The sequence below is a fragment of the Strix uralensis genome, chromosome 8 (genome assembly GCF_047716275.1).
Source record: "Strix uralensis isolate ZFMK-TIS-50842 chromosome 8, bStrUra1, whole genome shotgun sequence".
Taxonomy (NCBI): Eukaryota; Metazoa; Chordata; class Aves; order Strigiformes; family Strigidae; genus Strix; species Strix uralensis.
In genome coordinates this window covers 18,673,236-18,745,324 of record NC_133979.1, presented here as the reverse complement: position 1 = coordinate 18,745,324, position 72,089 = coordinate 18,673,236, and the positions used below count along the sequence as shown (strand labels likewise).

Sequence of the window (72,089 nt, the reverse complement as noted above, 5' to 3'; positions counted from 1 at the left end):
CAACCAAAAAACTGATAATATCATGAAGAAAGGCAGAGAGCCCCAGGGCAGGATAACCAGTGATAAGTGAGCCTGAAAGCACCACTTCTTACAGTTGCCCAACACTGGTTCCATTCAAAGATCTTCCTTGCATGTAACTTTGCCAAATCTTCAAAGTTCTAACTGAACTTTTCCACACAGGGGAAACATATTCTGAAAAACTTCAAATTAAAGGATTCATCTGTTTCAGCTATGGAGCTAAAAATATATTTTGTCCCCAAAGAATGTGAGCTACCTTGAGTCTGTCATCCTTGTGCAAGAGAACAGGGACAGGCAACAGTCTCTCTTTTTGAGGGAGCTTTGCTGGAAAGTGGGACTTGGGAACTAATGGAATGAGATTAGAGATATTTCTAGACTCTCACAGGTAGACACTCCCTCCGCTAGTGCTGAGTAGGCAGACAAGCCTGTTCCAAACCTGAAACAGCATGGCCTCATTAGCAGAATAAGTAGTGCAAATTAATACAAACACCCCCGCTCACTGCCGCTCACCACGGCCTACTTGCTCTGATTCAGCCCCACGCCAGCCTCAGTTCTAGGCTCTTCCAGTTCAAGGCAGGTCACAAACACCTTCTTTGGAAAAAGAAAATGCATGCTTCTGTCTGCCTGCAAACCACCATAGGAACATGTTCATGGCTTGCTGGCCATGAGGAGGGTGAAAGGGGCTCAAGAACTCAAGGTGTCATTTCCATTCATTTATGTTAAATAAAGAAGCTACTATCTGCAGAACTGGATACCTCGAATACTTGAGTATATTAAAAAATGGTTTACTACTCTGGAAGTGGGCTTAACAGTTATAAAATGGAACATCAAACAAAATCTGATTCAGATATTTACTTTTTACATTAAAAAACACTCAAAAGACACTATTAGATAAAAAATTAAGAGGAAAACCAAAATGATCCAAAGTTTCAGCTCAGACAACTTGCTTGCTGTTAAATCACATCTCCAATGTTCTCCATATCAAAACAAGAAAAAAACCAAAACCCAGATAGTGACAGATTCAAACAGCCCACATTGGTTCATGGTCTTTTGAGTCAGCTATCTGAACCCTGCAGACAGAAATTAGTGACAGTGCTGCTGACTTCTTGGCTAAAGCAACACTGCTAACAGGAACACAGTCCGCTGCCACTAAAATGCAAAGCTCCTTTAAGTGGGAATTTACACAGACACCCCTGGAAAAAGCTCAGCACGCCAAAATAAAAGTTGAGATTAAGATCTCTTTGTCATTTAATAAAAGCAAATGTTGTGGCTGGATTAAGTCTTGCAATAAATTGATGTTTTCTACAAAGACGAAATAAATCCGTCTATTACACGACAAGCAACAAAAGTCACACATCTAGAACTTCAATTTGCGCTGATGATGCCGATGCTGCCAGACAAAAGGAAAACGTCTGGTGCTTGTCAGAGCAGGTTGGCTTTACAGGACAGCCCCTCTAGCAAGGCTCCGGGCCAAGCCCACGTCCCCGGTTGCATTCGAACTACAGCCTGAGAGCGCGCAGGCTGCAGACGGGCAGGGGCACCCGCGAAACGGCGGGGTCGGAGGCACCGTGCGAAGTGCAAGAGGTTATAACGAGGCGGACGGGGATCCGCGCGGGTGGGCCAGCGGGCGTGGGGCTTCCCGGGCGGTCACAGCCGCCAGGAGCGGGGAAAAGCAGCACCCCAGCGCCCCCCCGCCCCGCTCCCCCGGAGCTGCCCCTCAGCACCCCTCCGCCGGGCCAGGCGACCGTTCCGACCACGGGAACTGCCCCCCGCGGGGATCAGCCGGGACTAAGGCGGGGGGGAGGCAGCGCGGGGCCTCCCCACAGACGAGCAGGCCGCACCGGGCTGGGCCGGGTCCCTCCCCCGTCCTCACGGAGAGGCCGCGCGAGACCGGCGCCCCCGAGCCGCCGCGGCCGTAGCCCGCCGGTGGGGAGGGGTTAGGGGGGTGTGCGGGCCGGCCGCGGTGCGGTGCGGGCAGGGCCGGGGGCTCGCGCGGGGACTCACGCGAGGAGCGGGCTGCCGGAACGCGCCAGGGTTTTGCCTGCTGCCGCCTTTTCCCGGCCGCCCCTCCGCCACCAATCCCGGCCCTCGGCGGAAACCGCGGCCCCGGCCAATGGGGCCGTCGGCCGGAGGAGAGCGCGCTGCTATTGGCCGGCCGGCGGGGAAGAGGCCCGCCCAGAGCGGCCACCGGCGGCGCGCGCCAGGCGGGCTCGGGCCTGCGGGCGCGGGGCCGCCGGTGGGGCGGCGAGTGAGGGCCGGGCCGGGCCGGGCCGGGCCGGGCCGGGCCGCGGCTGCAGCCGCGCCACCCCGCGCAGCCGTGCTCTGGCCTGGGGGTGGGCAGCGCGGCCCGGCTCGCCCCCGGCCGCCGCCGGCTGCCGGGCCTGGTAACGAACGTCGTGTGGCGGTGACTGAGGGATCGGCGTTCAGCCAGCGCTATGCGGGCGTAGAGGCCGTGCCTCGTGCCCGCCGAAGGGCCGCGGTGCCGCAGACCGAGGGGTTCCTCCGCCTCTCCCCGGGGCGGGGTGACGCTCTGCCGCAGGCGCCCGGGCAGGAGAATGCGCGGAGGCGGTCGGTGCGCGTCTTGAGACGGGTTGTGTGGGTCCGCTGCTCCGGGGGTCTGGAACTGTTCAAGATACTCGTGCTCGGTACAACAGTATTCAGCCCTTGTACATTTTATTTCTTACATGTGATTACTGCGAAATAATTACAGTCCCTGGATAAGATCTTGTTCTCATTAGCTCAGCTATAAATTCAGTTAAATAGTTGAGAGTCCACGAAACGACTCTCCATTTACACCAATAATAACAGAGAACATAACTTGGCTTGCAGCTTTGTCTTATTACCTGATTATGTAACAAAAGGAATTGCACAGAATACAAAATTAAATATGCATCTTGATTCTGGTCTGCACTGTAGCCACTGATCAACCATGAGCAGGACTGGGAAAAGAGACTATTTATTGGAATTATGTTTTGCTGTTGAAAGTGGTTGGATTTTACTGAAGCCAATGCAGTTGCATGTTTGGAAATAAAAGAATTTAGCACTTTTTTGTCTTTCATCCATTTTGGGCATTATTTATTTTTATTTTAAGATAAAATAATACTGCTCTTTTTAAAGACTAGCTCTCCTGTATTTGACAATGTATAGATCTCTTGTTCACTAGAACATGAACTACAATACTCTTGTTTATTGCATATTCCATGTAGAGCTATCTAACTGCACCCCTTGGTAAGTAACAACCAAGCCTGGGGTTGCCCAAGTGCCCAAGGCAACACTGTAACTTGGCTATTACCTTATAATATGCTGCGTTTAGGTTAAGAAAAATGTTAAAAGCAAAAACAGGTTCCACCACTTTTGCGAACTTGCGTTGTTTTCTATGACACAGTTCAGAAGGAGGGTGCAGAAACAAGTTGCTGAGCTGCTTGGGGGGGTGTTTTGATGTGTGTGGGGTTTTTTCCAACAGTTGTTTAAATTTGCACTTTCTGTTTAGAGCTCTAATGAACCAGTGCAGCAGCTTGAGATTTAGCTACGTATACTAACTCTCAATAATTTCAGTTAAGAGTAACAGTATTTAAAAGCAGATTATAGCAAACATGAATTGAATGAGGAATAATGACAAAATAATGCAGGCCAAATTCTGTTCTTTCTTTTATCCATGTAATCTTACAGAAGTTAGAAGAGTAGCATAAACATTCATGAGCATAGGCTTGTCCTAGTGCTAATGTCAGGCACCGTCATTCTAAATTAACCTCTTGTGACAATCTTACCTGCAGTCATTTCTGAATACTGTATTGAATCATGGATTACTTTTTCAAATTAATACTTGCAAAATAGCTGGTGATTATTTATGGGTTGCATATTTAGCTCTGCTGTCTCCTGGATAGGTCAGGGTTTCCGACAACCTCCCTGGCCTCACTGCCTAGGAGTTGTCATCGTGTGAAATACCAAATCATGACCGTTTCTGTACAGCCCCCATTATTGACGTTGTCAGTCATATCCATATTACCTTTCTCCCCATCACTTAGGTTGCATTCATACACAGCGAGAAATTTGTCTGATTATATCTTCTGATCTAGACCTTGTCTAGCTGTGGTTTCTTTCCCTGCAATATCTCAATTTATCTTGCTTCCAACACCTAAAATCATTTTCATTTAGATACAGGTCATTTATCTACCTTGATCACTTGTTCCTCTCCATTTCCTCCTTTCCTATTGATCCAAATGTGTTGTGCTCTCTCGTGCTGTCTTTCCAGTGATTCTGGTTCTCCATCATGTCAAATTTACATTTATTTGTTCTCGGGAGCATAACTACCCTTGTAATATAATCTAATACTCTCTCTTATTTGATTGTCCTACTCTTTTTAGTCTGCCAGAAATGCCAGCCTTGATGCTCGCCTTCATTTATCTCTCTAAAAAAGGCTTTTTCCCTTCTTGCTTCTCCTCTGTTTAAGGAGGAAGTTCAGGCAAATTGGCTATGACTCTCCTCGTATGAATATCTTCTCAAAAGTCACCTCTTCATCAATGTCTTTCTTCATGTACATCTTCACAGGAGAGTGACAGATTATGTGTACTGTTTCCACTATATTTCCTCAGTACTTGCTTAAGTATCTCTAGTTTATTTTTGCTTTATCCAGAATGAATGTAGAATAGGTAAAGGCACAGCTTCTGCACAGCTTCTGTGCCTTTGCTACAGCATGAGACACTCCTGTTGGCTTGGGTAAGCAGAAACCCCTTCTTTGCTGTTGGGGCAGAGAACGTTCCATCTTCTCATTCAACACTGAGCTTCCAGTTCTAACAAATACCCAAGGTAGGAACTTCTCCGAAGGAAGGAGAAGAAATTGCATCAACTGAATATGACAAACAAAGCAGCATGTCTAATGCTCTGTAAGCCAAACTGCTGCACTGTCTTCTCTTGTGGCTTTATCTCTGGGTTGGATCTGGAGGATGAGACCAAATGACAAGCCAGGCCTGTGCAGAACATTCCTTACAGCTGACAAGCAAAATTGCCAAAGCCCACCTCTGGGACCTCGCCAAGAAAGGATCCAAACGTTGCTGTGCAATTGCATCCACTGCTGCCAGAATCTGCAGCTAAATCAAAATTTTGTATCTGCTGACAGATCTGAAAGAATCCGTGCTGACACTAGAGCACATCTATTAACCTCTTCCTAGGTCAATTAAACTAGTCGACGTCTCCCTGTGTTTGTACTGTCCTCCAGCCTTGAAAAAAAGATAAGCAAGATCCAGGAAGATAATTGATGAATGTATCCAGCGCAGACAGAGGTAGGAGATCCTTACATCCCCCTGCTGCCAAGAACATCTGCTCATAAATTAGAAACTTAGAAATCAGAAACTACTTAGAAATGAGCAAATAAAGGTAGCTATTGCCCTGGCAGTATTAAAAATATATATACATATACATGTATACAAAATTAAATTTCAGTGATCATATAGACTGTTAAAATATATTAGTCTTCATTAGCTTAAATGCCACATTTTCCAACTTTTAATTCCTCTTTTTGTTAAGCAATATGATTCTATGGCAAAATTTTTCTCTCTTTAGCACCAGGTTGAGACAAATCTCTTCATGCTGTTGTGCCCTTTAGGAATACTGTCAAATTCAATCATTCAGGACTCATGAGTCTTGCACTAACATGAAGAGATTGATTTGAAAACCAGGGGACTAAAGTCCTTTTTTCTGTTTTTCATTTTCCATTTCCATACCTTAACTATTTTGCAGGAAAGCTGAGATTGCCAGCTTTGGTCTCACATGCAAATGAGTGCTTCCCGATGCTACACAGCCCTAGAATATAATACACTCAGATGTCCAAGTGACTGTCTCTGCCAGTATTTTCTGATCAGTTATATTTGAAATGTCAAGAATTATTGTGGTGTCAGAAAATATACCAGAATATAGCAGTCTCTACAGCCTATTTAAAGGGAGTTAAAAATAGATATAAAAATTACCTCAGGCAAAGATGCAGAGGAATTCTTGACCTTTTATAAACTGGGTCCCATTCAAGCAAAGTATGTTGTAATAAAATCAATAGCAGACATATACCTAAGAATAAGGAATGCACGCTCTCCTATACAGTGGAAAAGTTTGAAAAGGACTGATGAATCAGCTGATCCATTTGCTGGGGCAAAAAGGGTTCATGCAAACCTTGACTTACAGAGTGCAGATGTTAATGGTGGCAATTTTTACCTGTATGTGCAAATTGCTGAGGGTGATTAAGGCATGGTGTGCACAGTTCTGATGCTTACATTGCAAGATGGATACTGAAAAAATGGAAGTGAGTATAGAGAAGGGCTACAGAATGAGCTGAAGTCAGATAAAATGCCATGTAATTGAAGAATTAAAAACCTAAAAGATTGAAAGGTGAGTTGATAATAGTGTATACATATATGCACAGGAAAAAATATTGAATATAAGGGCCCCTTGAACCTACCAAAGAGAGAAATAAGAAAGAATAGTGCCTAGTAGCCAGAATCAAGCAAATTAAAATAGAGTAGTCTTCAGTACCTAATTCAGTACCACTGACAATAAGCAATCCTTGGAACAAACAGTTAAGGGCTGCAGTTGGTTCCTTGGCTCTTGATATCTTCAGATCGAGATTCAATGCCTTCCTGGAAAACGCAGGCTAGCCAAACACAGGCTACATTGCATTTGAGTATAGCAGGTTCAGTTCCGGGTTAAATACAGTTGCCTGTTATTTACAGCAGATCAGACTATATAACCCCATAGTCCCTCTTTTCTAGACTTCATAAATAAATTTTTGTTTTAAACTCTCCAAAACCTCTATAAAGAATTCTTTTCCTCCTACCACCCCAGTTTTAGATTTCCTTTCCACGTATGTATTTGACTATCCTGTCCCACTTGCACAGAACTGTAGCCAGAAAAATATCACTGACAGGTAATGGGGAGATGACAGCACCCACTTGTGCCAGCTGTTGAGACTGTTCAACATCTCTCAGAGGAGTTTCTTATCTCTGGCCCTTGCCTTTATTTGTCCTCTAGGAGAATGCACTTTATCCATCCGGCTCTCTCTATAGCTGGTCTGGGGTTGTACTTCAGAGACTTTTTTGGCCTTTAAAAGAAATCAGAATAGAAAACACCAAAGCTTTCCTCAGCAGCAACAATCAATTTAAAGTCATTTAAATGTTCTTATATTTGCTACAGCTTTTGTGATCGCTTACAGCCTAACAGGAATATTGGGCTTGACCAAGCTGGTACCTGATGTAACGAGGGGGAAAAGTTGCATCTTACGCATGTTAGCTGAGTGCTTTTCCTTTCCCCATGTTGTATATTGTCTTTACTTGGAGCATCTGTTTGAATGTAGAGCTACAGTTTTCTTTGTTGTTCTCTATATTTTACCAACATACAAGGTTTTTCTCATGGTTAAATAAGAGATTCTGTTCTCCTAATAGATATGTAGATAACACTGTGCTTTTGCTCCACTATCTGACATAAGGCTGAATCGGGTAACCTCACTTACTGAATAATTGTGTTGTCACTGGGAATACTCACATATGTAAAATGATCAGGACTTGGCCCTTTGGTCCTATTTTTGTAATAAAAGATAAAATGAGATTTTTAGAAAACTGCAACTTATGACCATAATATTTATGAGGCTGTCAGGACTGCACTGTAAAAATTCATATTATTTAATTCTTCACTCTGACACTAAAGCATCATTTCATTTATATGCAAATAAGAATATACTCTACTGCTGTTTCTTCACTGAAGAAGCTGTTTGAATTATTCACATTTTATTAATAAAGCTTCATAAATAAGTATTTTTTCTACTCAATTGGTAGTGGCCAGGGGAGAGAATCTATTTATCAGACTTTGTTATTATGAGCTTCATAACAAAATATGAAGATTTATGGAGTACATAATTAGACGTTATGTGATTGTAATGGAAACATTGGGTTATCCAAATGAAATACTCTTTTCTTTATGCATTTCTCCTTGGTAGAGACACTTTCTGGAGAATGGATTAAACCCATCCCCACCACTAAATTCCAAGAACTGCCTGTGAAAGGAACAGAGCAATTTAATACGTTTTTTTGATCATACACTCTGAAATAATTTTGAACAATGAAAAGATGCTTAAGGAAGACTATAAGGAATGCCAGGGAGAAGCACGCGGGGAAAATGCTGTGCAGAGGTGCTGGTCTGCAGACCAAGGATTGACTGTGTGTATCCACAGCCTGAAACTGCCTGGCCTTTAAACCATCATTTAAGTATCCAGCATTTAATGTTCCCTTTGGGTACAGATCATAGTCAGAGTACTCCTGTGGTAAACTCAGACCTGTGCAGTCAAAGAGGCTGCCTACAGGGCTGAGACCTGGCACTGAACCCTGGTTCTGGCCAGCCAGGTCTGCAACCTCCTGATGGGTTTAGGCAGAACAGGGATGCCGTGGTGCTCAGCTTAGTCAAGACAGTTTCTACATGTGCGCAGCAGGAGGACTTTAGGAACCCAGGTATTTTCTCCAGCAAAATCAGAGCAAGCCATAGAGACTACAGTGACTAAAAGAAGTTTCTGTAAATTGCTTTGTCCAACTTAGGTCCATATATTGCAGTTAAAATAGGCACTTTTTGAAATACTGGCACTGAATTCTCCCTGTGGAGCTGAAGTATGAGACATATAGAGCAATACAGTCATGAGATGTCCAGTGTTATTGCACAATAGCACCTGTGTGCTTATAGATAACTTAATGAAAATTTAAGGGAAGAAGGCTGTGTGTGAAATACCTGCTGAATATTACAGATCAGCCCACAGAATTTTATTACTGCATGCTGTAATCCAAGTAGAGTTTTAATCTCACCCCCAGCACCTCTGAAATTCACCACAGCAAAACTACTGTAAATTAGAAGTAGTCGAGCACATCTAGGCTGCCTGGGCTTGTGCAGAGAGCTGAAGATGTTTTGTGGGAAAAGTTCCTGGCTTGTATTTTGACACTGCTAATTGGATATGGACTGATTTTAGTGTTTCTCTGGAAGCAAGACCATGGAGCATGTCTTGTGGAAGTCTTTCAACATCTCAAAGTTATCAAGACTAAGAAATTGGTCTGTAATTGTATACATGACTGTTCTTGAACCGATTTTTTGCATGTGAAATAAGGGCCTGCGAGTCACTGTACTGGGCTTCATCCAACTAAGCACTTAAGTGTGTATGTAACTTTAAACATACGTGTAACCTTGATGAAGGCACTGAACTGGGTTGTGTGCTGCTGTTAGCAGCACGTGCTAGATAGATAGGCACATGTGTGTTTTGAAGAGCAGCAGGAAGCATCCCTCTATAACAGCTTGCAGCTAATCGAAGGATCTGGTTTGGTTGACAGAATCGGGGAGGCAAAGAATGTTCCCAAAATTTTCAATTCTGCACAGTCATTATGGACCTAATGCTGGTCAGAGCAAAATTTAATCATTGACGTTAATTCTGTGACATTTTACACACAATCAGGTGTTTAGAATGACAAAATTCCTCACAAAACCCCACTTTTTATGCTAGCTTGTACAACCACAGATTTTATTTTCATTTATTTTTATAACATTAAGTCCTGAAAGCACTACACCTAAAACTACACATTAGTTTTTGAAGGATCAATATTGTAGCACTGTAACTTTCATTTCTCAGTTTAATTTTTTAAAAAGTCATTACAGTAAACTTTTTTCTGTAGACTCTTTAATCTTCTGCATGTCAAATACAAGCTAAAACTTTTAGACAACAGCAGAATGCTGTTATTCCTTTCACAGTATGTATTTGCTGCCTATTCACAATATTATTCACAATTATTCACAATAAGCAGAGTCAAAACAGAAAGTAAAACAAGTATAAATGTCTGTTTTGCTGGGATGTCTGTGACAGCATTGTAGCCAAGAATAACAAATTTTTAAGTCTACAGACATTTGATATGCCAAAAAAATTCTCTTTGAAAATAGACTCAAATTCTAACCCCTAGGACATTTTATGAAGCTTTATTTACAAAAAAAAAAGAGTAGTAAAAGGAGCAGAAGAAAATTCTTGAAGTGCATGCTAATTTTGGTATGTTTGATCCCCCCTGGCTGAAAATTGAAACCAAAATAAGCTTGTATATCATCTAGAAAGTAATGTTGTAGACTGTTTGCAATATGCTAGCAAGGTTAGAATTAAAAGTACAGATGAGTTCAGAAAATGTGCATACAGTTTTCTTCAATTACATAGTTTCACCTACTGAATTCAGTAAATACTGAATCTGGAGGCATGAGTTGTCACCTGCACATTACATCATTTTGTGGGCCTCAGTAGAAGGGATATGTTACTGATCCAAAAATTCATAAGCAGTTCCTTCCTCTCCACTCCTGGTAGAGGACAGATGCTAATTTTCACTACTGAAACGAATGGAAATCTTACTCCTAGCTCTGCAAAGGGAAGAAAACCAGGGATATGATGATTTTTTCCCCCTGCCCTTTTTTTTTTTTCTTGGAATTGGTTACATACATTCAGACTTGCCAGGGCCCTGGGGGCACTGATAGGCTTGATGAGCCTTGGTCAGCCCCACCTGGGTCTTCTCTCCACCCTGCCCAGGACCCTATTTCAGCCCAGACTGGGGCCATCAGTCTGTCTTCTGGTGATGCTGTAACTGCTGGTCTCCAGTCTCTACACAGCCCAGCCTGGTTATGGGCTAACCTGTGGGCTGATGTCCTGGTTCAGCCTTGGGCTGTCCCAGTGCCTGAGATGTTAGGTGGGTGCTGGGGGCTGGCCTGGCTCTTCCCTGTACAGCTCCCTGGCTGGGGGTGGTGGCTGGTGAGGTCCTGCCTGCCCTGGGGGTCCCTCCCAACTCTCAGTACTAAGAGAGCTCTCAGCCTTTGATGTGCCCTGACAAGAATATTGTTATAGCTGAATTTTACTGAGGAAGAAATCCAGCACTCATCATCTTAGTTCTCCATTACTTCCCTCCTCCATTAGAGAGATGTACAGCAGAGACTCTCTATGAAAGCCTTCTGGACAGGTAGGTCTTGACCTGTGTGTTTCCAGCCTGGCAGCAATCTTTGCGTGAAACCCTATATGCTTTTGGTTCAAAATCCCAGGCTCTTTGGCCAAAGGCAGCAAATACAGAAATTTAAATTGGGAACCATACATCCTAGTCTAGGCAACTAAGTAACCTAACTTTGGGGCTCTCCTAGCCCAGCAGTAAATCAGAACAATTACTCAGTCTGGGTTGTGATATACTTGTTGCTTGATTCTGTTGCCATTCCAGTTCTTCCTTGGGTCAACAATAATAAAATCTGAGAAAAACAATTAAGTCCTTGCAATCTGCTCTTACTGAAAGTAGTCATACCTCTAAGTCAGCTGTCTCCAATACTACTGCAATGCCTACCAGCTACTGTAAGGGTAATAGTTATTGGACTTGGATGTATAACCTTGGGGTTTTTTTGCTTTCACTAAGAGGAGAGGCTAACATGCCTTGGAAAGGCATTATTTAAAGTGTGTACTGGTGCACTGCAGAGCTTGTTCTGTATTAAATTCCAAGGATGAATTCTCTTGTGAGTAGTTTGCTGTGCCTTGATGGAATCATTTATTTTTAAAAAAAACTGACTTTCTTTTTCCCTTTCTTTCCTTACTCAGCTACAGGTAATGAAATGAAAACTAGCTTCACTGTTATGCTATGAAAAACTACAATGAGCTGACTTTCCTAATTACATGAAAAGTTGGTAACTTCTGTGAGCTGGTAGAGGAAAACATTGAAGCTTACTGTGGCTTCTGACCCTGGCGACAGGCATAGCTCTGTGTCAGGGTACAGCAGAAGGCCCTTCTTGGGCTCTGGCACAAGGAAGACAGTGAAGTGATGGTGTGGGAAGGCTGTTCTGTGTCTTCTCCTTCCTGTGTGGGAAAGCATGCTGTGTTTCTAGTCTATGGTGACCTCTGGCAAATAAGCAGAGCCATGCTTTCCTTGTTACCAAGGTACATGTTTGGGTGTATGAGACGAGAGCTCTCCAGACAGATGAGGAACAGTACCAAATAGCACATATGGCTGCCTCTGGAATAGGCAGGACAGTCATTTAAAAATGAACTTTTTTGAGCCCTTAAATGCCACACTTCTCTAACGTTCCTCTAAACATAGAAACTCACCTAGAAAACTTTATTATGTCACATTGCCTTGCCTGTATCTGGTTGCCTGCTTTCTGCCATAGTATGTTTTTGCAGGGTGGCATTAGTTTTTCCAAAAGTCCTCCCACACACCACCACTTCTGGAGTTTGTGGATCTCTTTCATATCCTCTGTGAGGAAATAATTTAGCGCCATAATTTGGTGTGGGCATGCTTCAAGTAGAGGGTTTGGCCGCACATGAGCTTTCCAGGGCAGAATTTTGATGACTACATTCTGATTTTTATTTTTGTTCTTCACTCTGTGGTATGCAAACCACAGGACCATATGGCAGAGCTACAGAAATGTGTGAGCTGATTATGCAACTGCTTCCTATTATAGCTACAAAATATGGAAATGATGAGTTAAATGGATCAAAAATAATGTCACTGTTCAAGAAGGCAGCAAGCCCCAAACATTTATCTGTGAAAACTGAAATATTGTTGTCCAAGGCATTTCTAAAATATCTAATGTTAAGAAGACAACTGAAAATTAAATTAATTCACAAGTAACACAGGAAGGTACTCCAGTTCTTTTACCTAACTGGAAATGGACTTGCTACTAGGATCCCTAAAAGGGGAATGAGGGAGGCAATGGTGGTTGTTCATACTTCATCCATAAGAGTTGTCAGCTACCTAGTGGCTCACACATACATTCAACAAACATGAGGTGTTGAGATGTTACTGGGTTTAGTACAGCTGTGGTAGTAGACTGACACTTGTGCAAGTCTTTGGCACTCTTCAGATGTTGCTCGCTGTCACAGCAATCTCTTTTATTCTCTCTTTTGTTCCTCTGTTAACTAGAATTTGTAGCAAAATAAAAGGAGTCACTCGGGTATTATACAAAGTTCGAAAACAAATGGGAAAGCAGTAGTACTGTATGGAAGGACTGAGAAAAATGGGGGTTTTGGATAGCAGAAGCAGCTCAGGAGCAGTTTTATTAACACTGCTGGTAAAACTGTAACAAAGGACAGAATGGAGAATGGTGCTAATCGGGGGGAAACTCAGGAACATTACAGCTTTAATTTAGAGATGCTGGGAAAAGTGAGAAGTCTTCATGTTTGTCCTAGTTACAAGGATCTTTAAGCTGTTGTGGAAGCATACGGCTTAGCAGGGTGTTTTCCTTCAGAGATTTGAGTAAGGGAAAAGAAATAAGGCAATTGTAATGCCCCCCTTCCCTCTATGAACACTGCCTTTCATGCCAAAAGAAAGGCTGACAGGTTACTCCATCACGATCCCTATTACATTGAATATTCTTGTAGCCACAGGCTTTGTGTCCTAACCCTTCCCCCTGAAAACTGAATTTCCTCTTGTTTTTATCCAAAATACACCCTTTGGACACAGTTAGGGGTATTTTGTGTCATAGATGGTCTGTTTATCCCAGGGCACTCTTGCATACCACTGACCAATGGGACCTTATTCTGCACTGACTTTAATCTGCATTTGTATATATACAATGAAAACAAAGCTGTGTGTAGCACAGGCTTACTTGACAGCACTTGGTACCCATGCAGCTTTGATGAAGGTTACTTTCTAAGGAGAGGTAGAATGGAAAGGCAAGCCTTTAGATGAAAAGGTAGTCTGGAGAAAATCCATGGAGGAATACAAGGAGAGACATTTTGAACAGATCCTGAAATCAATGAAGAGCTGGTAGGGATAGCTGAAGATGAAAATTTATACATTTTAATGTATTTATACATTAAAAATTGCTTTAAGTGGATTAATTTGAATGTTTCTGCTGGGTGCTTATATTGAGAACCGTTAAGGTCAAAATACAAGCATTTCAAATTAGGAAAGCAAATAGCTTCAATGATAGCTTTAAATAATCACATTTTTTTTAACACGAGACTTTGGTGAGGATGAAATTATGGTAGAAAAATAGATGGCTAAAGCTATGAGAACAGTAATACACAGCCACGAGAGATACAGGGAGAGGAAGAAAGCCAGGCTCAAGGATGAAGTCAGCATCATAGACGAGACAACCATTAGGTCAGAATGGAGTAAAACAAAAGAGAATGAGCAATGCATGTATATGTGATAGACGGGGCCAAATTCTGTCTGAGCTTACATCAGTTTAACTTCATTGGCTGAATCTTCTTAACACAATGTCACTTTCAATACGATCTAACAACACACATGCAGGGTTTTACTTAAATCAATGCATAAGGCTAAATTTTCTACTCTCTTATGCTGTTTCTAGGCTATTGTAACTTCATTGTTCCATTGTTGTTACTATTATGGTCCTTTAGGTACTGCTGAATTTCTTCTCCTGCGTATCTTCTATGAGTAAACATTTACCTGTTTCACATCTGTATTCTGCTTTAGGAAGATTAAATTCTTCAAATTAAAAGATCATTTTAGGAAAGCATGATACTGTACATTATTGCTTGAACAGTATACTGTTTTATGCACACTTTAAAACTGTGAATTCTACCCATCAATGCTAATTTTAAAATATTTAGGGTTTTCACAGTATTAGTATTCACTTTTTTCATATTTTGGCATCAGTGGTGTAAAAAGGAGTGGTGAAGAGGAGAATCAGCTCACAGAATCAATAAGCAGGAAAACTGACTGCTTGAAACATTTTTCTTATCATATCTTTTACACTTGTAGCATTGATACTATTTTTAAAGTTGTCACTGATGTGAAAACAGTTATTTTAATCTAACACCTGGTTTTGCATACAAATAAAACTGTGCCCACTTACCTGCTAATATAGTTTATGCATGTGCGCGTGCATGCAAGGCTTTACTACTCTAAAACCAGAAAAAGCTACAGGTATTTATGTTTTTAAACTCTAGCTCTTTTATTCCTGTTGTTTGGCAGAAAACCCCTACAGATGATTTTACAAACAGCCAAACAAAAACAACAAGCCTTTCTAAGCCCACCCCTCCCACAATAAAGTGACTGGTGTGGTTTCAGTCTTTGCCACCACTCACGACCCATGGGAAACTCTGCCTCTAACTTCTACAGTTTAAAATAAAAACTTAATTGTAAGTCTCTAAAAGCTGCCAACTCCCCAAAGCTCCAGGCTTTAGCCACTCTTACTTACCTATATTTTGTCTTAGTTTAGCATTATAGACAAGACTGTATTTACTCGTTGTTTACATGAGTGTAACAGAGGTAGAATTAACCCCTTAGTTCACTGATTAATGAAGAGCAGCAGTGGTACCGTCTGGTCTTTTCCATGTGCCTACCACACTTGCAGTTCTGAAGCGCTACCAACACAAGAACAAAGAACCGCGGTTCATAAGAAAACTGTTCCATACCCCCACATAGAAGAAGGCAATACATACAAAGAAAACTGTGCCATATCCTGCAAGGCAGCATCCCTGGCGGAGGTGTGCCGAGGTCCCAGTGGGCTGAGGGAAGCAGTTTGGAGCCCCCAGCAGACAGCAGCGCTGGGGCCCCCAGACCAAAGCAGTCTGTCAAAGAGAGATTTTCTACTGAAAGTAATACATATATCACTTAAGGCATCTAGCTTAAAATATTAAAAAGGAGGACAGAACTATGGAAAGGGGGGTTCTTTTAGAAAATTGCCCACAGACTGTATTTTAATGTTCTGAAGTTGTTCCCTCAAGCTATTTCACACAATACCCAGTTTTCTCAAGTTTCAGAAGTACTAATGATTCAATGGATGCAGAATCACAGAAAGCTCTTGAACTCATCTTATGCTCCCCTCCACCGCCTTGAAGTCTTATTTCCAGCTAGTGTTTCAGAACTACAGAGCATTGCAAAGGGGCAAAAATCCCTCTGCAGTATTAACTGTTATCTTCTTTGAAAGGAATTCATTTTAAACCAGAGAAATTGGATGTATATGATTGAAATATTTTGTCTCTTTTTCCTGAGAACTGGTAGAATATTAACCTAGAAGCTTGGTTTAATGCAACAATTACAGTAATGAAATGCAGCATTGTCTTTTGTATTTAGTATCAGGATTTTTTCCTCTCTCTTCCAATATCTCCGTAGATATTTCTTGTGGGTTTTGATGTTTAAAATAGCAGTTACCTGAAATGTCATGGATATCAAATAGACATTTGATAAGTAGCAAGCCCCTCTCTCCAATTTAATATGAGGATAGTGCTTTTTAATCCTTTCCAAACACATGATCAACAGTTCTTCCTATAATGTCAAAATATAACAAATACCATTTAATGCAAATGTTAACTATATGTGACTTCAGATACATGCTGCATACTGTCTTGCTATATAAATCATCATGGTAAAGATGGCTTGTTTTTATGACAGCAGCAAATAACATTGCCGAGACTTCCACTATTAAAATAAAACTAGGAAATATGTAGAAAATTCAAAAATGTAACTGAATTTTTTTTTTAAATAAAACCTGCAAAATCTCATTTTAATGCCTTTTTCTACAAGACTGTTCTGAATGAATTAGAAATTACTGCAACATTGTTGAAGCAAAGCCATGTTCTGCTGAAATTTCATCATAATCACAATACTCCACTTGGAGATGCGTCCTTTGCCCAAGGTTTTGATTAAAAGTCTCAAAACAATTGGATATTTTAAAAGGGAAGCAGTCTGGGGTATTAGAATTTTACCAGTATGAAAACTAGATTTTTTTTTCAACCAGCTCTGGGTGAAAATGCACTACTTATTTCTTCATTCCACTGTTTTAATTCCTGTGTCACATTAATGGTGATCATGATATTTCACTAGCTTTTACTTATCTGTCCTCTGTCAGCAATGAAAGCTCTCCTCTTGATCTTGAGAATAGACCTGATTCTGTCCTACTCCACCACAGCATCTGAAATGTTCTTCAACAGAAAGATGGCAGTTTTAACAAACTGAAGCACAGTGTTAAGGTAAATTTCTCAAGCATCTCCTTCAGATCTGTACCAAATTGTCCAAGTGTAAAGACAAAGCCAACCAAATTGTCTAGCACTAGTACCATATATCTTAAAATCTTACACTTCCCCTACTGTGATGATAATGCCTGTGGGCTTCCCAGAAATCAACAAAGGAATCACTAGTTATAAGAGTTAAAAACAAAGGTATGCTTTACTACCAGAGAAGTGAGGTGGCAGTTACTGGGAAATTAGTCCAAGTCCTTGAAATTCCTTCTATTTCAGTGACACGTTGTACAACTGTTTAACTGGCAGGAAAGGAATAATGGTTAAAACTATTATTTCAGGCTGGACGTGCAGCAGTGGTGGTCTCAAAAGGGGGAGTTTTGCTGCTTTCTTGTTCCCTAAGGTAACTGCTGTAAATTAGTTTTTGCTCTTAAAGCTATATGTACTAGTACCATGTGTGTGCTTATTTTTCTAGGTTTCCAATGTACATTGGTCTGTATTTAGTGCTGGAGGCATGTTTCATGCTCTCAGTGTCAGTAGGAAGGACCAGGTGACACCCAAGCTGTGTTTTCAACCCTTGAAATACACACAATGCACACCCCATGAGCTAATGACAAAGCAGAAAGTCTCTGTTGAAAAACCACTATGCATTCCCTTTAGTCTTTGTGAAAGATGAAAAGAAGCAGTAGTAATGACTCTGTCTTAAAAACTTAGAATGCATTTGGGGAATTAAGAATTTATTTTTGAAACATGAAATACCTGTGAGTAAATGGGACCAGATCTTTGGGATCTAAGGCAGGTGCTATCAAAGCTGGGAAGTCAGGATCTAGATGCCTTTCCAGGAGCATCAACCACTCACAGAGCCCTTCCCTATTGCTTCTTCCTCTTTTTCTTTCTTTTGCAGAGTAATCCTCCTCCACTGAGCTCATGTCCAGTGTTTTATTGCACGGTTATTATTGCAGTGAGAGATCTCAGCTCCATCATGATAACTGCCTTGTTATCTCTTGTAACTCTTTGCTCTCCTTTGGCATCTAGAAAGCGGTGGTTAGACCCATGTAGCAGAGCTGCCAGCTGCAGTGTGCTAACTGGCAACATGATAAATACGTGCTCTAAAATTGCACGAACACTGGGCTTATGTCTTAACGCTTTGGTCATTTCTGTTGCTCACACTCCATTTTTTAAATTACTGTTACTTCTAATGAATACTGTGAGTTTATCGAAGTTAATTCTCAAGTTCTGTAGATCTATATTCTGTACCTCGTGTGCTGGTGGTTAAGATTCTTCCGCATACATATGAAGTAGCTGGGAGGAATAGCTTGGCACTATGATTTTTTTTTTTTTTTTGAGATTTATCCTAACACTTTGTTTTCCCTGGTACTCCTGCTGTTGCCACTTCTGTTGCCCAAGGAAATGCTTCTGCCTCAAATCCCTCTGCTTCCAAAGTCTATGCACAGACTGCAAATATAAGCCAGAGGTCACACTTTGGAGAAAACAAAAAAGGGTGGAGAGAAAAGGAAAAGTTACAGGTCTCAAAAAGGCGGTGACTTGGTGAAATTTAATGGCTTTTTACATGCAGGAGCTCATGTTGGAGATTCTTATGGACTCCCTGGTCTTAAAACTATGGCTCTGCAGAGGCTAAAGCCAAGAGAAGAACGAGAGCTAAAACAAGGTGACAGGAGATAGATAACATTTTCCTGATATTCAGGTAGTATTTTAATTAGCTAAAAATATATGCAAAAAGAAGTCTATCAGTGACTTCTCAAGAAACAAAACAACACTTCCTTGTCATGAAGACATATTTTTTTCCACACTGGGTATTTTGTAGTCAGCTTATAAAGACCAAATGTTAAAGTCATTTGCCTAGATGTTGCAAGTCCAGCTTGTTTTACAGGAAAATAAAGTGCTTAAATGAGTATGAAGAAGTAATGAATGCTAAAAAACACTTGAAACCCACATTTTCTAATTTTTAGTGATGCTGCAGCAACAGTTTAGGTTAAGCTGATTGTAATTTTTTGTAAGTTAGTATGATTTGCAAAAACATTCTGTTAAGGTACAAGTCTTTAATCTTTAGTTTCTTTCATACTGAATTAAAAAGTTTTAAAAGTTACATAAAATCCACTCCTGAAATTCAACGGTATTAGAATGTGAACAAATTACATTTTGCACTTTTAAATATTGATTTGACCTTTCGGCTCTCCTTGCAAATGTGATCCAAACATCACTGATGTCACTAGAAATACCTTGCTTGCTTATAGTGGATATTTGGTTGGGTGCCTTTGCATGAATTAAATATTTGGACAAGAGTGCACATGACACTATTCTCTTGTAGCCTAGGGGAATGCAGCGATTTGGTTGGGGAGGGGTGTCCCAACTCTCAGATGATTTTCCTGAGCCATACAGTTGTGTTGGCACATATGCACTCTTTCTACATAAGGTTTAACTATTCCATACCATTTCAAAAGGTTTTGCCATGAAAGAGCTGAGACAGGCCCGGCCCACAAAACCCAACAATTGAGTAATTGGGAGTTTTCACTCAGAAGGTGGGAGATGTGGATTGAAATCACTTCATAAAAAGGGAAGGGATCTTGAGTGAGTGCTGTAACTATAATGCTGTTTGGAAATATGTATCCATACTTTGTAGAGCCTTGCTAGATTCTGTAAGTTCTCAAGTCTTCCACAGAATTATGCAGGAAGCTGAAGCTTTCCATTTTCCACAGGATATTCCAGTAAATAAAACACTACATTCCAGTAGAAGATGCACAAAATTGTTGGAGCATTACAGCATCCTGGCTTCTTCTGCACATACAGCTTCAGTCCACTGACCTTTCTATCTTTTCTTTATGTATTTTAAATATGTACGTCCTCTTCTGAATATCTTAGAAAAAATTAACCAGTAAGTCTACATGGTCTGAATTACTACATGAAAGGGCTGATGAGTGAATAGCTGGACTAAATATGCAAATTACAAAGTTTTCTTCATGGCTTTATATAAAAAGATGTTTTAAAAACTTTATCAATGTCAATGTGTCAGCCTGCACTTCTCTGTGAAATCTTGAAACTGCTCTTTCATCTATGTTGTAAACACATCAACAAGTATGTAGAATGTCTTGACTTTGAAATGCTGTCACCTACTTTCTGTATCATTGTCAGTAGTCAGCTTGTTATAAAAGTGTTTCATATCTAGCTCTGTTTCTTTTGGTAGTATGTCGACATACTGCATTTTTCAACTGCGTTCCTTGCTGCCTCTTCCATTTTTATCAAAAATTCTGTGTGACAGAAGTTTTTCTTGCTTTGCAACATGTTGGTGTCTCAGGTTCTCCACTGTCACCAAAGCAGTTGTGCTACTTTGAGGATAAGTTGAGTCTGTGTAAACCATCTTCAACGTTTTGTGCCAAAGTGCAGTGGGATTTTGAACTCAAATGTTTTTGTGATGGTGAGAAGTCCCCAAGCTTCAGTCATTGCCTTTACTTCTTCGTTTGGAAGTTTCCCAGAACACGTTCAATCTAATTCAATGCCTATTCCTGACACACTCCGCAATGTGGAGTCCACAGTTTGCTTGGAACAAACCCATCTGGTGATGGACAATTTCTTAAATGTGAGTGTACTCAGGCTTTCTATTGTGCTGCTTCTCAAGTCATTTTCTGTTTTGTTTTCAGAAAATAACATGTCAGGAACTGGTATAATTGCCTCAAGTGTCCCAACTGAAAGCTGAACATCTGTACAAGTTACTGCATTGCAGAATGTAAGACGCTTGCTGTTTTCAAGTTTTGAATTATACTTGTTTCACAAGGATTTTCAGTCCAAAAATACAACACTGCTGAAGCTTACAGAGGTACAAAATTGGTTAAATTGGAAAAGTGTTCTGTTCAAATGCTTTTAAGACTTGTGCAATAGAATTGTAAAGACCTGTACATGAAGGTCAGCGAACCCAAGAACTAGGATGAAGTACCTGACATAATAGATACTTTAATATTAGATACTTGTATCACTCTTGTGTTTACTATGTCAACATCTTGTTGCATCTACAACAGTAGTTTCCTCACAACTTTCAAAGGCCCACATCATACACCAATACAGTCCGAGTGCTGTAAAACACATTTTCCTGGTATCCGATATGGAGTCAGGACGGTTGGCTTATGTCCCTTCCATCATCTGCAAGGATACGTACTACTTCTGCACTTGTACCTCCTACTGTTTATTACTTTTACTGCATAATACCCTAAAGCTCTACTCAGGACTAGACCAGACTGTGTACCAGAAACACAGTTTTGCACTTAACCTTTTTATGAGGCATTTGGTAAATACTGCTATATTATAAAATTATTACATTTAAATTCATAAGGCTCAAGGCAATGTTCTTTATGATCATAAAAGTTAAAATAGATGAGTATGGAAGAAAATACAAACTTTGAGGAATGTATGCTTTCTACTTTAATGCAAGGAAAATAAACTTCATTTCTGAAGAAAGATCACTGTATGAACTCTTTTCCCCTCTATCAGTATAGATCACATTCCTGAAAACTAACATACCGTAAAGAAGTATCTTCTAGTTACAGTATGTTTCAAAACCAGGTTGACATAAACCAGAGATCAAACAAAATCTGTATACATGGACCTACTTTGAAAAAGTTAAGGATCTGTAGGATGTTCAAATCATATAGTCTTCAGAAATTTAATTGGCATATTGTTGCTGTTTAACTTAAAATGCACAGCATAGCTACAGTACAGATTACTAGAAATAACTGAGTAAGCAGGCTGTCATCCTAGGAAAGACAGGTTAAAATTATCAGAATTATCTTTAGAATACATATGTGTCTTAGCCGTGACTACATCAAGCCATTAATCATATTAGCTGGACCCCATTCACCTCACATGTGGATGACACTGCTTCTTTAAACATGGTATATGCTGCTGAGTCACTTTATTCCACCTTAATCAGCATAAGTTTAGTAATTAGGAGAGGAGCAGGAAATGAAGAAAGGAAGATGAACTTTTTGAGACATCTTTGCATGAGCATTTCAAAGAGGACAGTAGCTGAAATATTTGCTGCTTCTTTTTCCTAAAGAAAATAGAGTGGACATAAACCCAAGAAAATAAATTCTCCTGAGGAAGAATCACACATCATGGCCACTTAACATCTATATGTCACACAAAGAATCAGGGTCTCCTTACCTCTTGTCCTCTCCTCAAACCATTGTCTGCCAAAATAAAAAACATTTCAAGAGACAAGCTCTCTCAGTGAATGAAAATTCTAGGTGTAAAACATAATATATTCTAAAAATTCACCTTTTATCAGACCCATATTTTCAAAACTCACAAACTTTCTTCTGTCCCTTGATTGTGAATAATTACTTCAGGCATATTAAGATTTCTGTATAAGCACCTTTTCCAAGAAACATCCCTTTTCCTGAGAATTATATTTCCTGATTTATTCTATGGACCTTTCTTTCCATAATCTATTTTCTTGCTGGTTTAATGAGCAGCAGCAAGTTATCAGGCTTTCACTTACAATCCTAACTTTAAGTCAACTGGTCTGTAAGTATTACTGATGAATATTTGTAGAACTGAGGATTTGGAAGATGAACATTCTGGATATATATTTATTCAGTGATGCATGAAGACTACTATGAGTAAATTTTTTTTAAATTGCCAGAACTGTACTCAAAATGAAGTTCATAAACAGTGCATGTTACTTCAAAACATGTGCAGAAAAAGACTATTATTGTCTCCAGGGAACTAGTTTGATGAAATGATGAATAAGCTCACACTACAACAAGAAAACATTATCACTTAAGTTCTCTGTTCCTGCACAAAGCTCACCGCAGAACTGGGACTAATTCAAAACTTTAATTTTTTTTAGAACTGTTTATATTTCTTACAAATGAGAAAATGATTCTAAGAAAAATCTATAGATGTTATAATACACTTATCTAATAAAAAGAAGTCTACAAATGTATTCCTTTTCACGAGTTTCTGAAACATTTTTCTCAATGACAGAATTACAGTTTCCAATCCAAAGCAAGAAATTATGTTGACAGGAAATCTTGTCAAAGTGAATGAACTATCAGAGGATCTGGAATCCAGATGTTAGCCATTGCATAGTAGTAAATATCATCAATTCGTATTAATTTAGAGCAAGAACATAGCATTTTGTTGTACCTTATACTTCTGCTGAGATCTGACTTCAACAAAATAGCTCTAGCTTAAAAAACATTCACTCCTTTCCTCCCTTAAAGTACATTGTTGGAACTGACAAGATGAAAATAGCCAAGTTAGTTATTTTCCAAAACAGTGGTTGCAGATATAACTTTCAGGTTTATTTGTCATTTATTCAAAAGCAGACTCCATGGGCACTGTATCAACGGGACATTCATTATGCTTTTAAGGGAAGCAGCAATGACTTGCCTCTTAGGAGGTACACTCCAAAAGAGCAGTTATCACCATGGCATTAATCTCATTTTCTTTCCTTCTGCATACGTCTCATTTTTATCAACTGAGCCTATGATTTAAATATACAAAAATTAAAAAGTATCAGCTATGTGAACAATAAAATCTATACTAAATCTAAAATATATACTTAATAATACAATCTCATTTGCCTATATGCAAAATTTCTGATGTCTCTAAATAGTATGTGACAAAGTAATGTGTTTGTACATGATGAGATTTGTTCAGGGTGGAGTTGTGAATGTAAAATGTGCTTATTTTGTTAATTTGAAGAAAGATGCTAATACTATACATAATGAAAATGGTTCTTGATGGTTAGTCTATGCTTGAGGGGTTCAGCGGGAAGAGTTCATCTCTTAAAAGAAAAAATGTATGAGTAAGAAACTGAAAATGGAAACAAAGGTTAAAAAGTACTGAGAAAAACGCTCTCCCCACCTCACCATGGAAAAAGATAGCATTAAAAATATTTTACTTTAGCCACATAAAAATCGAAGTTCAAGATCTAAACTTCCTGGGGAAGCATATGTAAGGGGCACAGCAAGAGCAGGCTGCCTGCTACAGCTCTGGGGAGCAGTGCCTTGTATCAGGTCTGGGAGATCCCCTCCAGCAGACATGCAGAGCAGTATTGCCACTTCCCAACGGGAGCTGTGTTTAGCTCTCTTAAGACCCAATCTTGCAAACACTTATGCACATGAGTAATTTCAGCTGCCACAAATCAAGTTATTCACCTGCTTTAAGTTTTTGCGAGGGTGGTGTAACATCAGGCCCACATTTGTAAGTTTTGGCTAACAGGATAAAATGGAAAAAACTTCCCTTTTCCTCATCTAGGTAACTTTGGTTTTCTTGTATTTTTATTTCCCAATTTTGACTGGAAAAGGTTACAGCTGCAAATATTTTTTTTAATTCTTGAATCTTACAATTTCTTTAATAAATTAATTGTTGCAACCATCTCAAGCATGTGGTAAAAATCATACAATTCAGGAGTTGCCTGTGATTTTAAAACATTCCAATATTTCATAGTGATTTCTGTTACAAGATAGGGCACTTTTTAGAGTCCAATGGTTTTGTCATGTCTATGAAACTGTGGATAAAGCCAAGCAAAGGAAACTGAGAGAGAAATGGTGATGATTGTCAACCTATTTATGTCTTGATACTTTTCTGCATTTAATTTGTTTGTAGCCAATTTGTTCAATTTGTAAGTTCTGGAGAAAACGGAATCTTCTAACAGCTTTGTGTTTAGTAAGTATGAGTATTATTCTGTTATCATATGGATCACTGACCAATGTCTGGTGTTCACGATTTTCTAGTTACGTTGCTCCAGAACATGTAGGTTTATGACTTAGTATGTGATCTCCATGAGCTGAAAAGACTCAAAACATATGGCAGATCAGATGTTAGGCTTGGGGAAAATCAAAAATTAAACTGTCTCAGAGCAGTTGAGAGACTGCTTTGCTATATATTTTATGTGATTTGTGTGTGTGTTGAGGGAGATGTCACCTAGGGATGGGAATCGAAGAAAAAATAGCTTTAAAAAACGAACTGTTTGTATTATGGCTTTAAACTTTAAAGCCTGGTCAGCTAAAAGCAGATGTTGTGAACTAAGATGGAAACTTGCCTGGGGCCAGAATCGAAGAAGGCATTCTTTAATAGCAAGAAGTAAAAATGCTTTCTGGTTTCAGAATTTATTATAAGCACAAAATGAATGCTCATTGTATGCTTATAAACACAAATATTTTCCCACTTTTATTCAAAATACTGAATAATATTGGTGGCTTCAGAATTTAATTTCAGACAATGGGTTCATTAGCAATCCTGATTGTATTCTAAGCTCTTTATCACAAAATCTTTTGTTATTCTGTGCTGGCCAAGATCCTGTCATGTTGGAAGTAGGAATGAAGTGTTGCTTTCCCTTGGCTGTCTGCCCAGTAATTAGATGGGGAGGTGGATTAAAGCATCCAAACATGTGGTGCAAATTTTGGAACACTGTAATCTGACACAGTTCTGATGTGAGTCTTTTTAAGGTAAGAATAATAAAGGAAAGACCACATATACACAGAATTGTAAAAATGAGCATAATCTTTATTGCATTGACCTGGGCTTGCACAGTCTGAGAGAATACACTTACATTATATAAACCTACAACGTCTAAGAATTTGAAATGGAAAGTTAAAAATTAATATTTTCAAGAAAGAAAAACAAAAAAGTTGATGAAATGAAAATTATTTATGTTAAAATCAATCAATATTTGAGAAAATCTTGTCTCCTTTTCATCTATTTATGTATGAGGAAATACATATTTACAGTAGCTGCCTCTATAGTATTTGTTGAATGGCATGAAGCTTTGAACCAGCTTAAAATTTAGTCTTTGAGACAGTTCTGCAATTTATTTTGAATTTACTAGTTCAAAAGCTATGCTCTAATGGCAAGTCCAGAATTATAAGTTGCAGTATTTCTGTGGAAAAAACCCCAGCAATCTTCTTCTGCATTTTAGAAATACATTGTATTATTTCAAATCATACAAATTGTTTGAGGCAGCTTTGTTGCTCTAGTTCAGCAGCAATAATTAAAAAAAAAAAATTAAAATTCTACTAGAAAATATTTTAAGGATCAATATTTTCAGCATATGTACTTCTTCTTGTAGGAATCCTTTTGATAACAGAGTCGTATGGCACAGGAATCGGCCACCTTTTCTAAGTTTATACCAAAGACTTTTCATGAGAGGGAGTAATTCCCAATGAATCCACGTTTGGACAAGCTCTAAATCTGGCACCAGGGGAGTCTCTCCACGTTCCTTTTTTACCGTTTTAAGGAGAATTTAGCCCCTTCCTCTCCCATTGGTTTCAGGATTTGTGAGTGTAGGTGGTTTAGTAACCACCCGTCATGTCACGGCCGGGCCGCGCCTCCGAGGAAAGGCAGCCGTCGGGGAGCGGGCCCGCGCCCTCCATTTCGTGCAGCGGCAGCCCGCACCCCCGCCGCGGCGCAAGAGAGCCAGAGCCCGCCAGCTCCCGCAAGCTCTGGGGGGGCGGCCATGGCCTGGGGCGGTGCGAGGAAATGGCCGCTACCCGCTCGGTCTGCCGGCCCGACTGAGGAACACTGACCGCGCGGCGCTCCGGCACCGCCCTGTCCCCTCGGTTGCCGCCATTTTGCGCGGTGGTGGCGGGAGGCGCCTTGGTGAAGTGGTGAGCGGCTGTGCCCGGATTCCCTTCCTCAGTCGAGGGAGGAGGGCGGGAGAGGGAGCCTGACTGTGAGGGGGTGTTTATGGGCTCGCAGGAACGTGGAGGGAGCGCTGTGAGGTGGGGATGCCCCCTGGTCCACCGCTGGGAGCGAGCAGTTGCAGTTTGTTTGGGTCGGCACTGTGCGACCTTCGCTCTGGGCCGCCTGGAGAGAGCACTGAGGTGAAATACTGAGGTCTGAGGAAAGAATTCGGTTTTGGGAGGGAGGCGAAAAGCAAAGGGCGTTCAAAACGGAGCAGACCCCCTTGTGGCCTGCAGTGTCTGTGGTTCCTTAAAGCAGATACATGAGAGGTCTTTGCTTACAGGAGTAGGCACACATCTCTTTGTGTGAATCAGTGGTCTGTGCTGTTCCTGCAGAACCTAATCATCTCGCTCGTTCTGCCATCTTGCATATACATTTTCCCTGAGCTATCAAAAAACACTGATAGTATGGAAAAGACACTTCGATATCTGTCTGTCTTGGAGACATGTTTTGCCCTTTTATTTGTATCTTCTTCTTACTTTAAAAGTCTGAGAGCCTTTTCACTATTGGCTGGGGATTTTGAGGGGGACATCCCAGCTGACAGCTAGCAAGCAGGTGGATGAATACAGAACTGCATAAAGGAGTGTTGTGCCAGGGTTTTCCAGTCTCTTAGAATGACCATTTTTATTTACATTATTAAGCAATTGGAATTAATAGAGCCAGTCAAAGAATAAATGACATATGGAGAGCAGAGGCCTGAAGGGCCTGGGAGATTAAATACTGTGTATAACAAAGACTGCTTAAGGATGGGAATCATAAATCCAGTTTGTTTAAATGGGAGTTGCGTAATTGTAGATTGATGATTCCCCACCTGAGGTATGAAAACCGTATCACACTGGTGTGCAGTGTTTGCAGCTCCTTGGAGCTGATGGAGTGTTGGTTTTTCAGTTGTATAAGCACTTAACACAGATAATTACTACTTGAATTGCAACAACTTGACAGTAGTACTACTACAAGTGCTTGCTGCTGCTGCTGCTGATACCCAAGCCCGAGAACTCCTGCTTTAGATTACTGACATTAAAAGCATGCAAAAGTATGGTGGCAAAATTAACCAGCTTTGTTAGATTTATTGGTGTGACTTCTAAATTCTAGATTTATTACTCTGAAGAAAAAAGTGGCAAAACCTGGTGGTGGGTAAGTGGCAGAAACTGGCAGAAGTGGTGTTGCAGACTTACTCTGAAAAGAAGTGTGAAAGGGACACTGACAGATTTCTTGTTTGAAGTTCTAAAACCTATCTTCTTCACTGTGTCTTCTTCACAGACAGTTTTGATTACATGCTCTATGTTCTGCCGGTATTGTGAAATGTTTTCTGTTTTAAATTTGAAACATTTCTCTGGAATATTTGAAGTTTTACAGCTTCTGTGGAAGAAAAATATTTTTTAAATTTTTGATTCACAGCTGACAGTATACAGTAATTAAGTAAACCTGAGTCCTATTTGCAAAGCACTCTAAAAGATTTTTTTCATATGTTACTAATGAGATGCTGGAGTACAAAAGAAGTGTCAGCTTTGGTTTATTTCTGAACATAAAGAAGATAGCTTTGTTTTGTTATTTTATCACCAGATTTGGCCTTTACAGAGTTTTATAAACTCTGTTGAAGTTGATTTGGTAGTCTACCATTTGTTTCAGTGAATCTAAGATTGTTGGCTCATGAAATGCTTTCTGTGGTATTCTTTTAGTGAGATCTTTGCTCTTTAAAGCTATCCTTAAGCAAAATTAAGAGCTGTGAAAATTCTCAACGCAAACAGATAAAGAAAATATGTCTAATGCCTAGAGTTGGTGCTAAATGAAAAGCATTTAAATTAACTGGAGTATTTTTAAAACTGGTGTACAAGCTAAATAATTTATAAATAATCTCTGGTCCTGATGTTTCAGAACAAACCTGTTAACAACGTTAAGGAGTTGGGCCCATACTCCAATTATCCAGGTAAGAATTTGCATGTAGTTTAAAAAAAAAAAAGTCTGATTTTCTTGTAAATCAAAATAATTATTGGGTTTTTTAGATAATAGAATAATTAAAAAAAAATCATAAAAAATATTTTTCCATCAGAATGGAAACAAACAGGAAAATATATTTTCTGCAGTTGTATAAAAGAATTTTAGCATTATTCTTAGAAATTAAATAATTTAACATAGACTTTGTCTGGATCTTCACTCTTATCCACTTTTTCCCTCCTGACATGTCATGATGATGTTGTTTAAAGTGCTGTCCTACAGGATTTTTTGGTCATAAGTAATAGCAACGATATTTTATCAGGAGAGAGATTCTTCAAAGAATTAAGGATGCAGGCAAGAGCTCTAAAAAAAAAAAAAAATCTAGAAATTAGGTATTGGCACCTTTAACTAAGAAGCTTTCTATTGCTTATACAGGTTCAATTCTAGTAATTTCAGTTTCACAGTTCCTTGTGCTGCATTTTGCAGATTAAGAGACTTCACATTTGATCTAAAAATGTTCAACTCTTCAGACATGGTTTTTTCATTGAATGATTTATTTTATGAAAGACCGGATACAAGACAAAGGTAAATCTTTATTGTTAAATATATATAATTGTTTTCAAAGTTTTTCCACACTCTGAATCATTTTACAGCCAAATATTTTTTTGTAACTTCCTTTTCTGTTTACAAATAAAAATGTGGGGCTGGAAATTTCCGGGTTCATAACTCATACTTCGAAATGTTTTTCCAAGCACACTGAAGTTTGAATGATGCAGGTGTATCTTAGGGCTGTAAGAAATATGGGTTAGCAGAAGTTTTGCCTCTTAAATTTTCTGTGATTAAAAATCACACAAATTAAAGAATATTTTTTAGCAGGAGAAACAGTAGGTTATTTATGATTAGTGATTTTGAGCTAGGCATTGTGGAGGGTGCTTAAAGAATGCTTTCACCTTACATTTATGTGTTAAAAATAGGTATCTAGAAAATGAAGAGCCTAAGATTTGGTGTGTTGCACCTGCTCCAGCTATTGCTGAAATTCCAGCTGCAGAGGAGTTACAGAGGGAACTGGAAGAACATACCACCAACACTCATCTGGGTAAAATATCACAGAATAGAATCATAGAATCATTTAGGTTGGAAAGGACATTTAAGATCAAGTCCAACCATAAACCTAACACTGCCAAGTCCCACTAAACTGTAATATTTGAGATTCATTTTGAATGGCTTAACAAATAATTAGCTTGACAGTTAATTTCTCCTCTCTCTTTTAATGCTGTGAAATATGAAATATTCTAGGTATGCAAATATAGCCAAAGAATGTATTTTAGTTGAGAGTAATGGTCTTGCATATCTTTGGGGTATTAGCAGCCCTCTTCGGGAGTATACAGGCTACAAGTTTACTGTGCAGAAGTGGGCAGGGTAAGAAGCATGATCAAAATTTCAGCTATTCCACATTGTTCCATGAAGCATCATAACACAGTGGGAAGCAGCTGTAAGAGCATAATGCAACACATGGATCGGTGGCCTGTCTCCCACCCAAGGAACAGAGAGTTTGTATGAACCTGACTTTCTTCTTTTCTTTTGGGGCTTTTTTGAAATTGCTGTTCAGGAGGCCAAATTTGAATCTGGCCATTGATTGCTGCTAAGTGGAGTATTCCTTCCATCTAGACATTTGGGATCACATTAAGGAAATTTATTTTAAAGAATTTGGTTGCTTTATCTTTGTCGACTAGATTTCTGCATTTCTTAGCTGTTGTGCTGATTGATGATATTCTTTATATAGGAATTATATTGTTAAGACAGAAGGGTTTTTTTCTAATTTATGCAAGAGCAATTCCATTAAGAACTACTCATTCAAATAAGCTTTCTGGTGTTTGTAGAATTAGAAATGTCGGGGTTATGTCACGAACAGGCCATTGTAATTTTAAGTTTCTAGATGGATAGCACTGAAATTAATAGGCTGTGGAATAAAGCTGCTCTGTAATCTTGTTGCATTCAATTGCTTTTTTCTGCTCTTGCCTTCTTTTTGCTGACAGCAATACTGGTATGGTCAGCCAGATCAGGACACATCCTACTGAGAACTAACCCTGCAAAATGTGATAATTAACCAAGATGACTATGAACCCAGCCTGCCACAGACTTCATTATGATTTTGACTGTTGAGATTGCAGGGTTTATCTTGCAGCTCTGTGTAGTAGGAACTGCGGGCTTGGTCATTGTGTCATTTTTTAAAAAAAATCATCATTCTGGGACAGGGTGAAGAGTTTCTATCTTACAAACTACTCTGTAGTTCTGAGGAATAGTTTCGCTCTATTACTTTGTATAGGAAGCATAGAATGTGACCCTATTTTTCTAACTTTTTAATTGACAACTGGCGCATTACATTCATCAGCATGAGTCATAAAATATATAAAAAAGTTCTTGCAATAAGATAGAAGTATCAGTTCATATAATATATATTCATTTGGCTTATTCTGTGTGGAAGTTATTTAATTAAATTACTATGAATAGGAATATGAATATTAATAGATGCAATAGTTTATTGGTTTTGTAGGAGGGAGAAAGCACCAGAAGTTTATACAACAATGTAAGACTAAAGCTGAGGAAGTAAATGATCAATCACCAGCACCTGTTCATTTTGGGATAGACTCTGAAAAAGAAGTGCTCCAATTAAGTGTAGGAGAAAGAGAGAAAATTGGTTTTCGGTGTGAAAGTCTGAAAATGGTTTCATTGTTTCTCTCTTCTGACCAAGATAAATCCAAAACAGGAACAGGGGTTTCTCAGCAAGCTGGTGCAAATTTTTCACAAAATAAAATACTAAGCAGTTTTCCAGCAAACAGTGATGATGAGAGTGTCCATTCAACACTAAGAAAAAGGTACGTGTCTAGTCAATTCTGCTAATTTATCAACTGTCAGAATCGTATTATTATTTTAGATACATTTGTTAAATGCAGAGTTTTGAATCCTTCAATTGAAGGTACTTGAACAGGGCTCCAGACACTAATTCTTTTTAGTATAAGGAAAAAAGGTGTTTCCTTTTGGCAGTATTTCAGTACTGTAAATAAATGTGGCCTGAGCTCAGCCTCTTTTATGGGAAAAGTAAGTATGAGGTATGTTGCTTTAATTTTAAATAAATTGTTAGATAACAAAAGTTTTTCAGAGTTCTTTGTCTACATGGTAATGAGCAAGAAGGCTAAGATCACTTGCTTTTCAGAGCAGAGGTCAGCCCAACCAGGAATACCTTGAGCAGTTCTCAACACAATTTCAGTGCTGCCTGGGAGGAGAGGTTTTACAGATAAACTCATCTTCTATGCCTAGCTCTTCTCATTCCTCAGGATCTGTATGTCTCTGTTGGTTTTAATCATGCAGAGATTGATAGTTAATCTGCTAGTGGGATTCAGAGCCCATCTGGACAGGCAGTTTATTCTTTCAGGTTCTTTCTAGAATGAAAGTAAAGTTAAAATTTATCTTGAAAGGAGTTTTCTTCAGATAACACAGTATCAGAGCAAATAAAGTTAGATACAAACTTTTCTTGTTGTATCTTGCTACTTCTGCTTCTAAAACATACATATTTTTCAAATATTAGAGAAACTGCAACATTACAACAAACTAATGAAAATCCTGGATCTTTTTCAGCTTATTTAACATGTCTGGTTATACGTATAAAAATACAGAATTTAAAGATAGTTCTATGGATGTGAAAGAAATCGATACTTACTTAAATAGAAGTGAAAACATGAAAGAAGTGAGAAAAGAAGGTTTATGGAGTAATAATCATCATGCTCCAATAACTAAAGACTCAGATTTCACTCTGCATAGGGTAAATGCTGGGGACATTGCATCTAAAAATGGAATTAAATCTTTTTCCAATGCTTTGGAGTTTCTGGATACGACAGGTAATTATAATTACTCTATTTCAAGAAAAACAGTCCACTGTCTGTCTTTGGTATATAATAATAATAATAATGGATATCCATGATCTGAGGTAGAGTGAAGAATGTTTTCTCACCAGCTCAAGGTGGTATATTTGGCTAAACATATTGCAATTCTATGGAACTTAATTGCATTGTTGTTTAGTATGAGCTGGGTAAACAATTTATGAAGAAGAGTTACATTTTCAAAAGTGCTAAGTCATGTGAACCTTTTTGAAAATGTCACTTTAAATCAGTCCCCTAAACAGTTTGAAAAAGAGCAGCCTTGTCCCTTCATGTGGTAAATAGTCTCATCTGCGTTTGAAATGAGAAATTGAAAACAGAATGTTTATTTGTGATGTGAAGCATTTGTATCTTTGTAGAAATAGGTTTTAAATAGGAAGAGTCATTTCCTTGGATTTCAGTGAGGCTTTTCATAGAATTGTAGGATGGTTGAGAAACACTGTCTTCCACAACATTCTTGTATCCAAGTTACACCATTAGGAATGGCTGGACAATGGCATGGGTAAAAAAAAAAAAAAGTGGTTGAATGATTAGACTCAGAGGGTGGTGGTTAATGGGTCACACTCTGCCCACATGCCTGCCACAAGTGGAGTAGTGCAGGGATCTGTCCTGGAGAAGGGGGTTGCCAGGGATCTCATGAAGTTCATTCAGCAGGAACGAATACAAAGTCTTTCCCCAAGGAAGGAGAAAAACCTCTGGGTTTCCTCTGGGATGGACTGACTGGGGCCAGCTCTGCAGAAAAGTGCCTGGGGTCTGGAGAACAGCTCACTCTGTGTGAGTGAGCAGCATACCCCAGCAGTAATGAAAGCTGACACATCCTGGGCTTTGTCAACAGGAACAAAACCAGGAACTTCAGGGAAGTGATTATCCCTTTCTTTTTGGCACTTTTGAGAGCACTTCTAGATACTGCATCAAGTTTTGAGTCTCTGGTACAGGCATCCTTAAACTGGAGTGAGTTCAGAAAAAGCCACCACGATGGTCCTTTCAAATCATAACCTTGTGACCTCCCTGTCCTATCCTGTCAGCTCCTTCTGTATCGCCTGGCCCTTGTTATAGCCTTGCAGCTCCTCACAGAACACATAGCTTGGGGTCAGGAAGATATTTTTCATGGTTATTGATTGAAAACAAATCTGGTTTTATAAATTAACTGCTTTTATTTCTTTAGGAACTGCAGGAAGAAAATTGGAAATTTTGAGGGCTGTTACAGAAATACGTATCCTTCTATTTGCAGTATCTGATTTACTGATTTTACAATGCTTTTACACTTACAAAATTATAGGTGTTTAATTTGTAGCCATAGGAACTCATGCATTATACTGTAATAGTTTTGATTTGTAATGTAATGCTGAGAATTGAGTGATGAATGGGTGTTTACTCTTTGGACTTCCAAAACTAGAATGAAAATAGGACAACTTATAGATCATTCACTGCTAAGCAAATTTATTCTTATTTCAAACATTCAAATTTTATTCTCAAACCTGTTTATTTTTAAAATGTAAAAAGTAAAATTTTTAGTTTGCATAATATGAATTTCAGGACAGATTTTATATGCAAAGACACATACACACAAATATGCCCATACACTTTAAATAAAGGAAAAGTGAATTAGTATTTAAGCTTACTGGGACAGCTGAATCTTACTTTTTGTCCCATTTTATCAGGAGAAAATAAACTTCATGTATTCCTTATAGATCTGTATTTATGTTGTAGTGTACATACAGCATATTTCCATTCTTTAAGCAGATTTTACAGTAATTGTCCGCCTTCTTGCCTCTGCCTTGAACCCATAAGATAATTAACCATCCATCTATATCTGTCAAACATTTTTTGCTTCGTTTACACTGTCATTTCAATATTTTGTTTCTAGCAACCTGTCAAATGATAGGTTAAATAGGAAGGGGAAGTGTCTAAATTTAGGCAACTTAAATTAATGTGAGTAGCTTTAAGAAGTGTCATAATTTCCAAAATGAGTAAGGACTCAGTTGTTCTGCTGTTGCCAATTACAGATAGTCAGTGTTCTGCATTTTGGAAATAGATCACTTATTTAGAGAGGTCTTTTAAAAAAACCCCTGCTTTTCTTTAGTCTAATATTACTTGCTTATCTTCACCTATTTTTAAAATGTTTATGTTTAACTAGTTTTATTTCTTGGTTTGCTCACTTTCTTCTTTATTTAGTCTTCTAATGTAACATCAATCTGAGGCCTCATCAGTTCATTGTTCTTGTTACTGTTGGTGTTATGTCTGTGTGTTCATCCTCAGCCTGATCGGATGGTTACAGTTAGTCTGCTTGTGTGGCTTCAGTGCAAGTCCAGACAAGGATCAACTCACTGTAACGATACTGTTTTTCATCTTACTTATATTTTAGATAAGAATGTGGTTGTCTGAAGAATACACAATATTAGCAATTGAAAATATCTTTAAAATCACTTTCAGCACTAAGAGATTGTAGGTGAATTTCTTTGCTACTGTTATGACTGGATATACAATATTATGCTAATTAATTTGTGTTATATTACAAATATAATGACCATTTCAACTTTAGATATGCTAACAGCAGTGCTCTGCTTGCTCTTGTATCTGGTCAGCAGTGTGGAATAAAGCTTTTGTCCCTTTCAGTTTCACATTCCATAATTGCATGCTATTCCATGAAGCCTATGCCAAGGAGGAGGTTCCTGATTATTGGTATAATCCTGAGACCTCTCAAATAGGTAGTAGGTTTTTTTGGTGAAGTGGAATATATGGCACACCAAGAATCTAAATGAAGCTACTAAATCATTTAATAGGTTACTTTTTGATATTTTTTTACAAGCCGGCATCAGTGAAAGGTTGTTACATGTGTTTTAAGTTTGCATTTGAATTACAAGAGAGAGATGCATTTAGAGTTCTAAAATAAGTTTTATAATATTCACTCAATTGTTTTCAATTCCTTAATGCTGTCAAGCGACCCAGTTTAGAAGTATTTTTAAGGAGTTCCCATATTTTAACTATGCACAGTCTAAAGCTTTGGATGATGTAAGTATGAAACATTACCTGCAGCTGCAAGTAGTACTTTGTAGATAAATTTAAATGATACTTTGATATTCAGAACTTAGAAAGAGTTAGAAAACTAATATATCTAGAACCTCTTCCTGGAGTACTTGAGCAGGGTTGTGCTTAGCTGAGAAAAGAGACCAGAAGACCTTTTAGAAATGTTTTTCTCAGTTTTAAATACATTTGTGTGAAGATGTGAATTATATGTATATTTATGCATACAGATTAGTAATTTTTTTCAATGATTTTCACAGGAGGATTGAGAAAAGCAGAACTTTAGAGAAGGTTGTCCTTTTGGAGAAGTGATGTTTATCCATGCCCTTTTTATCAGCTATGCTCTTTCTTTAAAACCTGAAACTTATTTTGAAAGCAGCTAATTTGAGAAAGATTGTATTATAGGTATTGCAGAGAGGAGATACAGATTCCAGCAGAGTCTTCAACAAAGCATTTGAAATTTTTATTCAACTCTAGGGGAAATCCCAGTGTCATTCACGAACATTTCTAGGCATGTTTTTTTGAGTCTTGATGTTGTGAATGTTTTTGTTTTAATTTCTTATCCACTATGTTTTATAAAGAGAAGATTTTAAAAATAGTGCTTATGTGAGTGGAATGATCTTGTTTTTAAATTATATGGGGAGCTGTATTTTTACCTTTTTTCCTTACGTTTTTAGTTTTATGTATAGATTTGGGGTATTTTTCCTTACTTCCAAATTTGTGTTTATTTTCTGATGAGAGTTATACATCATATTGGCCTGTAAAATTATCTGTACGACTCTTCGTTCCTAGAAAAATGGAAGACCCCAGCTGTAATCAAGATTTACTCTCATGAAAGTTGCAAAACAGAGTTCTTAGGGCAATAGTTTAAAAAAAAAAAATAATTTTTTTTGTTGAGTGGCTCATGTGTTGGTACTCCTAAATATAAACTTGCTTGTAAGGTACCAGGAAGGACAAGGTTTGCTTATCACTGATGTATGACGTGACATGTTGTTAAAAAATGAAGAGAAATCGGCTTATTAAAAAGATAATGGTCTTGTGGGATTTTTTAATTGGTTTAGCTTGCAAAATTCAACTTGTAGCAACTCTCCAGTTCCAAGAAATGAGTTGTAAGCCTTCAAATTGGTAGAATTTCTGTGGTTGATTCACAGTGAATGTTACAAAGGATTATTTAACAGAAATCAGGGAAAAATTTTATATTCATACAGCATTCATACTTCATTGATTTTTGTGAGCATTGGAAAATTGGGAATCGTAGGTAGATGAAGAACACAGGTAATTCTTGTAACTGTTCAGCAGTACTGTCAGTGTCAGTCATTGCTACAGTTATTTATAAATCAAATTCTAGGTAATTCCTGCTCATCCTTGTGAGCTCCTAACACTGATAGAATAGTTTTATAGCATTAACAGCTAGAAGTAAAAAAGAATGAGAGTAGTTGAATCCATGAGGAGTTGGGAGGGAAGGAAGGAAATGAAGCTGCGCAGAGCATGCTGCATGGAGGGAGGATGGGTGAGTGACACTGCAGAGGAGGAAGGAGGGTAGAGTCAACCCAGTCAGAGGAAAGTGAGGGAACCTGACATGGACATATCTGGCTTCTAAGATGGTGGAGGATAGAATGTGGAGGAAGGAAGGAAGGAAGCATAGTCATACAAAACCTACTTTTGTCATTGTTGAAAACTTAACATTCTATTAAAATGGTATCTATTCAACAATGTTGGAATTTTAAATGCAGATTGAATTACAGAAGGAAAACAAATTACACAATGAATTTGAGCACAGAATAACTCTTTCTGACGAGACTATGTTTGGTTGCAGTTGGACTTGGGCAGTGATTCTGTATTAATGTCATCTAAGGCTAGATACTGGGTTTTTCTGTTTGTCGCAGAATTTCATTACATAATAACCTTAGATGAACAGTATCTCATTTACGTTTCTGTGGTATATGTGTAGCAGATGATGTTCTTTCTTTTGCTGTAACTTAAAGTTCACATCTAATACAAAATTTTTTAGTCTACATATATCAATGTAATAATAACTTCCTTGTGTCATTTTCCCCTAGACAATGCTTTTGGAATGTATGAATAGGTACAATGGATAGCTGTGTTGTATTTACTACTTTGCAATTCTTTCCTAGCTTCTTTATACAGATAGGAATTTTGTGATTTGTGCTCCAACTGGCTCTGGAAAAACTGTGATGTTTGAGCTAGCTATTACCAGATTACTCATGGAAGCCCCACTGCCTTGGTTAAATATTAAAGTTGTTTACAGTAAGTATTATGCAGCTTTAAACATTTTGGTGACAGCAGTAGGAAAAGTCATTCTGTAAATGTGCAGATCTGGAGTGAGTGCTTTAGTAGTATTGAAATTAAATATGTTAAAAAAATGTGACCTACCTCATTCTTTTAAAAGTTGTTTATTTTAGGGTTTGTTTATTTGTGATACCATTGTAACTATTACTAGTATTTAACAGCACTGTGTGATTGTAGTGTTCAGCATTGCCTATACAAATAAAAATCTTTAAAAATCTTGTAAAGAGTTTGTCCTCTAAGAAGGCAAGATGTACATTAAAAGAGAAGAAGGAAGCAAAGGAAACTAAAACCAATTCTTAGTGGCAGAGCCAGAAATGATGCAGTATCTTTTGTATGCCCATCTGTTGATCTGAGATGATGATCAAATTTCCCAACATTCACTTATCTGGCAAGGTTTCATGCTAACTGTTGCTTTCTGTCTAACAGTTCAGAGGCAACAGGACTGTGATCTTCATGCGTTTAATTGATCTGTATAGGAACTAATGAAAATACTTGAAGATAGTCACAAAAATTACACTTTTTTTCTTTCCTTCCTGGAGAATTGAGTTCATATCATGTAAATCAGATTAAATTAGTGGGTTTGTCCTAGTTGTAATTAATTCATACAGTGATATATTTGTCAGTCTTGCTATTAATGGTCAATCTTTATAGTTACAGAAATTTCAGCCTAATTATCTTTTTTTTAAAAAAAATCCAATGTGTTCACATTCTTACAATAAAGCTAGTGTTGATTTAGAGTTTACTGTGTATTATAAACAGATCTTTTATAAACAGGCATGTATTATAGTTTCTATGTCAGCGGATCGAGGTGGAGCATTTCAGTGTACTGTAATGTTTTTGATTGCCTTGGTAGAATTGATACAAACTGGCTGGTTGGAACTTTTAGTAAGGAAATAGTTACCCACTAGTGGTACTAGATCTGCTGACCTTTCCAGGTTCGACAATGATGGAGAAGGAGACAAGTCAGTTTTCCAAACATTGGAACAGAGGTGTTAATCGGATTACACACTGCCGGAGCGTGCTCTGGTACCTGGTTCATCAGTGGACCAATGTATGTGAATTAGTTTGCAGTAGTTGTGTAAATTAAGAGTTGTTTCCCAGTAGCTTTATCATATGCTAAGGACTGGTGACCGAAGTTTGGGGAGCAATCACTAGCTTCTTGCATTCTTGAAGAGTGAAAGATTATTACTTTTGCAATTTTGTGAGTTACTTGCTGGTAATCAGTTTTCTAGAGCTAGTGATTTCCCCTGCTTTATAGGCCACTGATATGTTTATGAGATTTTTACACCTCTTTCTAAAGTAGAAACTGGTTCTTTGTATCCCTTCATTTTAAGGATCACTTGTCAGCAGATATGCAGAAATGGTTCATATTCCAGTGGCTCTAACTAGCCTAGAATGTAACCACTGCAAGATCTATTTTATTACTGCTGTTTTCAGATCATGTGTAGAATACTATTTCTTTCACTTAAATCACTGCATTTTCTATATAGATTATTCATCCAATATAGACTTGCATGTGTTGCTAGTATCAGTCTTTGTAGAGGATTACTTCTGATTTCTAGAAATTGACTTCATCTGCAGAAGTATAGTATGTATCCACAGGAAAAAAAAAATATTAAGAAATAGATTGTTTTAGGAGTCTACTCATGAGGACCAGCATCTGCTACCTGCTGTGTTAGCTGCTTGGTATGACCCTGACTACACTTAACTGTACATTTGGTTTAGATAGATTTTGATTTCTTCTGGTATTCTGTCTCTCACTTGTGGATGGTTTCTCGTTTATAATGCCTTTTCTCTCTGAATATGGAGTGCTCAAATCATTCTGAACTGGAAAAAGGTTGGTATTTGTATGATCTTCCATTAGAAAATATGTGTTTCTTGTGGTTTCTTCCGTCTGTGAGAAAACCTTTGATAGCTGAATGATTGTTTCCATGTGGGATTGAGGAAGAGATCAGGATTAAGAGAGAGCATAAATAACCTTAATTAAAGGGTTCTGTTTCTGATTGCTGATAGGGAAGAACTGGAGCCCAAAGCTCAACAATGAACTGTACACATGGAATAAGATAATAAGGATAATAATACCAGTTACAAATTTTGTGCTTCTGAAAGCAAAGCTGAAAATTAGGGAAATGAAATTCAAGAAGACATCTTTAAAATGTATGCATTTAGCATCTTTAGCAATACAGTCAAAGATTTGGGTTTCCTGATATAACTGATTATTTTGTGTTGTTTTTAGTGGCTCCAATAAAAGCTCTATGCAGTCAGCGTTTTGATGATTGGAAAGAAAAATTTGGACCTGTAGGACTCAGCTGCAAGGAACTGACAGGAGATACAGTGATGGATGATTTATTTGAAATACATCATGCTCACATTATTATCACTACACCTGTAGGTTTCAATCCCAATTCTTACAAAATCCTAGAATAAGCAGACATTTGTAGCCTACTAATTGTATGCTACTAGGACTGCTCCTTTTTTTAATAATAACTAGTAACTTTATGCTTGCCCGCACACTGCTGTGCATAATATGAGTTCATATAAGGAACAGTTAGTAATATAATAATGTGCCAGATGAAACATACATGGCATTAGCTTGAATTGATTTAACTGATTTTATGTAAAGGTTTATTAAAGTTTAAGCATGTCTGCCTGTACTTACTTCTGGCATATGTTGGCCTTTAAAACATCTTTCACCTTCTGTTGTTGTTTTGTTGAGGGTTTTTTTTTCCCCTAGGAAAAATGGGATAGCATGACTAGAAGATGGAGAGACAACTCTATAGTCCATCTTGTACGGCTGTTTCTCATTGATGAGGTAAGAAAATTAAAGTTTTATATGCACTAGTTTTGTTCTTGAAGATAAAAGGAAGCTTAGAAAATGTAACGTTTATTTAACACATGTACAGACTGTAACTGGAGAAATATATAGCAAATCTAAAATTCCTAATAGGTGCATGTTATAAAGGATGAAAGCCGTGGTGCAACATTAGAAGTTGTAGTCAGTCGAATGAAGACTGTTCAGTCATCTCTTTGGCGTCTTTCAGAGAATCATGACACTGTTCCTCCCTTGAGATTTGTAGCTGTTTCTGCAACAATCCCAAACGCTGAAGATGTAAGAGTTAATTTTAACTGTATTTTAATTAATGTAGTTGTATTTTATAAAATTTACCTGGAGTTATAAATTCAGATTGATAACAAAGTTGTCATTTTGAAGCTGTCAGCTGAAGACAGCTGTGAGGTTGATGTTAACGTAACAAATGACCTACAACCATATGGAACTATCAGCCAAGTATGGACATGCTTCAGTTTTAGACTTCTGTTTGTGTTTTTTTGACTCTTAAATATAAATCACAACAGACTTGAGATTTCAGTCCACATTATATTGATCTTGTAGAAAGCAGAACTGCACCTGGGATTTTGAAGATAAAAGCAATGTCAAATGTGTTAATAGTTTACATGTGACAAAAGCTAAGTTAATTATTGTGTGATGCAGTTAAAGCAGAGCATGATTAAACCCAGAAATTTATAATTTCCATTCTATTTCTTCTTTTCTAAAGATTGCAGAATGGCTTTCTGATAGTAAGATGCCTGCTGTGTGTCTGAAAATAGATGAGGATCAACGACCAGTGAAGCTACGCAAAATTGTGCTTGGTTTTCCTTGCAGTGACAATCAGACAGAATTCAAATTTGACTTAACTCTTAACTACAAGATAGCTAGTATTATACAAACATACTCGGAACAAAAACCAGCGCTTGTGGTACAACAGCTTTTTTTTAATCACATTTGAAATTGTTCCTTTCTTGAAAGTGTTGATTCAAGAAAATATTTTCTTATTTATAGTTTTGTGCCACAAGAAAAGGAGTACAGCAGGCCGCTTCTGTTCTTGCAAAAGACGCAAAATTTGTGCTGAGTATAGAACAGAAACAAAGGTATTTTTATATTTGAGTTCTTAATGAGTGTTTTAGTAATCCTGTGACATCTGTGAAGAAAGCTGTTGAGCTAATACAGTTTCTAGCAGAGTGTCTGCAGCAAAATCATCATCACAGTTGACATTCTTTTTGGTAAATTGGCACTTTTCTTGGAAAGTTTTATTTGCTTCTCAGATTTTTAGGGTACTTTTAACAAACATTAAGTTGTTTCTAAAAGCTGCTTTTTAAACATACAGATGTTAATTCTGATGGCCCTATAAGGCCTTGCAGTGCAAAGATTAAGCATATGCATAGTTGAATTGGATATGGTCTTACTAGTTTTTTAAGTTAAGCCGTAAGAAGTCTTTGCATTATCAGATAACTTTAATAAATACAGCCCTCATCCATATTAATTATTATTTACTTCAGGGTTGCCTAATCATGGCAGCTACAGAAGCTACTTCCTGATTTTGGACCTCAAACATTGTCATCTTTGCCTTATTTGAACAACACATCTGGATTGTAGGTTGTGATTTAGAAAGATGACTGGGTTTGAAAGGCTGCAACAGCTGCCCTGGAGAGTCAGTTTGTTCCCTTTGCAAAGATGGGAAAGGTGGTGGTTGAAAATATCCAAGGAATGTACATTTTAAAAGTTACTTTAAGACTGTGCCCTTTTGATAGTCTAACATGTAGTTGAGAACTAAGAACATCCGTAAAAAGCACAAATGCAGTAGAGTTGTGGGAACATGTGTAAAAAATGTACGTTATGTCAAGGAATACACCTTACAATCTTTAGTGAGGTAATTGTGTATCTAGTTTCATGTGAAGCTTTATTTTTGCTTTTTAAAAACTTACTTGCATCTTTGTATATTCCACTTGCATTAGTGAATCTGTTTTGTGATTTTGAAGTATTCTTTTTTTGTGTGTGTGTTGCATAGATTACAGAGGTCTGCAAATTCATTGAAAGATTCCAAACTGAGAGGTAAATATAACCTCCTACTGCTCCACTCTGAATGAATACTTTCTTGAGTAAACTTAGTCAAGGATGGATATAATTATTTTATTATCAGATCTTTTAATGTATGGTGTGGCTTATCATCATGCGGGTATGGAGATATCGGACAGAAAAATAATTGAAGGAGCTTTTACTGTAGGAGACTTACCAGTACTTTGTAAGTAAATTTAACTTTGAAAGTCAAAATGTTGTTAATGTATCCTGAGAAGATTGCAGTTTGGAAGTGGTACTACTTTATGATTCTATAGTGTGTATATATATAATATATAACCTTTGGAGTTACTGGGAAAAAAAAAAAAAAGATGTGTTTGTGTTTCACATGCATGTTTACCCTGTGAGTATACATACACACTGTTACTAAAGACCATAGAACTGAACTTTTCAGCATACATGGAGGTCATCCTCCCTCATATGTCTCTATAGGTCTGGCCATGTCCATTTCCTTCTTGTACCACTGAGTCATCCTGTTTGAGGTGGAACTCTCTGCTAGTGTGTCTTTCCTCAGAGTTCACATGATGTTTTCTTTGTTTGTCATTTGCAGTAGTGACTTCCCTGAAGGTAATCTTTTACATTTGTGCGTCTCAGATGGGCAGGATATTATCTTCAAAATCCCATGCAAGGTTTTTTGACTGGTGGGGAGGTTCCTAAGAAATATTCCATCTGCTGTTACCTGAAATGAGAAGGTATCTGTTTGAGACATCATGGTCTCAACTCATCCAGGCTTTCTTCTTCTGTAAAAAAGATTCAGACCCTATGGGGAATTGTCTGTGTGGTTCATGTACAACACTGAAAGATTCATGGATTCCTTTTCTTTCCTGTACAATGGTCATGACTCACTATGAAAATTTAAGGTAGATACCCTTACTGTGATCTGGCAATGCTGCTAGAGTTGCAATGTCCATGGTATTTAAAAAGTCTCTACATCCCTGCAATCTACTGTACTTGGCTGCCTGGTTCACTGTGTGTGGCTTTGACAGCTGCGGTCCCATTTCTGAAATCTCAAGCAACTGTGGTTCTACAGTTGCTCTTTGCAAAAATAACGTTGAGACCCTATGCCACGGCTGAACACAATGTGAATGTACATATGGACTACCACTGAATGAATACAATGTTGCTTATTGGTACTTCAGTCCTTTGAAATGTATAGTTTGTATGAGTATTTCAGAATCATCTGAGATAGTAGAATTACACTTCTACAGCTGAGGGGAAACTGAAAGAGTATGGGGCATATTCCACTTCATATGTCTGTGAGCCTGATAGGGCTAAGGTTTTAACACACCTTTCACACATACTGCCAAGGGGAAAAATTCTTTGGTCTTGAAATAGTGTATGTATATTCACAATGTGTATGTATGTGTATATACACACACACATACATGGACTGAAGCTCTGATTGCGCTGGTAAGTGACCTTTCTTTGCAACTTTTTAATGGTTAGGTCATTGTGCTTTGACAAATTTCCCATTTTGCATACCACCATGATATGAAAAACAAAAATATTCTTACAAAGTGATGTGTTTATGCCTTTAGTTTAGATTGGATTCTTTTTTCCTGATGCACCTGATTACTTATTTTAGTTCTCCTTTCATTTCAAAAAAGAATTGGAAAATTCATTAATACTCTTTTCTAGTGGACTGGAAATGTCAGTTGGCCTGTATAGCTGGCTTTCCATATTCAATTCCTGCCACCCCATGTATTTGTTAGAGAAAGATTAGAAAACATGAGTGTGAGATAATCTGCTACAAACTTGACTGGTGTTTTCCGTATGCGAGTGCATATTGGTAAAGTATTATGATAGTATTGGTGGTGATTCTGGCTTGGTACTATGGATATAAACAATGCTAATGACTGATGACTTTAAAAAATATGCCTTAAAGATATTGATCCCTACAAAGCAAGATGAAGTCATGGCTGTAATCAAATATCTATGAAGAAATATGAATAACATTTCTTCAGTGTGTGTGTGTTACGTTGAAGATGGATTGGATTCTGGATTATCTCCAGATGTTAAGGAATGTTTAAAAATATCTGGGATGTAATTTGTTGAAGAATACTTGATAATAAATTAATGTTGATGATCAGATACAAAAATTTTTATGCAAATACATGTCTGTATTAGACTTAGTCTAATTCTTTGTGGGGCAGAATGCCCACTGACTTCACTAGAAAATAAGAGCTCTTATGAATCAAGAGTTAGTCACTTATTTGCTGCTTGTTTAACGTCTGCCAGACGTTTCAGTGGTGTTCATCTTGCAATCAATATACTTTAATCTGATGTAGTTACTACTAGCACCTTAGCTATGGGAGTCAATCTACCTGCACATCTGGTGGTTATAAAATCCACAATGCACTATGTTGGAGGAGTGTTCCAAGAGTACAGTGAAACTGATATTCTGCAAATGATTGGGAGAGCAGGAAGGCCTCAAGTAAGTTAATGCTATATTATATTGATGCTATCTATAGGCAGATCAGTAGAAACTAGTCTTGGCAAAAAACCTACAATTCCAACAATTCTACTGCAGCATTTGGTTTTTAAAGGGTTGTTATTAATAGTTAAATTACTCCTGGGTAACTTCTTAATTGAGAAATGTTTGGTTTTGTATTGCTCACTAAAAAATACTGCTCCACCTTGCTGTGGAGAAAGATTTAAAGATTACATTTGGGTTACATAATGAATGGGGATTAGAGAAAAAGTAGGAAGCTGGCACACAATTTACAAATTGCATGATAAAAAAATCTGGAATATTGAATAGTATAGAGAGCAGTGTGCTTTTGTTCTCATCAGAACAAGAAAACTTCTAGAGTAGAAGTGGAGCAGAGGGGGAGGGTCAGAAGCACTGCCTTCAAAGAGCTGTAATTCATTTTGCTTGCCAAGAGGTTGCTGTTGCCAAGAACAGTATGTCTTAGGGTTTAGACATTGCTTTGGTTGTAAAAAGGAAGGGGGGGTGGGATTTAAAAATTGTTATTTTAATCATATCTCTTTAAAGTCTCCAAATCATATGTTAAATCTTACACTTTTAAGTCTTCTAAGTTGTAGAAATACAGATAAAGCCTAATACGGGTGATAGCTTACCCTACATCTGTCTCCAGAGGCTGCTTGTATTAGCCACTGTGGTATGTTGTGTACATGACAGTATTTATCTGGACCTAAGATCTAAACTAATACGAAAATTTCAATATTACTAACTTTCTTAACTGATTGGGGTTTTTTTGCTAGAGATTGTAATTCAGTAAGATTTTTAAAGTTGTGACTCAGAATCCTGAACAACTTTAACTTACTGAGTCAAAACCTGAAATATTTACGAAGATCTACCTTTCAGTATTATATACACTAATCTGATCTAAAAAATGCAAAAGACAGGAAACTTCTCATACACAAAAATAATAAATCAGTCTAACAGCATTTTTTCCATTACAAAACAAAATAATCTAAGTGAGGTGGCTTTGAGAGTAGATGATGAAGATTATAAAAAATTACTTGCAAAAGACTTGATGGCTCATTCAAGTCTTTCTAATGTTTAGGGATTACTCATGCGAATTCATGTCAGTAAATTATTTTCTATAGTTGTGGTTAGGAATCCTTTCCTTAGCTGTGGACCTTGTAAGGGGGTCAATAACAGTTCACACTTGTGTTGTTTCTTGACTTGTCTCTGTTACACGTACGTTAGCACATGCAGGCTGCTGTGCTGACCTGCCTGCCATCAATGGCTGGAATCCCAAGTCCTGCTTCTACCCAAATGAGTTAGAACTTGCCTTTAAGTTAGAGAGGTCTTGGCATTCAACAGCCATTTCAACAAGGATTTTAAGAAAACAATTTTAATGGTTTCAACAGATATGTGATGCATATTCAACTGGAATTTTTTTGCTAAGACCTAGAGACAAGTTTTTGTTTGTGGCCTTATTTTTCAGTTTGACACTACAGCTACAGCAGTTATTATGACTCGTTGGAGTACAAGGGAGAAGTATATACAAATGTTAAATGGTGCTGATATAATAGAGAGCAGGTACCTGAGTATTTTTTACAAGACTATATAGATGGTAGCAATGTTTCATAGTTTCTACAGAGTGTGTTTTTTCAGGTGGGTTTTGGGATGGCTTTTTGGTCTATTTAGAAGAAATTTATGAAAAATTTAAGGTAAATCAAATCAAGCTATTCAGAAGTTAACAGCCTGTTTTATCAGCTGAAAACATCTTTAGAACATCTTAAAAAAAAAATAGTTGTAGATTAACTGGAAAACTGAAGAAACTGAAATAGTACATATTGCAAAGACAGAAAGCAAGAATTGACCCCAAATTGTGTCTCTGAATTTTTAGATGATAGTCTGGAAAATTCCAAACTACAGAATTCACTTGATGTGAACAGAATATCAAGAGAAATATGTAGGAAAGTTAAGACATTAGAGGGTAAAACAGGAAATTTTGCTCATGTCATTTTGTTAAGGTTTAATTTTTCAAATATATTCAAAATATCAACACTGTGCTGTAACTTTTAAATGTATGTAGCTTTGTTTTCTAAATAATTGTGAAACTTCACAGTTGACAGAGGTTTTTTTATTTTTGTTTGCTGGACATTGCCATAATAAAATTTATTGATTATCTACATATTCTTTACTGTTTTCTATTGATTTCACTGATTAAAGTGAATAGCTGACACACCCCACCCCACCCCCCAGCCCCCAAAATAACCAGAAAATTGTTGTGGTTTTGGGGGAGGGGCTTGGTTTGGTTTCTTTTTTCCCAAAAAGTAGTTTAGCGCTTTTTGTGATACTCATTGGTAAATGTACTTACCTTTTTTTTTTTTTTCTCCTAGCTTGCACAGGCATCTTGTTGAGCACTTAAATGCAGAAATAGTGCTACATACTGTCACAGATGTCACTGTAGCTTTGGAATGGATACGATCGACATTCTTGTACATTAGAGCCTTAAAAAATCCAACTCATTATGGTTTGTTGGGGTTTTTTTAACTGATCTAAATTATGACACTAGGATGTATTAGATCCATATTATTTGTTTCTGTCATTTTCTTATGAACCATTATTTCATAAGGGGTTGAAAATAAGATGTGTAATATGGTCTGTAACATTTTTAAGAATGACAGTTTCAGTTATTTTAATATAAGTAGTAGGAATTTTGGCATGGTATAACATCTAAAAACTATGAAGAAGCCATTTACATCATAATGATCTATTTCTTTTTATCTTAATACACTAAACCATGTATTAATGCAGTATCAAGCCATAATGTTTTTCAGCGCTGAATATGTAATCTGCTAGGAAAAAAAAATGTCTAATATTTCATAGTTTTTCTAAAGCGAGATTTCAGTTATCTTATTGCTGGTGTCTTCAATTTGTCTTGTACAGAACAGCCTCTTGGTCCCCAGCCCTGACCATATCTTTGTTCCTGACAACTTGCTCTACTCCTGATTCTGAAGTCATTGGGCACTTGCTGGAGAAAATTTTTTTTTAAGGATTTATAGAATGCAACTGGAACATACTACATCTAGTGCTTGAATGGATGTTACAATTTAGGTGGCTTCCTGTATTATAAAATAGGAAAACTCTACATGTGAAGTTGCTCACTGATATTTCTTCAACTTTTAGGACACTCATAATTTACATAGGGGAATATCTGCAGCTTTTACCTTTGCACATCTGTTCTAACAGCCACTTACTGATACTTACACTATGTAAGGCTTTTGACTTGTTCCCAGTATAATAAATATTTACAAGTTCTTCCCTTTGGGGTATTTGCCTGGCTCCCAAAAATAAGCAAATCAGTTTTGAGGAAGTAATGATATTGAGAAGGAAGTATATCACTGTATTAGGTTATAAAGCCTTTTGTTTTTTCATGAAGGTTTTTCATCTGGATTGGATAAAATTGGAATTGAAGCAAAATTACAAGGTAAGTGGCTTTTAAGCTTTTTTCAGTAAGATACTACGTTTTAGGTCAGGTTCATCCATTTTTATTACATGTCTCCATTAATTTCAGTGATCCCTTCACAGAATAAATGTAATTTACTATGTCGTGCTATTGATTTTATTTAATTATTAGTACTTTTGAAACACTATCAGTGCATTTTGATTTGTGAAACAGTTTGTCTTGTATAGAGGAAAAAATTAAATGCCTTTACCTCATCTCCATATACATACTCAGAAATATGGAGCAGAGTACTTTAATTTTGATTGCTGATCATTCTTCCTAATTTTCCTTTGATTGGTCTCATTTGCTTTCATTAATTTTTGTTACTATACTTGCAAAAAAGCCTTTTTAAGAAATTGTCATCTTCCCTTCATCATAAATTTAGTGTTGAAAAAAAAGGATGTAAAACGTAAACATCACCTTGTTCAGAAACAGTTTAAAATTGCATGATTATAGCATGTTAGTCAGCAATAATAAAGAGCAGGTTGAGAGAGGGAACACATTATTTTTTTTATGAGGGATATTTTTGCATTGGTCATTCAAAAATGCATAAATAATGTGAAAAAGGAATTTTAAAGAACTCCAGAGTGTGGCAGATCTTGTCCAGCAATGGACTCGGTGAATTGGAGGATAGGAACGGATCTTAAATTCTGTATTTTTGTACAGGTAAATCAGAGTACTCACATTGTATAGGTTTGCTGTTCAGACATCTGGACTGATATGATCTGAGACTTCCACTCTCTGACCATGACATTTTGCATTGGAGATGCACATTCTAGTGCATTGTTTGCTTGTTACCTGAAATTTGGCCCTTATGGATTGAATTACTCATTTTGTTTAGAGGCATCAAGGGAAGACTTGCAGTCTTTCGAAGATTTCTGTGCATTAAGCAGTCCATACAACATCAGTCATATCTCAGATGTATGGATTCAGTAGATCCTCTTAAGAATCACTTTGCTATTTTAATTCCAAATTTAGTTATGAAATTTTCATATGAATAGCAAATGCATAATAGCAAAGAACTGAGAGAATGTAAATATATAATTAAGAAATCGCACTTGGTCTTCAAGCGAGCAGTAATGTGAGAATGAGGCATCCAACTTTACAGATACAAAAAAAAATTAGCAGCACCGTGTTTTTCCTGTAATACTCTAAAAACTACTGGAAGACTACTTTTAAGAGGCTTTTTTTGCTAAGCCCTGAGTAGAACCCAATTACTGATTTTTTTTTTTTTTTTTTTTTTTTAAATACTGCTTTTTAGTTATTTACAATTCCATTAGAAAACCTACAGCTGACTAAATAGTTTGGAAATCAGTGCCTCTCATCTTTAAATATGGAAATAGCATACAACTCTTTTATTCATTTATTTTTCTTAATGTACATTTTCTAGTAGATCCAAAATAAGTATATTAATAAAATACTACATACTAAGATTGTAAATGGAGTTCTGCAAATCTACAGATGCTGTTTTCTCTCTTCATTGAAAGTCCTCATGTCCATTGTAGTTCTGTATTTGTATGCTAGACCATTTGGAGCTTAAATATCTGGAGAGGGGCCTGGTACATGAAAACATAGACTGATATATGCCCTGAAATTTGTAGAGCAAATACTTGGACTCCACTCACACATTTATTAAATTTTACACAATTGTGTAGAAAAATTTGTGATTGTTGTTGGGCTTGGTGGAACTATGCTGAGGCTGTTTATTTTGTAAGGGCTTCAAGGACCCATCTCCACGGTATATACATATATATACTTAGTATATACAGTACTGCCTGAAGTCTCCAAATATGAGAGACATTGACTATGACTTGCAGATAGGAAAAAAAGGAGTACTTACCAGTAAGAAAAGTTACCTAGTTCATACGCTCATTCAGTTGTTTTCTACCTTTTTCTGTATTTTAGATCAGGACATTCTGTTTTTGTCACATAGGTTGAAAGGAGTGGAGGGTATGAAGTATGTTACTACCTAAATAAGCCTTTATGGGAGAAGGCAGGGTTTGAAATCACCTCTACAGATAGTGCTAGGGTAGAAGGCTTCACTTAAAAATGCTTTTTAGGTGTGGGTTATATTTCCCTGAAGTTCTCTGATCTTACAAACAATCTGTATTTAAAGTTCTTACAGAATCTAGCTTCTTTTCCCTGCACACATGAAATATTTTGTAGTAATGTATATAGTTATGTTTTCATACATTTCATGTACATTGTGAATGATTTCTGGTTGCTATGGGAACTATCACTTTGAGTGCTTTCCCAACTCAATTTTAAATTCTGAACATTGTATTAATATTTGCCTTTTAATTACCTTGGTTTTGCAAGAGAAAACCAAAACATTTTGGTCATCCTCATGCAAATATCTGACTAAATAGGTTTAGTGAAGTAAATACAAATGCACCTGATACAGTATGAAAATTTCTGATTAAGAATTCATAAATACCTGTGGATATTGCAATTTCAACCATTTAAGTGTTAACACTGTTGCGGAAATCTTTTGCATAAATACTGTGGGCTCTCTGGTCTGGCATTCAGAATTGAATATGGCAGCCTACATTCCATGCAGCTAGTTTCTTTTACTTTGCTGCTTTTGCGTTACTGAAAAGAGTTGGGTTGTCCTGTATCAAATATCTTTCAGGGAGCTTTCCCCAGGCAGAAGTTAACCACCAACTTTAGTAGAAGCAGGATCATGTTCTAAAACCTATACTTGAGTTCAGTGGAATTACTTGGGTATACATTCATTGCAATTTGATGATGATGTTTCTGGTTTGTACATAGATAAGTTTTTCTGCATGTACTAAAAATAGATATCTTTTCAAATTGTCGACAGAACTGTGCTTGAAGAACTTAAATGATTTATCATCTTTTGATTTGATCAGGATGGATGAAGCAAATAATTTCAAACCAACAGGTAGCACTTTTTTTGAATAAAATAGTTTTCAGGGTCATGTTGTGATAGTAGCGAACTATGAAGACTCACAGTTATTCTTGTGACCCGTTAATAGGAGTACACAAATGTAGTAGAGAGCAGAATCTGAGGGATTGTTTGGCTAGAATATATGAGCAAGTTTCTTTAACAAATCATGGAAGTTCATTCTCTTCATGTTGATCCATTAATAGATCTTCTGTTGCTGGAAATTTTGTTGTAGATTAGGAGAAAATTACAGAACATTATCAGAGGATGATTGGATGTGACACAGTGCAATGAAGGACAGGTTTTATCAATATCTATCTTCTCTACAATCCTCTGCTAGAGGTGGTTGGATTCTCAGCAGCCACGGTTCACAGTCTGGTATATTAGTGTGAATTCATCTCCATTGGAGAAAACTGTAACTGGCACATGTTTCTTTCTGCCACTCTATAATGGGATCAGTAATATCTATCAGACAGCTGGGGGCAATAACATGCTGAGTCAGTGGTGGTAAATCTCATATAGCCCTGTAATAAGAAAATTAACTTGATTTGTGACTTTAAAAAAATACACTAAAAAAATACTTGGTGTATTTATTTTTTAAGGCATATTCTTCTTTTACAGAGACTGGAAGATTAATGGCGTGGTATTATATTGCATTTGATACAGTGAAACAATTTTTCACAATTAAGGGAACAGAGACTTTAAATGAATTGGTAATTTAACTTTTTAAAGAAAATTTACGTACATTTCATTGATTTTTAAACAGAATCAAAGATAAGCAGAAGTTTTTATTTCTTTTAATGAGCTCAGGCTTAGTTTATGTAAAGTATAAAGTTTTAGAGAATACATCTAAATAAATTCCATATGGAGTATTTTTGAGCCTTTGTACTCTGAGATCTTTCAATTTCCAACTCTCTCCCCTCACTAACCTTGCTTACGAAGATACAAAGTTGCTGAACCTGTTCTCTTTATGTATTAAACACTGTATTGTTTTGTAGTTTAGTAGTTATTTTTTACTGCAAAAAACAGCTGCATGGAGAGCAGATTTTACTTCTAAAAGAATGTTTATGTCTTTGTGTTTTAAGTAATTTTCCTCTGTCAGATAACAGGTTGTTATTGCTACTGTTAAGTCACAAAAGACATTTTGTTTTCAAGCAAATACCATGGTAGAACAGATTGGCCATGAAAAAAATGGAATGCCTGTTCTCCTGTGGCTATCTTTGTTACTAAAATATGAAGAAAGTAAAGTGAAATACATAAAAGATAGCAAAAACTATTTCTATTTGCCTTGTATGTCATAAAGTGTTACCAGTGTGGTTGATTTTTGGATAATTTCAAGTGGAATAGCAATCTAAAAACTGAAAGAAAAATCTTCCCCTTTTGTTATATAATAGCCTTCATAGGAAGATGAAAGAAAGTTGGTCAGTATTAGAAAAAACTGATTGACTGTCTTCTCACGGTCATAGTGTTGAGACAATATTTTTTTTTTTAAGCTTTTTTTAAAAAAAAAATTTGGAAGAAATGGTAGAAAAAATGGCAAAGACATATAATTAATCAAAAAGTGAAATTGTTACAGATTACAATGATCTCCAACTGCACGGAATTTCTGGATGTCAAGTTAAGAACAAACGAAAAGAAAATACTGAACAGTTTGAATAAAGACAAGGACAAAATAACGATCAGGTATAAAAAATAAATACATTGAAAAAGGGAGGTATCTTTTTAGCAATAAATAAAATTAATAGAAGAATATATGTATATTTTTATGCATAGGTTTCCAATGGAGGGGAAGATAAAAACAAGAGAAATGAAAATAAACTGGTAAATACTATATTGTGTTTACTTTTTATTGGAAAGCTGTCATTTTATGGCTGTTGAAGTCCATGTTAAAATTTGTCTCACTTTATAGAGGACTAAATCTTGCATTTCATTGTTTCTGTTCTGAATTTTCTTTTGTTTTCCAGTAGAAACTTTTATGTTGGTATACTCTGCTTACTGCATGGCTTATACACCCAAAAATATTTTTTTTCCCAGTCTTATTCAGGCTCAGCTAGGATGCATTCCTATTCAAGACTTTACTTTGACACAAGATACTGGCAGAATATTTAGAAATGGCTTAAGAGTTACTAGATGTATGGTAAAATTTAATGCTTTTTTGGTACATATAATAATAAGCTACATTTTATTTGATTAATACAAGTGAATCTTATTTTTACAGGGTTATCTGACTTTCTGGCATCGTGTAAGAACAACTTTTCTGCTTTATTAAACTCTTTGATTTTAGCAAAGTGTTTCAGGTGCAAACTTTGGGAAAATTCACTTCATGTGTCTAAACAACTGGAAAAAATTGGTAGGTACTAGTCAGAAATTATGAAGGTGTAATCTGATAGAGAATCAAAACTCATAATTAGCCTGCTAATTTCTGGAGTGTTTACTTGCATAATTAAATGAGTCTCTCCTAATTACTCATTTGCCACAATTGGGTACCACAGTTGTCAGAATAGTCTGTCATGATAAAAGTAATCCATGTAGTATTTTTCTTCAGGCTTGCAAAGTATTTCAGAGTTGCTCTTTTTTCTTAATGTTCATGAGTATCTTGGGCATATTCCACATTTGTGTGATTGCACATCTCTGAATAGGCTATGCCTGCATTTCCAAACAGCTGTCACTGTAGGTCCTGTTACTCATATGCATGAAAGCCCTTTAATTTGCATTGACATGGATAGAAATCATGAAATAGAAATAAATTTACTGTGCATGAGGTTCCTATACACATGAGGAACATGAGTTTCTAACAATCTTCTTCCTATCACAGTGTCCTGTTACTAGACAAACTTCTGTCTGGAAGTACAAACTTGTCATAATTATTTGAAAAGGAGTTCAGAAATTTTGGAGTCCTCTGTATTACAAAAATGTAGTTATACTTGTTTGAGGTAGTAGTATAGCTTCCTGATTTGATGTCTGGTCTTACTGTACCGTCATGCTTTCAGAATTCACTGCAGTGTTCTCTGTATTTGCTCTGCAAATTAGAGAATAGCTAAGCCAGAAGATCCATATGGTACAGTACATTGCAGCCTTGCCAGCTCAGGTGCGGAAGCTGTATTGCTTCAAGGAGGTTGCAGAGAGTGGGGATGAGTCCCTTTAACCAAGTAACAAGCGACAGGACAAGAGGGAATGGCCTCAAGCTGTGCCAGGGCAGGGTTAGACTGGCTATTAGGAAGTATTTCTTTCCAGAAGGGGTTGTTGGGTGTTGGAATGGGCTGCCCAGGGCAGGGGGGGAATCCCCATCCCTGGAAGGGTTTAAGAGTCAGGTTGACATAGCGCTGAGGGATATGGTGGCGTTGGGAATGGTCAGTGTGAGGTTCATGGTTGGACTAGATGATCTTCAAGGTCTTTTCCAACCTTGAAGATTCTGTGATTCATGTGAATTCAAAGCAAGGGACAGGGCTTAGCTTGTGCACAGCACAGTACAGTGTGGTGGGAGCCCATTTCCACTACTTTTGGATCTGTGCCAATGTGCATACGGTCATTTGGGGAGTCTGCCTCATGTTCAGCATTTCTAGGGGGTTAGGATGAGTGGAATAAACATGGCACTTGCAGTGTAGACAAACCCTCTCTTGTACACTATATTCAATAGAATAAAGTCAGGTTTATTTTTTTTTAATAATAGAAGTGCTATATATATACATCTCTGTCCTGGTTTCCTTTTTTTTGGTATTTTTTCCTATGCTGTCATTGCTCTTGCAGCATATGTTACAAAGAATTGCTGACTTTCAAAGTTCCATTTGTTCCACTCACAGGCTTCTTTTGAACCATCTGCTGACAGTTCACTCTTTTTTCCTGAATCAAATATTGAATTGATGCCTATATTATGATGTCTGATTCTTGACCTCTGTCATGCTATGGCTGCTAAGCCTATTCTATGTCTTTGTGAAGTTAAGTGAATTGTTTGAGCTCACAGAAATTTACTGATACTATGTAACATATTCAGAAATCCCTAATTTTTAAACTCTTATCTCAGTATATTTTTTTTTAATCTTAAAAAAGTCTTAGTAATCAAATCAGTATTTCCCTTATAAGAGTGACTGTTCTTTAACAACATTTGGCCTTACTGAGATTGAGGATTCAGTTGAATTCTTACTGCATTTCTACTACTATCTCAATTTGTTACTCTTGTCCAATAACGATGTTCCCTCTTGTTGCTGTATGATATGCTTGATTTCTGTTTGCTTGTTCTGACAGACAGGATAATGACCAGCTGCTGTACAGCATTCTATCATGTTTACTACTTGTTCAGCTTGATTTACACCTCTGTTTTTTTCTTGCTCAGAAATAGATAAAAACAAAGAGAAAAATTCCTATTTATATCTCATATTTTTTTCACTGGTGGAAACCCTTCTGCCATGTTAGGAATTATGACAAAAGAACTAGTCTTCAGCTTCACTTATAAAAGCAGCAAGGTAACAGCTCTAACTGGAGTAGCTGCAGAAGTAAAAAGTAAGAGTCTTAAGTCTTCAGACTGTTTGCAAGAGCTTCTGCAAAGGAGAGGGGAGATGGTAGAAGATGCCTTCCCTAAGTCAGACCCAGAAGGTGTTCAAATACATATAAAAGGACAAAAGGTCTTCTCTTTCTCTAAATCATTAACTTCCTGAGTTGAAATGAGTCTTTTCTTACAAGATTGCTGTAACATCTTCCAAAATGCAATCTAAGAGTCTCCTGAGAGGTTTCCCACTTAATTTTCAGATCTCTTTTACTGTTCTGCAGCATTAAGTGTGAAGAATCCACATACTCATTCTAAGTATTTGGTAGTATCTTTTATCTAAAATTATTGCAGTTATTGTAGTAGGCTGTAGTTTCAGGTAAGGGAAATGCCTTTTCAAATGTGTTGAAAACTCTAAATCTCCCTGGAAGTTTGAAAGAACTGGGAATCACAAAGATTGTATGTGGAATTCTCTGCCAGTCTGCTTTTGTGGCAGATAAGCCATGGGAAAATGTTTTGCTAAATCTTCAAAGCCTCCTAGATGCTTATAATAAATGGGTTTTTGAGTGAATTTCATTATTAGCTTGCTTAAAAACATTGAGATCCATATGACTTTAACATAGTTAAATAATTTCTTGGATAGGGAAAAAATTTCTGAGACAAAGAATGCTGTGTGACATGCTTTTTTTCATCATATATATGCAGAACACGTTTCTTGATTCTTGTAGAAAGTGATCTAAAATCTGTTTTACCCTAGAAGACATAACTTAAAATTGTCAGTATTGAAATATTGAATGTTTTCATGTTTGATTTGTATTGCATTTCTTTTTACTAATGGATAAGTGAAATTAAATAATACTAAAATACTTAACTGAAAATAAATTTAGTAATATGCTGGGCAAAAAACTGGGACAAACATACTATAAAATTATTTTTGCTTTGGTTTTACCTGCTATAATGCAGTTGTTGAGAGTAATTTGAGATTAGTGATTGTCATTTAACAGCATAAAACTTAAATTTTTCACAGGTGTATCACTGTCAAACACTATGGTAAATGCTGGGCTGACATCATTAAAAAAAATAGAAGACACAAATGCAAGGGAACTTGAATTGGTAATATATTATGTTGTATGCAGATAAATATGATAAAGAAAATATTGAGTATTAATAATGTTACCAGTAAAAGCGGGATGGTTAATATATGTATCTGCTATATGATTGTCAGTAAAATTGAATGGTTTAAGTGGTTTATTCATTTATACTAGTGAATTAAAAAAAAATACGTGGCTACTGCTATTTTTCCTTGAAAATATGCATGGTGTTTTGTTCTAGCAAATTTAATGTGGATGACTTCACTGATTTGGCTGGTTCTGGAAAGCAGTTGCTTAAATATGTAGAATTTCATCATTAACATGTTTTGAAACAAAGGACAATCCTTTTGTATAAAGGACTCCCTTTTAGGAGTGTTAGAAAAAATATCAAAGGGAATATGTATTTACAGATTCTCTTAATGTATGTTAATGACGAGAATCCTGAATTTCCATTATTGCTAGTTTTAGTTAAAAATAATCATAGAATAAAATTCTTCTGAATCATCTATAAAGCACTTCTTATTTTAGGGGAGTTAGATTTTACTCCAGGACAAGTTCTTCAGCTCTTGGCTTCTTTTCTGAGGAAACTGTTTTTCCAGTGTTCTGGAAGATACAACATATTCGGAAAGGAAATTGATCTTACTTGGATTTTTCTGGTTTGACTTTAGGGATTTGATTCTCTTTTCTGCCCCCTTTTGCAGTTTTCCTGTAATTTGTTTTGTTTTGACTGAAGCTAGTGCAACATAGAAGAGTCATCTCCTATAAAACTTGAGTAGTCAGGTTTTGAGGTCATTGGCTAGTTCATTGCCTGTTACATGAACAGCAGTGGTGGCAACATGAAAAAGTATTGGAATTTTCTTTTGGTTATGTTGCTATTCTGGGCATCACTGACAGTAGAGAACCAGGGGTGATAAGGACTTTTGTTGATAGCATGATTACTCTGGTGACTTTGATTCCTTGGATTTACATTTGTGTTGGCATCTCTGATTAGCTGAATCTATCAGAAATTAAATTGAATCTTTACAGATTTTAAACAGACATCCTCCTTTTGGGAACCAGATAAAAGAATCTGTTTTGCACCTTCCAAAATATGAACTTGACATTGAACAGGTATATGCTTTTTTATTTATTTTATGTTTTTATGCTGATATTATTAAATGAAAGAGCAAATACTGACTTAAAGAAATTTTGAGCCTTCGCTGATAGAAGAATACACGATATTATGGCCTCCTTCCACCTTAGCGTGTATAATCAAACTCTTAAACGTCAACGGAGAGCCTTGGAATAGACATTCCCTATAATACATCGGCCTCTCTCTCATTAATAGCATTTTATGTTACAGATGCAAACCAGTGTATTCCACATTCTAGCATTATATGTGAGTCTGAGAGGTCTCTTCTATCTTGAATATAAACAAACCCTAGAGACAGAAAAACATCCATATAAAACTTACTGAAGAAGCATTAATTCATGTTAATTTTCTACATCACACTTGGGAATATAAAGAAACAGTAAATTATTACATTAACCTAGCTGGTGCCATTTCAAAGGAAGGGTGCAATTCCCTGTGCAATCAAGAGCTTTGAGGTTCTGATTTTGTCTTTAAACAGGTTACATAGCCACTCTACCTCTCTGAAATGCAAAATTTGAAAAATAGTCTTAAAGTGTCTCATGAATTTGGTACAAAGACACCTTTGAAGTTAAACACTCAATAAATGTGTGAGCTAATACTGTTATAGTCAGTTCTATTTTATTTGACATAATAGCAGATGAGTATCTCTGACATTATTCTCAAAGATTTAACAATTATAAATATGGAGAAATGTTGGGATGCCAAAATATACCTAGTTTTCTTCTTGCATCTCTACATTGAATAGAGGATAATTTTTCAAGGGCTTAATGTAGACTGACTTTTATTCTCAATACTTAAATCAAATTTAGGATATTCAGCTATGTGCAAGTTAGTACTGTATAATAGTGTCTCAGAACAACAAATAAAAATTGTACCACAAATTGAAATTGCTTGAATCGAGCTTTTGTGCTTGTATCAACAGTTAAAAATTTATGGAAGGGTGTATATTTTACTTTGCATATTTTAGCAGTAATGTCGTCTTCTATATAATTTTTTCCTAGCTTCCAAAATACAGTGATACATTGGCTGAAATCTTAGTAACCATCAAATTAACAAACTATGAGCAGCTACAGACAAAGAGAACAGCAACAGACTTTCACTATGTTACATTGGTCATAGGAGATGCTGACAACAAAGTCATTTTTAATCAGAAAATTATGTATGTATGATCAGGTTTTTTTGCCTCGCATCTTTTAAGGGTGTTGGCTTTTAATCCTTTCTGTGACTTGCAGTTTTTGCAATACTTTCTACTGATGCCAAATGGTACAAAATAATTCTTTATCCTACAGCATTTTCTAGTCACTGTTGTAATTTAAAATGCTGCACAAGATGCAGAAACCCCCAAAATATGCCAGTGTGCTTGTCAGTACAGAGAGTATGTGTAAGTATCTGAACAACACTGGCGTAATATTATGGAACTCATAATTTCCACATAAATGTAAAACAAGTAAAATACCTATTAAAAAGACACATCCTCAAGTTCTTCTTTACTCTTATTAGCATATTTCTTTAATTATATCATATCATCAAAGTTGTTTTTCACTCAGAGTTGAAATTAAATTCTCCAGTTGGCAAAGATATGCTTGGAGCAAATGGGAAAGGGAAACAAAATCTTGCGTGACCTTCATGTGAGTTCTGGTCGAAGTCTGGCACTTCTGGCAGAACTGAAAGTGATCTGCAGGATCCTGGTACTCTTATGGCCATAAATCATATATTATTGGAAGGTTATTCTTAGGCCACCTATCAAGCAAAATCCAAGAACTAAGACCAAGTAAAGGCTCTTTCACTTGGTTACAGATGCCATAGTATACAGGTTTGTTTTCATTGTCCATGTCTAACAAAACATTACTGATCTATTACAGGGATTCTGTGCTCCTGAAAACTGGAAATTGGATGAAGAAAATAGAAGTGAAAAGAGCTCTTAAATCAGAGGACATTAGTATAAATTTAATTAGTTCTGATTATGGTAGGTTGATTGTTATGCTTTTAATTTAAAAACAACTGCATAGGAATTTTGAATAAATTATTAAAACACTTTATATCAAGCAAAAAATATTATAAAATGAAGTGATCTGGAAACAAATTTCTATTACATGTTTTTTACTGGGTTGGGTATTACCTAACACTCTTAATTACATATCTGTTTGTTTCATTTACTAGCATATTAATGAATTGGGAAACATCAAAACTGTTACTAGGAGATACTATTTTGCTCTCTTGATACAGATTAAGATTCTCTTTTGCCCCTCGCCTTCAAGTTGAATTAACTTTCAGTAGTGATAACCTATCAGTTTGATAGGTTATTTATGCTGGAAAGAGTTGTCTTTGTGAATGGTTAGGTTTTGCATTGTGATAAAAAAGTATTAGATATGGATTCATCTCCACTCAGTAACAAGAAATTTCTACAGTGGAAAATTCTGTGCCTTAATGTGTGTAGATTTAAACATTGGTCCCCTCAGTGTCAATTTCCATAGAATTGGAACTATAGCAGCAGAGGAGGAGTGACAGTGATGACCTTGAAACATAGAACTTTGAAATACAGTTTAATAGACTGGCTCTATTAAATTCTGTCATCATGCCCACCTGTAAAGAAGATTGCTGTGTGCTAGGTTAACTGAAGTATACTTGGTGCTTCCATGATAAACATTGAATATTGAGACTATTACAGTAATCAAGCCTAGAATAATCTGTATTCCTATGGCTAAACTTGTGGCTTAGGAAAAAGGAGGGTTTCCTAACCAAACAGAGGTGAAGAAGTGTAGTGGCCAAAATAATTCGCATGTCGGGGTCACCAGTTGTGGCGGCCAAAAAAAACTGAGTCAAAATGTTCTTCCTTCTTTCTGCAAGGCAGGGACCATTTATTTTCTTTAATCTCTGTTTTTCTTCTTACAATAATAATACTTATGCAATAATACATACTTATGCTCTCATTCAAGCTCTTAACTTCATAATAAGCAAATCAGTACTAGACAGCCATCAACCCTCTCCCACAAACAGTTCTGTACTTTTCCACAGCTCAGCGTTGCAGCTGTCCGTTGTTTTTCCTTGCCACCTTAGCACAGCCTGGCAGTTTCTTATCTTTCTTCCAAGGCCTGTTTCAAAGCCTTGCTGCTTCTCTGGGCCTGCACAGAGCTGACTGGCTGATGTGGATTTGCCTCTTAAATTGAATCTCCCACAGCTGTGCAGGGCTGACAGGCCAATGCCGACTTGCCTCTTAATCATTTACCAGTAACATATTGAATCTCCCACAGCTGCGCAGAGCTGACGCTCCCACAAAGAAGGAGTTGTCCTTTTATTACTACTTGGCTATCTACATGTTCTGATGAGTTCAGTAAAACTCAACACAACAGTTAATTTCTCTGAAATTGGTAACAGTGAAGTTAGACTAAAAGCAGGTCTTCCTAGTCTTTACTTATTTTAAAGTCTGCTTCTGTTTCAGACTTAAAGGAAATCTCTCATTTTTTAAAAGCCTGTCTGGTTTTCCAGCAATATTTGCCTAATAAAAGACAAAAATATTCTTTTTACAAATGGTGTCTCTCATAATCTTACATGAATCTGCATTTAATTAGAACTAGAACTATTAGTAGCATTCAACTTCAAAAATACTGTCAACACACTAATTTTATGCCTTGGCCAGTACTGAGCTGCCATTACTCCTGTAACACAGACTGCAGTACAGTTTTAAAGTTTAAATTATCTTGGCAGTGCAAAGCTGTAAATAAATGTAGTTTTCAAACAATACGGAACAATTTTTTAAAGGTGCTAATTTTGTTACTCAAGTAACCATGTCTTTAAGTCTGAAAACGTTTGGTTTTTTAAATCTCAGTCATAAAGAATCCATTCATATAATAGCGTGGTTTTAATGGTACATTATCTTAACAAATTTCCATGATCTTTTAATAACATTTATACTTTCTTAAACTCTTCAGTAAAACTAAAAAGAGTAAAACTAAAGAGTAAAACAGTTTATAGCAATTTTAAATATTTTTGTCTTTTTTCCTTCAAAGTCGGCCTTGATGTACAGCAAGCATATACAGCCTTTTACTTAACACCAAAACCAGTGGGAAGTAAAGTGGTTACAAATCAAAAACTGAAAGCTGAGTCTTCAGTTGATATGCATTATGGCTCACCACAAAGTCTGCCAGGAGCAAAAGTAGATACAGGTAAACAGTCAGATCACAACATCTGATTAATACCAAAGTCAACAGAAAATTTAATTTTGCTTTCAGTAGAGAGCTGAATCTTTATTTATCCATACTGTTTCTTTCTCATGTTAAATAAAAGTACAATGCTGCTGCTTCTGCTTGTCAAGTACTACAGTGCAGTTCTTTGAATTTGAAAGTCAGAAAAATCATAGGTATTTGGTATCTAATATTACTGTTTCAATTTGGGAATGTGGTAGTAATTCTGTTTTTCAGTAGCATTGATTAATTTCTTTCCAATTCCATTGCTTGTGCCGCCCAAAGTTTTGCTGAAAGCAACAAAATTCTAGTGACCCAGATTACTTCTAGCCTTTTACTGCCTGAAGTACTCTCTTAACAATACATATGAAATAAAAAATGAGCATTTCTGTATTATATTTATCTAGGAGGCAGATCTAAACATGAGATTACTTACAAGAAATACGGAAACAGAGAATGCAACCATCGCTGTAAAAATAAGGATGTGTGTGGGCATGACTGCTGTGAGTTTCATTAAATCTACAATTTCTATTACTTTTAGACAAATATAATTTCAAATAGCTTCATTTATATCAATAGATACATTAACAGAAGCAGTGTAAGCAAGAGAGTCAGGCCTGAGTTGTTGCTATAATGTAGTCATAAAAACAGTAATAAAAAACTTTGTCAGTAACACTTTTATAGGCACTACAATGATTAATAATATTTTTCAGAACATCTAGCACATAATTTAAGAGCAATGTCAAGCTCGTTAAATTTTTATATAAACATTGGTGTGTTAAATCTTTTAGGATCTTTCATTAGACAATACTAAGCTTAGTGGCAAAGTTTCCATTGATCTGCAAAGAATTAGAATTTATCCCTTCTAAACTAATCTGAAGATTATTTTAATTCCCTTTCTCAGGTAAAACTGGAGTACCTCCAAACTCTGAGATGAATGGAGATTCAAAGTTTGCTTTGTACCTAGCTGATTTAAGGAGCAGGAACTCAATTTCATCTCTACCACCAGTAAAACGATTAAAGGTTCATTTGAATACAGTCAGACATTGAATAGATTTATTTTAATCTGTTATGTATTTGTATATATTGTTTGCAGAGAGAATTTTATAACTAAATATGAACATTCAAGTTTGTCTTTTCTGTATAGAATGCAAAAAGCAAAGCAGTACAAAGGTCCAGGAATCTTTGAAAGGTTCTGCTAATGTTTGGAATACTTCCAGTGGTCCACTTCTGTGCATGTTCTCTTTGTTTTTACTTTTATGGCATTTGATAGATTGTGGTCAGGTGAGGTACAGGGGTGTCATTGGAAGGTACTGTACTGTGTCTTGGTTTTGGCAAAATATGATCTGAATGACAATAGTGGTATTTATCAGAGTAATGATACTAAGAGATGTTTTTGCATTGACAGGTAAATCCACTTGTTTATAAGAAAAGCAACCATGTTTTTAACCTCTGAAAGATTTCATGGCTTACACTTTATTCCTTTGAATGTAATACTAAACTAGTTCTTTCTGCAGCAAGAATGGCATTTGAGATATTGGAGTGTTTTATTTCCTCCTCAGTTTTGCTTTCTTGTTTGCAATAGGGAATGAGTTAGCCTATAGCTAATACAGATGAGGGTTAGTGATAATCAGTCAGACTTTGCCAGGGTACTTGGATAACTCCATTAGAAGCATGTAATTTAAACCTTTTTAACTGATTACGCTAGATAAGCAGATACCAGAAAGATCTTATATATGATCTTTAAAAATTATGCAAACTTAATATTAATGATGTCATTAACATTGTTAAAAAAATGATTTTCAATATGTTTATACCCTATAAATTACAATAATCTGCTTTCTTTAGATGCAGATGTTAAATCAAACTCAAAATGTGGATCTCAAACAATTTGTTTTTACACCTAAGTCTTTGCTGACATTGCCAAGGTACTGATTAATATAAGTAACAAACAAGAAATCTGCCTTATTTTAGATAGTATGTTAAGTTGTAACAACTAAAAACTGTTTTCTTAACAAAATTATTTTGCAACTTTCTCCAACTGTTTTACTGACATGACTGGTTTTATTTTTTTTCAACAGGTCTAGCAATAAAGAGTCCTCTGCATCCCCTTCAGTGGACCGGGAAGATAATAGCTTAGGAGTATCTCAGAAACAACTGCAATCTTGGAATTATGGAAAGAGTAGTAAGTTATTGCTAATGTTTGAAGTTATGATTTTCACTGCTTTGATCTGAATATACTTGTAAACTCAAACTTGCTGAAATCACTACAACAACCAGTATAACATTATAGAACACTGAATGTATAGGGAAATATAGTGGCCTTAACTGGCTTTCCTTCTGGTATCGGTAAGAATTTCTAATGTAGATCTAAGCCTCTAAATGTACCTTTAAATATAACAGTAATGACTAAATCGAATATATGAGGGCCCAAATCTGTAAATACTTCCTGAAAGGTATTTTACTCCTTTCTGCTGGAAGAAGTTAGTGAAATATGAGCTTTTGTTTGGTATTTGACAAAATATGACCATTCAGTAACTGAGTTCATAACTAGTAAAATATCTCTATCTGGAAAAAAATTTCCTCTTTGTTTCTCTTCAACTGGAAAGGCCACAAATTTTTTTACATTTGGTGTTAAATGATCAGTCTTCATTATCAGTACACAACTATGATGTTCTCCTCACTGCATGCCTTTTGCTGTTGTATTTGGTGACAGTAGATTGATGTGAATCAGATTTTGATTAATTTAGCTAATAAGTAGTAGCTCCAATGTTTAGGTCATACTCAGACATGTAAGAAACACTGTGCTGAAATGAATTGAAACGTTTTTTAGTTCATACTGCTTTAACTGCTGGCAGCTATGCTGCATAATTTCATTTTTACTTAATATTTTGATGATGGGATTGTAATTCCATTCCTTTAATGCTTCATGTTTTCCTGCCATACTAATTTACCTGTTATAGTTGTTATCCAGTCTTAAAATGGAAGACTGTTGCATAGCCATATCATTGGTTGCTGGGTGGGGTGGGCAGTTAATGTATGATATGATTGTGTTAAAAGAATAAAGTCCTGGGAAGACAGATGGATATTCCAGTAGAGCTATAGTCTATGCTCAAGAAGATCTTGAGGGAAATCATACAGAATCAAGGGGATGTAGTAGATATTGCTGACTAAAAACCATCTCCATGGAATAGTAGCAGAAAAGATAACCTTGGCCAATTGATTGGGCCAGCTGCATTTTAAAAAATGCACCAAAAGTAGTTCTAATGAAGTAAGGCATCAGTTCATATGATTTTTATAGGGTTAACTGCATCTGTAATACGGTAACTTCCCATTCCATACCAAAAAAAAAAAAAAAAGCAGGCAATTAAGAATACACTGTGAAATTGTAGTAAACTAAACCTGTACAGTTTGTCTGTGTGTCTGTGCAATAATGTACTGTGCTGACTGTGCACATCCAAAATTACAGTATCAGTGCCTTCCTGGAGTTGCCAGTGTCTGTGGAACAGGATTTTTGGTTTGAGCCTGTCCTGCCTCCCCCTCTATTGAAAGGGAGACCTGGATCAGGGTTTTCTAGGCATATTAGGGCCATGACAACAGAATGAAGATTCCAGCACTGTCTGATGCTGGAGGGTAGTATGGCAGAAGAGAGATGAAAAAAATTAGCACAGGGAATTGGATTGCTGATGAAAAGAGAGAACACAACAAACAAAAGGGAAAGAGAGTAAGAGAGGAAACAGGAAAGTCATCTTTGCACCAGAAAAAAAGTATTCTAAAACATTAACTCTCACATTTAAATTAAGAATTTTAACAATGCTTAAGAGTGTGTTTGTTGTGGCTAGTTCTTAGACATTAGATGTATAGGAGGAAGGCAGCATTTAGAGTTCTTTAGAAACTGCGGACAGAAAAAGGGACTGAATTGAAAGTATTAAATTTGGAATCAAACAATGCTTCTGACACAGGGAAGGAATGAAATTGCAGTGATTTTTATAAGGCCTGTTTTTCTAGAATCTACACTGAGAATAACTTTTCTCAAAATAACTCAGGAAAAAACGCATATGTGACAATCCTTTCAATAGATTGAACAACTGGTCATAAAACATAGTACAGTTTTTGTTCTACTTGTCCATTACAAATATATTACAGCTTTCTCTTGGAAACATTTAGTGTTTGTGAGTGAGAACAGCTAAGAAACAATGGCATAAAAAAAAATCTTTAATACATAACTTGACTGATACAGATAAAAGCAGATCCTTGTTTTTCAGATGCTTTGGATGTGGACTTTGAACTGAGAGATGATGTTTGGGATGATATTGATGATGAGAAATTAGTATTTGCTAGCAATTTTGCCAGTAGAGAATTGGGTAAGGTCATTTTAACAAAATTCTTTGCTTCCTACATACATATTATTTTACAGGCTGCTATTTGAGAATAATTTATTGTAGTATACAATGAATAGAACTACCTGAAATTTTTTGGTTAATTGATTTGACTGCCAGGTTTATTACTCTATTTTGAATGTCATCTGTATTGAGACAAATCTAATATGGAAGGGAAAGTTGAGAAAGTCGTCATAATTTTTTTTTTCAGATGGCCTGCAACTGCATATTTGTTATTTTATCTGACTGCTTATCTCTGCTTATCTTTACATTAGCTCAATACCACAGAAGAAATATGTCAAGTATTAAGACATTTGAATAATTTTTAAACTACTATTTATCCTATTATGTAAAAGATTTACAAGGGCTTTCGGCTGGTTTGTGACTTGGTTTTTAAAACTTTCGTTCTTATGTGGAACATGGAAATATCTGCCTTCAAATCCCAGATGAGTGTGAACCACTTTGCCAGTATACAAGAAGCAAAGCCACAAATGACATTTCAAAAGAGTAAGCATTATATAATTTATGACAGTTTTATTCAGTTAAAAATATTGTCTGTATATCACATGTATCTGTATAATTAAATGTATTCACTCATAAAAGTGAGTGGAATTTCAACTTCTAAAAGGAATGAATTGTTGAATGATTTGAATTTTTTTTTTTTATTTAAGTGTGGAAGGAAGTAAGTAGAAAATCCTGAACTGAAAAGTAAATAATTTTGCACTTCTGTAAAAATACTTAAATTATTCAACTTAATATTTTCAGCTTGTGCACATTACAAGATGAAACCAATATTCAGAACTCAGTTGTTTCTGTGGTTAACAGCACATCAAAAGTGAATTTATCTGTACAGAGTGGAAATATAAATATGGTGAGTAAAAGTATTTAAACAGAATTTCATATAATTAGAGTATTTCATGTGTAAATATGTTTACCATATCTGACTTATGAATCAGTTTGGACATGCTGAATTTCTGAACCATTCTGTGTTGTCCAAACATGCATGCATCCTGTTGATATTCATGATTCGGAGAACTAAGACTTGAATTTATTTTATATAGTATGACTTCAAAACTATTTACTGAATTTGATTGTGATGTGATTCTGCAAGTCATACAGTATATAACTATGTTTATCATGTGCTTGGTCCTTGTCAAATACCATAATATCAATATAAATATCTGCACTATATACAACAATCTGGCAGTTTCTCTTTTGGTTAGTTGTTTTAACCATATACGCTTTTTAACATTTACATTGCAGTTCAGTTTCCAAGAAAAAAAGCATTCAAATCCTTCACAAGATCTGAAAAATGTACAGTGTTCTTCAATCTCAAAAATAATCTCAGATTCTTCCAAATTCACTAGGAAAGAGGATTTTTTTATTTTCACAAAAGAAAAGGAAAAAGAAGTGGATCCCAGGTACTAAAAAGTTGTGTAATGTTTTTCTGTTGGCTTGGTCTTCTAGTGCTTAGTTCTTCATGGATCACAGACATTAAGGCAGTGTGTTAATTTATAACATTAATTTTTAAAAGATGAATTTTCACAGTAATAGTAGCAATTAACTTTTCTTAGAAAGGAAAATACTTTAAAATTATTTTGCTTGTGTTGGTATCTCTTGACTATACTTTGTATAGTGTTCCTGATTTCACAGGCTTTGATGTACTATACCTAATTTAATTTTCTTGTTTGCTTAATCTTCATTAGATATCTTCTTGATGATGAAATCAATGATGTCAAGCCCTTTCTTGGAATATTTGATGGCATTTTGTAAAACATATAAACAAAATACATTGTAAATGCTGAGGAAAAAAAAGTTCGTAATTTTTACAGTGTGAAGTCTTCAAATTCAGTTAAGAGAACTTCATTTCTGTTGTATACCTATTTACCAATAGCTGGATTGCTGCATAGAGTAGATAATAACAAAACTGATGTCTAATTTATGGAATTCTAGGTATATTATCTTATTTTGAGATATTCTTAAATATTTGTTTGTTGACCTTGCCGTTCTCAGGATTACAAAGAAAAATACTGGAATGTGTCAAAGGAGAACAGTTCTCAAACTGAGGATGCTTTTATAGATAAAGTAAAAATCACATAAGGGAAAGTAAGCTGTTTATTACATGCCCTGCTCACAAGTACTCTTTAAATGTATGAAACACTCTTTTCTCAGAAATTTCTTAATGCCTTTTGGTTTTGTCTTTCTGTTTCTCTAATGCTGAATAGCACTGATTTTGTAAAATAATTAGATTTACGCAGAAGTAATAGAATGGTAAATTATTCTAGACTATATTTCTTTTGACAGTGCTATCAACTCCTTAATAAAAAAATGTAACTTCCTTCAAGCAAACATGTTTCCAGACTCTCAAAAAAACAGTTATAAAATATCTATAAAGAGTATTCGAAAGTTGTGTTTGGCTGTTCACTTTGACATCCAAAGTCATAAAATGGACATTTATGCATCCTAGATTCCAAACCAAAACCAAAACATTGGTTTTGGATATCTTCTTGTAGCTCTAGTGTTTGAACATTTGACCTCGCAAGTTCAATAGTTAGAAAAATACATGATATTGCCTAAAATCCAAGAGAATGTTAATTATTCAAAATGTGTGGAATTAAAATGTTAAAATCACATATGGAACCTTAGCTGTCTGTTCTTGCAAACTTGTTTGTGGTGCATCTAAATGCAACCATGTTTTGTTGCACTTCCTGGTTGTATTTTTCTCAGCTAATAACATTTTACTTGACTCCACTGTTTCCTTGCACTTTTGACTTACTTTCTGGTATAACTCTTTCTCCATATGGCCTAGCACAAGCAGCCTCAACACTCACCACTCAATGTGGTTTTGACCATGCAAAATCCAGCAGGCCCAAGCTTGTAACTCACTTTGCTATACCTCAGATATTTCATTGCATTTGGAAGTCAGTAGCATGTGAGATCTCTTTTTGTCTCAATTTTTTTTTTTAAATTAAGCTTCCAAATGGGGGTAACTCAGAATTACTATACTACTGCTATGTTTAGCCCAGCAGTCCTAGTCATGTACATCCAGGTCACCTCCCAGTTCTGTGTCAGGGTGAGATTTAAGAATGCAGAGTGCCAAATGTAATTTTAGATGCCCCAAAGAATCTTCCCTCGGCTCCATCTACCATGCCAGAAGAGCATGGGTCTCCTACATAGAGGTGTTCCAGGTTTTCCAGGGCATCTAAAATGGTACTCGGTGCCAGTGTTTAAGCACCTGACTTTCTCCTTGCTGCTTGAAATACATACATTTTTTTTCCAATTTATAGTTCATAGTTATATAGCATACTTTAATTGCCTTTGTATCCTGCCTTTTCCTAGGGTTTTAGCTTGCAACAACTAATTGAGCTGTTCCTCAGTTTCTTCAAGTTTGAGAAAAGCTTTTACACAGCAACACAAAGCTGAGCTTCAAACATGGGAAGTGGGAGAGGAAGGAAACAATTAGTATAATCTTGTGATTATATCATTTATATAATTTATATAATCCTGTGATTATACAACTTGCAAGTTTCCAAAACCTCTCACTGGCTGGTTGCTCAAGCCTCACCTGCAAACTGGGGATGCTTCTGATGGCAGGGTCTGCACTTTTTCCTGCCAGTCTGCATGAAGCTCCTTCTAAAGGTCCTGAACTGTGAGGTGGCAACTGTAGTGGAAGCTGATTGTGCTTAGGTCTTCATAAAAATGAATAAGGTAAGCTTCTATTTATTTCTCCAAAAATACTAAAGAAAGGTAATAGTAAAAAGGTACTAAAGAAGTATCTTTTTGAGTATGTTTCTTGGTCCCATTTCTACACTGAAGGTGTATTTCCTTTTTTCTGTGAAATATTTTGGTAGTTTATATAATGTCTAGAAAGTAATTGACATTATTGCCGGGTTTGCTTCATTTTTTTTGTATAGGCTAAAAATAACCACTTGGGTTTAGTTAGTTTATAGGAATAGGTTTATATTTAGACTGTTACTTCAAAGAAAATTATCCTTGCAGGCAGGTATTTTATTTTCCTCCTTGTTTTCCCCAGTGCAGGAGTTCAGTAGTTATTATTGAGTTTCTTCAAGATTCAGGCTGATTAATTTTCTCATACTGTATTCAAATTTTTTCCTTTTGATTTTTAAAAGGTTTTAATTTCCAATTGATCCATAGTCAAAACACATGATAACAAATGCATTTCAGTACTTTCAAGACTAATCAGAGTACTTTGCAGATGGTTTATAAGATTGTTTCCTGTCTCTGTTTTTCACAAGAAATCAGCATCCTATATCATCCTTGGAAAATTAGAAAATCATGCTATTGCTGCTGGCAGTATTTCACAGATTTCAAAACATAAATCTTTCAATACTGCAACGTCTTTACAGTAATATTGAACCTCTGGTGCAAACCCATTTTTTTAGAGATAAGGGCTTTATTTGACATTGTTCTTTTGCTTCATTATTCATATTAGCTCTATGACTCTTTAAAGTCTAAATCACTTTCAGAAAACCAATTTGGAAGTACTTATATGCTGAAGTGTTCTCTGTCTCAGAAGAAGGAATGACTTTTGATATGGTAGCATTTGTTATTGTTCCATTTTTCAAATCATAATAATTTAAAGATCAAAAGTGATAACCATAGTAGGTCTCTTTGGCAATAATTAATTGCACATACACAGTGACTATACCTTGAAACAAATACAGGCAGAAAGAGCAAATTGACTGCAGAATTAGAAAAACCCAGTCAAATCTGAATTATTTTTCTTAAATTAAACTTCCAAACTGAGATAACTCACAATTACTATACTACTGCTTTGTTTAGCCCAGCAGAATGCAGAGTTTACCTCCTGCCCATCACCGTTGTCCAATTTCCATGGAAATCAGATGGCTCCCAGGCAGGAACAGTGGTGATTCTCCACAGATGCTTTATATGAATGGCCAGGGCACCAAAATCCCAGGTCGTGCCCCAAATGGTTAAGTATAGACATAGCTATGAAGAGCTGTAATTTTAGTCATTTAACTGAATCACCTCAAGTGGTAAACCTAGTTTACCTGGACTCCCTGTGTAGTCACTAGAAAAAGGCAGACACTGTCGGAAGATGATTCAGATCGTAAATGGGCTAAATTGCTCTCTGGTGGAAGTCACCAAATTACCTATGATGAAAGTAACCACATGGAGTTAGTATGGAGAAGCTGATGTGCTGTAAATTCACAGCAAGACTCACTGAATAT

General features: G+C 36.6%; 2 protein-coding genes across 2 annotated transcripts in view; one reads left to right on the top strand and one right to left on the bottom strand.

The window, feature by feature from the left end:
* The window catches only part of CDC7 (cell division cycle 7), a 19,675-nt gene extending 17,606 nt beyond the window's left edge, over nucleotides 1-2,069 (bottom strand). The window contains exon 1 of the mRNA XM_074877211.1: nucleotides 2,023-2,069. The gene's annotated coding sequence lies outside the window, so the exon portion shown is untranslated. The remainder of the gene's footprint in view (nucleotides 1-2,022) is intronic.
* Nucleotides 2,070-26,338: 24,269 nt separating this feature from the next.
* Nucleotides 26,339-69,516, top strand: HFM1 (helicase for meiosis 1). The gene is made up of 40 exons (XM_074876478.1): nucleotides 26,339-26,586; nucleotides 28,538-28,589; nucleotides 29,084-29,182; nucleotides 29,572-29,693; nucleotides 31,152-31,473; nucleotides 32,234-32,493; nucleotides 33,698-33,745; nucleotides 35,474-35,544; nucleotides 37,692-37,824; nucleotides 40,103-40,254; nucleotides 40,601-40,678; nucleotides 40,814-40,975; nucleotides 41,421-41,621; nucleotides 41,705-41,793; nucleotides 42,711-42,754; nucleotides 42,843-42,944; nucleotides 45,067-45,212; nucleotides 46,696-46,790; nucleotides 47,597-47,730; nucleotides 48,640-48,687; nucleotides 51,530-51,610; nucleotides 52,235-52,326; nucleotides 53,190-53,296; nucleotides 53,387-53,434; nucleotides 53,648-53,745; nucleotides 53,832-53,963; nucleotides 57,121-57,206; nucleotides 58,211-58,294; nucleotides 59,318-59,475; nucleotides 60,179-60,282; nucleotides 62,324-62,479; nucleotides 62,905-63,000; nucleotides 63,402-63,520; nucleotides 64,346-64,425; nucleotides 64,579-64,682; nucleotides 66,763-66,861; nucleotides 67,323-67,383; nucleotides 67,642-67,747; nucleotides 68,140-68,297; nucleotides 68,583-69,516. Exons 3-40 carry the CDS (start codon nucleotides 29,112-29,114, stop codon nucleotides 68,647-68,649), a joined length of 4,314 nt encoding a protein of 1,437 aa, XP_074732579.1. The 5' UTR covers nucleotides 26,339-26,586; nucleotides 28,538-28,589; nucleotides 29,084-29,111; the 3' UTR covers nucleotides 68,650-69,516.
* Nucleotides 69,517-72,089: the final 2,573 nt, after the last annotated feature.

What these genes read in the sequence shown, in the direction of transcription:
- HFM1 (XM_074876478.1), top strand. Translation starts at nt 29,112, where the DNA reads ATGTTCAACTCTTCAGACATGGTTTTTTCATTGAATGATTTATTTTAT. An exon ending in AATTGAAGCAAAATTACAAG is followed by an intron (nt 48,688 to 51,529) that starts GTAAGTGGCTTT and finishes AATTGTCGACAG; the next exon opens with AACTGTGCTTGAAGAACTTA. An exon ending in CAGAGACTTTAAATGAATTG is followed by an intron (nt 52,327 to 53,189) that starts GTAATTTAACTT and finishes AAATTGTTACAG; the next exon opens with ATTACAATGATCTCCAACTG.